The sequence below is a fragment of the Dysidea avara genome, chromosome 15 (genome assembly GCF_963678975.1).
Source record: "Dysidea avara chromosome 15, odDysAvar1.4, whole genome shotgun sequence".
NCBI lineage: Eukaryota > Metazoa > Porifera > Demospongiae > Dictyoceratida > Dysideidae > Dysidea > Dysidea avara.
Window position 1 is genome coordinate 5,502,592 of NC_089286.1, and position 54,485 is coordinate 5,557,076.

At 37.4% G+C, this 54,485-nt stretch overlaps 4 protein-coding genes across 6 annotated transcripts; 2 read left to right on the plus strand and 2 right to left on the minus strand.

Annotated features, from left to right (window-relative positions):
- Positions 1 to 3,145: 3,145 nt before the first annotated feature.
- LOC136246055 (TBCC domain-containing protein 1-like) lies at positions 3,146 to 23,473 on the minus strand. 3 transcript variants are annotated; one of them, XM_066037502.1, is made up of 17 exons: positions 23,353 to 23,473; positions 23,064 to 23,282; positions 22,955 to 23,010; positions 20,228 to 20,290; positions 16,593 to 16,693; positions 16,425 to 16,530; positions 14,857 to 14,890; positions 12,997 to 13,075; positions 12,446 to 12,597; positions 12,133 to 12,305; positions 9,792 to 9,920; positions 8,921 to 9,043; positions 8,283 to 8,461; positions 7,666 to 7,760; positions 7,559 to 7,614; positions 7,419 to 7,512; positions 3,146 to 3,283 (listed from the first exon to the last, which is right to left on the minus strand). In XM_066037502.1, the coding sequence occupies exons 2-17, from the start codon at positions 23,187 to 23,189 to the stop codon at positions 3,206 to 3,208; spliced, it is 1,644 nt and encodes a 547-aa protein (XP_065893574.1). In that variant the 5' UTR covers positions 23,190 to 23,282; positions 23,353 to 23,473; the 3' UTR covers positions 3,146 to 3,205. The 3 variants fall into 3 exon arrangements, with proteins under 3 accessions (XP_065893574.1, XP_065893577.1, XP_065893576.1); XM_066037505.1 differs by having other exon boundaries at positions 23,340 to 23,434; XM_066037504.1 differs by lacking the exon at positions 23,353 to 23,473 and having other exon boundaries at positions 23,064 to 23,346.
- Positions 23,474 to 23,475: 2 nt separating this feature from the next.
- LOC136246057 (switch-associated protein 70-like) lies at positions 23,476 to 24,894 on the plus strand. Its single transcript, XM_066037507.1, has one exon. The coding sequence runs from the start codon at positions 23,546 to 23,548 to the stop codon at positions 24,791 to 24,793; it is 1,248 nt and encodes a 415-aa protein (XP_065893579.1). The 5' UTR covers positions 23,476 to 23,545; the 3' UTR covers positions 24,794 to 24,894.
- LOC136246056 (dynein regulatory complex subunit 2-like) lies at positions 24,778 to 37,608 on the minus strand. The gene is made up of 13 exons (XM_066037506.1): positions 37,419 to 37,608; positions 37,291 to 37,372; positions 36,640 to 37,034; positions 36,509 to 36,583; positions 29,699 to 29,821; positions 29,566 to 29,643; positions 29,448 to 29,518; positions 26,407 to 26,476; positions 26,131 to 26,283; positions 25,696 to 25,746; positions 25,549 to 25,642; positions 25,415 to 25,487; positions 24,778 to 24,972 (listed from the first exon to the last, which is right to left on the minus strand). Exons 1-13 carry the CDS (start codon positions 37,551 to 37,553, stop codon positions 24,882 to 24,884), a joined length of 1,491 nt encoding a protein of 496 aa, XP_065893578.1. The 5' UTR covers positions 37,554 to 37,608; the 3' UTR covers positions 24,778 to 24,881.
- Positions 37,609 to 37,625: 17 nt separating this feature from the next.
- LOC136246058 (aspartate dehydrogenase domain-containing protein-like) lies at positions 37,626 to 42,876 on the plus strand. Its single transcript, XM_066037508.1, has 8 exons — positions 37,626 to 37,872; positions 40,191 to 40,326; positions 40,379 to 40,463; positions 41,147 to 41,290; positions 41,513 to 41,618; positions 41,895 to 42,015; positions 42,367 to 42,515; positions 42,725 to 42,876. The coding sequence occupies exons 1-8, from the start codon at positions 37,830 to 37,832 to the stop codon at positions 42,760 to 42,762; spliced, it is 822 nt and encodes a 273-aa protein (XP_065893580.1). The 5' UTR covers positions 37,626 to 37,829; the 3' UTR covers positions 42,763 to 42,876.
- The last annotated feature ends 11,609 nt before the right edge of the window (positions 42,877 to 54,485 follow it).

Here is a 54,485-nt window from a genome sequence, read left to right on the forward strand (position 1 = left end):
TAGGAGCAGTATAAGCAGTAGCTATATATCGTAGCAATAGCAGCAACAAGCAGTAAGTAGAGCAGCAAAAGAAGCTCAGATCCTGCATGCAGTAACTGGCACAGCTAGTAGACAAGTAGTATCAGCAGGAAAAGAAGCACTGAGCAGTGGCTATAGTAGTCTATCAGTATATAAGTAACAAAAGCAGAAACAGTATACATCAGTGCACTTCGAAATTGCCAAACGCAGGGAAACACGAGGGGAAACACGCATCCCTAGGGATACGTGCATGTGTGGGGAACGCCTTACCTGGGGAACATAATACCCGGGGAAACATATATCAATGCGACTTGCAGATCGCTAGCCAGTTTATAGTGATATGTGTGCGGGGAAACACGGATCCCTAGATATGTGTGCCAACGCCGGGCAACCAAATTTATTCTAAATGACTATGTAACCGATTACAAAACACGTCTTATCAAACTTAACATACTACCACTGATGTACACCTATGATCTTTATGACATACTTTTCTTCGTAAAATCAATCCAGCATCCATCTAATCATTTCAATATCAGTAACTATGTCAACTTTTGCCGCAATCCTACCAGATCCTCCACCAGTAACAAGCTTCAACACAATTTTACATCATCCAACAAACAAAGTAACTTCTACTTTAACAGATTACCAAGAACCCTCAACCTTTTTCCACCATTAAATCACAGTTACTCAAGATCTTTTGGCAGCATTTTACAAGCAATTTTAACTCTGACAATCCTCACAGTATGCACTTTGTTTGCCCTTGTAGTACCTGCTCCAAGTCTCCTCGCCCACCAAACTTCAGCAGTAATAAATTTTTTTTTTCTTCTCGCTCTCTCTTAAAATACGTACTTAGCTATATAAGTAAGTTTATTATTAAATACACATGTAAGTTTTAAAATTATAGGATAGTTCAACTATATACCAAATGTAAATGTATGTAATAACCTTAGCCAGCTAACTTAATTTCATTGTAATTTTATACATTCAATTGTAAATGTAAGTTGTACGTATACTTTTTCTGGCTGTGGGCACCAGTTGCCCACAGACCATTAATGCAGGCCTTGCCTGCATTAAAAAGCAGTTAAAAAAAAAATATATATCACTGTGACACCGGCCCTATAATGACACACCCATAGATTGGCCCCAGGCATTAATATTGATTTATCACTTACATAGTTGGTACTTCTTAGCATTCTACAAAGCATCAATCCCCTTCCCCTTCAGAATTTTTTTATAGTGTTGCTCATTGAACATATAGCTAGGCACCTTAGCAGTTTATGGCTATGTGTAATATAAATGTGTCTGTAGCAAATTGTTACCCATATTGACGTAACTAGGTGTGATAGAGCACCCTCTACGTTTAGAAATCTAATAGAACAGTCATTTACTCTAATAAAATAGTCAAGAGTAACATAATTATAAAACACTGTCATTTTAAACAACTAAAACAATGTACACCTGTTCTAAATTGAGTTAATGACTTTATCCACACTCTAGTGACTAGAAATTCTGTGGAGATGCAGCTGCACATCAAATTCCAGGATTATCTATATCCTTAAATTCTTTGCGATGCTTGTGCAGGGGACCTTATATGCTAATTGTAAAAAATTCAACTTAATTTCAGCACCAAAATCATTCTCAAAGTCAATATTGCAAAATTTCTTATAGACTTTATAGCTACTATATAGTTCATGTAGCATTCATGTTTCCAGCATTGAATTTTGATAAGCAATTACAAATAATATTTTAGCCAATATTATCTCACAATCTTAAGTTTTCAAAACTTCATTAGGGAGCAGTTTAAACTAATTCTGCATGGCTTTTATTTAACTCAGTATCTTCCAGTGTTTGAACTGTATCAACAAATTTTATTTAAAATTGTCACTAACTTCAATCTCAGAATGTTCATTTTTCAAACTTTCCTTGGGAGGCATGCCCCTTAGAAAGCTCATGCTTCGCATTTCTCAGCCCCCCTCTCCTTCACCTTTAGGCCTTACTTGATCAATATACTGAGGATTATAATGAAATTTTGTCTTTGCATAATTATATGATCACTATTGGCACAAGCACTCATAAACCCACCTTATTGACATCTTTTCAAGGCATTATTAATGGATTTATGCTAAAGGTTATGCAACAAGGAGCCTGATCAGCATTGGAGGTGTACAAGATCGAGATACTCTAATAGAGCAGTCACCTAACTACTCTAATAGAACATTCAGCAGATACATAATAGTTGGTTCTGCTATGGAATTTATCCATATTTGTCTACACCTATACATACAATAGAGTGCATTGGTCTGTTTAAAAGGCTTGATTCATCTACTTGTGTAGTTATTATGTATGGTAATACTTAATTCAAGTACACAATTTCCATTGAAAGTGCTCTAAGATGCAATCTCGTATCATTCAAATTTTTCCACTTTCAACATTATTGTTCTAACATACACCCATTGCTGTGCAATTGTGAGAGGGTGCATCATGTGCTTGGTTGTCTGAACCTATCCAGACCTTTCCATTAACAAATGCTGCAGAGAGCCATACCAATAATCTAAAGGCATCTACAGACAAAATATGAAAATGTCTCATATTTTTAGCATCTATTTTTCAAAAATGTCTAGGGAGGGAGCGTACCCCCAGTTTCAGCATGCTAGTACCTTGCCCCACCCCTCTTTATAAATCCTAGATCCACAAAAATTAAATATTTTGCAGCTTACATACAAGTCTTATGGAGATCAACATCTAAACTACGAAAATTACTGACTTTCAGCAATCCACAAAAACTTCTTGCCTATGGTAACAACAAGTTCAGGATGAGTCATTGTAGGAGGAATACCTTAATATCATGCCACACGACTGGTTTCAGGAAACCTCAGAAGCCCCCTTAGAGCCACCCCTGCTCTAAAGAGTTTGAAGTCACACATATAACTTGCATAACAAGTAACAACTTGGCAACATGGATGGCACAATTTCATAATCGTTGTCTAGTGTTTTGTGTATAACTTTGGAGGAACAATTTTCAATTAAAGTTTCAAGAGGTACACAAATGTCGACTTCCAAGAACTGAACTTTTCATGGCCATAAACACATGCAACACATTTCTGTTTCCTAGCCTGTTATGATGTTCAGTAGTAGTGATAGTTATATAATACAGTATGTATAATATATGAATAAAAATTAATGATCAAGTAGTCACATGGTGCTGATGGGAGGGGTCAAGAGTAGTCAGCTCCCTCACATGACCAGTCCTTTCCAACCATGTCTGTGGAGAAGGAAATGTAGTAACAATTATTCTCACAATATGTAACTGGATCTGTAAAAACCCAGTGCAAGCCTAAATTTTATTGTAATTGATTACAGTGGGTAAAATCATACAGTACAATAGTAACTGTATAGTAGGGACCACAAAGGAGTAGGCGTGGCCCACGAAATAATATCACCCAAAAACCAGCCTCAATTTTCCCTGACGATGATGAAGCAGTATTGGTGAGGTAAAACTAAGCCCAAACAAGCTTTCAGATTGACCCGAAACACTTTCAATAAGTTGCAACGGAATTTTAAAAAATTTTTATTCAACGGAATTTTCTACTGACTGACCGAGTAAGTGACTGACTGATGCCTTCAGACAAGCGTAACTTGATAACGGCTAAGGCTACGGACTTGATTTTTTCACTGCTCGATGTCGCTTCGGCCCGACAGGTGCCTTTTGGCATACCGCAGTACGTACAATGCATTCTTCATGGACTTACCAGTGTCCTCCTTTGTGTCCCATTCATCTTTGGTGACAGGGAAAGGTGTCAATTTGGCACGAGCACGTGATGGCTTCCCTTCGAAACAGAAATTGTCCGTATTTTTCATCGTGGCTATTTTGATTGCAGAGGTACTTTTCAAACAGTTCTTGATTCATACTGCTGTGTAACGGGTTGAACATAGCCTACAGCAAAGCGTAACGGATACTTCACTTTTCAGACGATAATTAATATGATTGGGGCGCACGGCACGATTTCTTTCTTTTGGTATGCATGGATTGTAGAGGTGCTTTTCGAACAGTTCTTGATTTGGAATGCTGTGAACGGGTTGAACATAGCTGACAACGAAGCGTAATGGATACTTCACTTTTCAGACGATAATTGATATAGCTGGGGCACGCGGTGCCTTTTCAAATGCGGTATGCGTGGGTTCACCAGTCATAATTAAATTATTTACAAAAAAAAGTTAGCAAACAAGTACACGAAAAAATTTGGAATTTTCAACTAGAGTAGGGACCATAGCACATCGATAAAAAGTACTGAAACAAGTTGGAGTAGTCCATGATATTAAATCACTGTAAAATAATAAGAAGTGTTAAACCCCAGTGCGTGGGAGTAACAAAGCGCCGCGCTGGGTTATAACTACCATACAGCTAGACAGAGCTGCGCTGCTACTGTACGATATATTAGTTATCACCCAGTGATAACTAACTTATCACCCTGTTGCGGAGCCACTCAGTCTCTTTCGTGACATCATAATAACCACGAATGGCATTGTTTACCAATGGAACAAAGAGCCAAATAAGGAAATATTGATACAAAACACACCAATACAGCACTTAAAACTACCTAAATCTTACAAGAAAACTGTTAATCCTTTACACAATAACACTTCAAGTTACCAATACGATAGTTTAACAAATGTCAAGAATAGTCCGTGACGATTTTCGCTCCAGCAATCACTCCCAACGGTCACTATGGTGAAGAACTAACTTCCTCTAGCTTCATCGTTCTATCTTGGACTATGGTAGCCACTTGTTGGTCTTTATTTTTCTCTTGCACACCACGCGACACCACTATACCAATTTCTGACGAAGGCGAATCGTACCTGGAACCGCTGCTTCATAACACCGCCCTTCGCTAGTTTGTAGGCAGTATGTAAGGTCTCTCTTGTGGCTACGAAGTAGAATCTCCACACAATTCGGACGAAATCTTGAGCACAGTGACAGGAACTCAAACTGGAACTTAATTTACTATCTGTAAACTTCTGCACACTCCCGCGCACTGGGATATAAAACAGTTATATCCCGTATACTCGGATGATATCATTGTTATTACACTCGTCCTCGGCTCCGCCTCGGACTCGTGTAATAACAATTATATCATCCTCGTACCGGGATATAACTATAACTTATATCCCTACTGTGCATTTCCGTTATGGTATCTTGAGCACAGTAGGGATATAACACTTCTTATTGTTTTACAGTGATTTAATATCATGGACTACTCCAACTTGTTTCAGTACTTTTCATCAATGTGCTATGGTCCCTACTCTAGTTGAAAATTCCAAATTTTTTCGTGTACTTGTTATATTTGTTCTTTGTGAAGAGGGTTCGTAACAGTAAAAACCTTTTTTGCCTACTCAAAGAGTTTGGAAATCTTTGTTTCATTACAACAGACCAACAGATATGTGCCATTTGTTTACATCACGTCAAAGCAATAGTACGCAATCATCCTTTCTACACTTATTTCATCTTTCTAGGTGATACAAGGAAACCTTACCCAGCAATGGATTCCTCTATTGGTATGATATTTCAACTCAGAACATCATTGCATTTGTAAGTTACAACCGTTTTAGTAAATGCATAACAGGGATTGGCAGCTATTAGCATACAGTCGATTTCAGGTTGCTTGTGAATGCATTTGAACAATTTGCAGATGTGATTGTTCAAACACGTGAGCTATCTTCTTTCAACCAAACTCCTTTTAATAACGCAACTACATTTTTTCCTTCTTTGATTGTTAGACAATAATGCCAGGGGCATACTGAGGTAGTTATTCAACACATTTAAACACTGTACGTAAACATTCACATGATCATGTTCGAAAATCACATGTGCAAATTGTTCAATTGCTTTTGCAAGCAACCTGAAATCAACAGTATGAGGATGAAACATTGCCAGAGCACACACATGGCTAAGTACAGATCATAAATATTAAATAAGAACTCAAAAAATGTGTCGTTTTTGCAGATCCAGTCACATATATAGCAAATTAATTATTTCAGTGGTAAACCCAGCAGTGTTCAATGGAACCTCCTTTTGGAAAAATGTTAGCCACCTGCTGATAAAACTTATTGTATTTTATCCCATGCCTGTATTACAATGTCTCACCACCTAAATTTGGTCATTTTTACCATTATTTCTTCCTCTCAATGTTTACTGATTGTATAAATGAACTTGCTTACATAGCTAGGCATAGAGAAAGGAAGGCTAGATACTCTAATAAAACATTCAGCTTACTCTAATGAAACAGCCAAGGTTGTGATGATAATGAACCAAACACCTGCATTAGTTTAGGCTAACTTTCTGATCTAAATCATAAAATTAACATTAGTAAAACTAAAATAAGCTTATCACTTGGAGCAATAGTTGCTTTATATAACTTGTAGCAGGAGTGCATTGAATCCTATGCACAAAGGAGCATGTAACTCCGTAAACAGCAAAATAAGTATAACTGGGTAGCTTTTCTGTATTCACAAGTGATGTGAAATTACTTATAAAGTTATCCTTTGACTTGATGGCCACCTATCAATGCCAGCTTGGCTGTCTCCACAGAATACAATGAAGTGGGGGTTCATTCTTCACAACCTTGTTGCACGTAAGGTGATGTAACCAATAATATACACAGTAACACTGAACACTATGTTTAAATTTAGCCAATTGTATTGGTAGTGTACAGAGTTACACGTGCCCCTTGTCCATAGGATTCAATGAGCTCCTGCTTGTAGCAAAGTACCATTTTACCTCCTAGGTTTATGAATGCAGGTGGTTTATTTCAAGTTAGAAACTACTAACCCTGTACCTTCTTGTCTCTACAGATAATTATCTGCTGGTGGTAGGCTTTAAGCCTATAAATGCTGATGGGTGATTATTTGCTATCACACTAGGTAGTTACAACAACCGCCTTTTACAAAATCTGGATCTGACATGTATACATAAAATAGGTACAAATGGCCTACATGTATATACATACAACTCCCCTTTATAGCCTATGCCATAGTCATAATATTATTGGGTCTTGGTCACCACACTTTGGTGAAAATGTAAAACCAACTACAAATAGTTTACAATAATCTCATTATATCACATGGAAGATGTAGATATGAGTAGCCAAGAGGGCACACTTTAACACAATCACAACTCTTATGGTGCACAAATTATAAACTCTCATGTATAACAGCCAAAATGACAAGTTACAGCCAAAATGACAAGTTAGTAATGTAACACTAAGGAAGATTGTATCTTTGAATTGATTGTGTTATGCTTCTTAATCATAGCCATTGCATTTTTCATCTAGTTTACCAAATTGTATTAATTACTTTTGATTACAACATCTTCCATCATCCAAACAAGCCTATATGCTAACCTGAAACTGAGCTTGTGCTTTCACTGTTAATTGTTCTGCTTGTTCATCAGACAAATTAGCTTGTTCTACTAGTTTAAACCAGTCATTATGCACCCTACACAATATGGTAACCATAATGACCAGTTTACATTAATACTCACATTTTCCTCTTCTCCATTTCTTCCTTATAGGGTGATGGTATCTCACACAGTGATTCCTGAGAATATGTGATATGCTACATTGGATCATGTGAAATCAAAGTATTCACCTTAGCAGGGGATTTCCCTTGAAATGGTACAGTGATCAATGAGAACATGTCAGCAGGCATCAACTGCCATACCTCTGATACACCTCCCTCATGATCTAGTGATCATAACAACAACAAAAATTACTCTAAATCTTCACTTTAAAAAGTTGCTCCACTATGTACGTATATATAAATAGTGCACACAAAACCTACCCTGTCACACCAACTTCTTGGACCACATGACCACTTCAGACCACACACACATGCACGCACGCACGTACACACAACTACATATTAGTACGGTCAGTCATTTAGTCATGCATCATCAAAAATTCTGTAATCTCAGAGGCAAGTTCCACACATTAGACCAACAGTTCACAAACTCTTGATTCTGTATATACATATATTATGAACTCTCAATTAAACAGTACCATTCTAATTCAGAAAAGCCGCAAATTGTAAATCCATCACTAATCATACCTCCTAGAGCCCTAAGCATCCCCACTCCCAACACATTGTATGGCAATGACATGTACCCAAGAGTACCATGTTTGGATTTGCAATTGTTCATGCCAATACATCATATGGCAATGACCCCCCCCCCCCCCCCCCCTCCCCCCTTCAAGTAGTGTATGTACCTCCAACAATGGTAGGTGTGTTCCAATGGTTAGGAGAAGAGTGAAGTCCACACTGTCTCATGTGATCCTCCAGTTGGTGATAGCTAGTATTGTGGGGGCCAAACTTAAGGTGGGAGTTGCCCCCTAAAATCAGTGGATTATGAGTGACACACAAGTGGAACTTGCAGTGACAAGATGAACTGGATAGGAGAAGGGGAGACCATAATAAGGTTTATACACATCTGTTCTGTAAAACACAACACCAAAGGTGAACCACAGGCCTGAGAGGGTAAGTGTTTATATTACAAATCAGATACAAATAATATACCGTATAGTGGAATATTTTCAAGGGAGAAATATTTCGCGGACGACCATCATTAATGAAATTTCAAGGGGGATCACTTCTTTGGGATCTCTATGCATTTAACAAATAACAATGCCATTTTAACTGAACTGTGTATTTTGAGGGGGTTTATTGCGGATAGCTGCCAATCCACAAAAAATTAAAGAAAAATTTTCCCTTTGGAAAAAAACCGCTATACAGTATAGCATGGTAATAGTAAATGATTAGCAGGACCATACAGAACCTTAAACAACATTTTTACAAGTACATAATGATAATGACACATACCTCCTTGACACACACTCATATAGCTCACCTGATATGTAATGACTGACACACTGTGACTACAGTAACATTCTCACACTTGTTGATGACTACAGTACTCTGTACTGCCCCCAATACCAGTGTACAATTGATACACCTCTCCAACCTCATACTACTACAGAGATAAGATATGTGACTACATTAATATGACTTAAGGTAAGGATATTCCATTATAGGTAATGCATAAACAAATGTTCTGAAATTCGAATGTTCGTTTGTTTGGGAGCATTCAAATACAAATTCATAACATTCAAATCCTATGTAACGTGCAGCTGAAAATAGTACAGGACACGACACATGCCAGGTATTAAGTTGAATGCTTACTGCGCTATTTTTTACACTTAGTTAACAGCCTGTTGTCTAGTCAGGTGCATGTGAAGCCAAAAATGCTACACACGACAACTAGCACTAGTATGCCAGGTGTGAGATTGATTACAGTAATAAATTAATACTTTGCTGCTGTTTACACTCACTTTACCGTCTATAACAAAGAGTACTTCAACAAGTAAGTGCATAGAATCCTCACAACAATAGGTCTTACTCCTTAGATTCAATAAATTTGATTGTGGGTTTTAAATAATTAACATTAAAATAATCCACAGTTTTTCATTCAAACATCCAAATGCTCACTTCTAGCATTCGTTTATGCACTAATTACAGATACAGAGGATTTACGGTGAAGTACTAGCTAGAGACAATAGTGTATTAAAAACATATTTCAAATTCTAGCTATGAGTGTGCTAGTCAAAAAGAAGGAATAATATACATGGAAGTGTAGTTACAACATTTAAGATTTTGGTAACACAAGTTGTGCTGTCATAATACAATGAATAATGAGATATAAATAGTGGTAGTGATATTACCTTATTGGAGCCATGATGTAAATGTTGCTATGGTAACATGATTGTACTCTGATGTGGGCAAAACACAGTTGACCATCTTGTAGGGCCATCGTCTGATTTGATAAGCTAGCAATCAGCATACACTGATGTCTGTAGTGAAGGAAATATTATAAACCATCATTACTGGTTGATTACCAGTACATATAACACACAAACACTGGAGTTTGGTGTTTGACCCTGATGCACCTATCAACACAAAGAAATGAATATTCACTAGCCTAATAATAATCAGATTGCATGGTATTAGTATTCAAGCTGACAGTATATTGAAATTGAGATATTCCAATAAAGTAGTTACCCTAATAAAACAGTTGGGTGAAGTTTACCAGATATCAGCTACCACACCCCTTAATTATCTAACCCCAGTTATAAAGATCAGGTTTCACTGCAGACTACAGTAACCATGCCCCTTATTATCATCTATCACGTGGGATACCTCCACCAGAGGCATACTTGAGATCAGCACTAAGATCAAGATAATTATTCTCATAAAACAGTCACTCTAATATAACAATCATGCCAACAACAAAATACATTGCATGAAAAAAAAACACACCACAACCTGATCCGGAAACCAACCATTCTGGAAAATGTTAAAATAACACTGCACTAGATGGATATTCTACCATATTTTCTCAAAGCTTTTGTTTCTTTCCCAGCACTATTGACCCGGCCTGTAAACAAATAGAGACTTTATTTGAGACTAGACATATATTTTGGATAGGTTCGAGTAGCACCCAGGGTTTAATCAAATTCAAGTCATGGTAACACAACTATTATTGTAATGGTAAGCATAAAGGGCTTTACAGTGTAACTACATAAACAGTGCAGTCCAGGCCTAAAATGATTGGAGGAAAAAAACAGTTGTAAGATACATATCTGCATGCATGTGACTCCGACTAGTCACGTCATTATTCATAGCACCTTAATTTCTCAGATGGCTCTACACTTAATGTTCAATTTGAAACAGCAGCAAGGAAAGAATTAAAGCCATTACTATCCTGGGCCCTTGGCATTTATTTTCCAAATGTGCTGCCCCCCCAAGCAGACAGCAGTTTATTCAAATGCTGTTTTTGTTGTACAACGGGCACAAGTGCGTTTATACAGGCAGAGCACAAGTGCACGCTGTATAACTGTTATTTACCACTAGGTGGGGAGAGTCTCACAAGACAGCTGTACCTCTTATAAAGGCCAGGTTTCTAACATCGATTGTGGGTGACAGAGCTAAATGCTGTGGCTACAGTATCATGGCTCAGCCATCTGAGATATTGAAAGCTAGTACGCTATGGGCTATAGCACTAACCTGCATTTGCTGTTTCATGTAGTGCTCAGCATATGTGATCACTTGATTGCCCGTGATTCTCTCAAGCAAAATAAAAAGCAGCTAATAGACGGTTTGAATAAACACAACCTATCTACTAAACAATACTAGTCTAATTCTTACTATTCACACTGGCTAAACTCAAATCTGGTGGCATGACAAAAATTGGTTGCTACAATCGAACGATGATGGTAAGTACTATTTAGAATGTAATAGTTTTATTGAGTCATTGTCGAAGTGGATTACGGTTTAATCTGGCAGATGGCACCAGACTAGTAATGTGTATAGGGAAGTTTATACATATGTAGACTAGAGTTGTGGCCACTGCGTTGGCTTTTTCGATCGCCATTGGCTGCTTGGTAAACATTATATGTATTGGTGACGTTATGGCCCACAATCAACTTTTACATGTCAGGCTATAAAAGAATTCGAGTGATCTTTGAGGTGTCTTTCCACCTATTAGGTGAGGTGTCACAGCGGTTTTGGCTGCCGGCACTTGTGCAAAGCTGCACAAAACCACAGCCAGTGCAATATCTGTATATTGTACTGCGGTTGGTGCATTATAACTTATAATGCACTTGTCGCGGTCTGCAAAACTGCAACTAGTGCATCACAAGTTATAATGCACTTGCTGTGGTCTGCAACAGTGCCATATACAAATTATGGCACTGGCGGCACCTTTGAACTGCCCACGCAGAGTGATACATATAAAGAAATATTGTATGCAGCTAACAAATTCCATAACTAGCTTTGCCACAGGTCTGCTTCCTGAGACACAGTTGTGTAGATACAGCATGTAAAAGCCCACACAGTACTCTGATGGTCTTATTAAGCACCTAAACTGTTAACACATTATACATTGTGTGCTTGTTGTATTGTCTGGTGCAAGCATACAGAAGTACATATGAACAATGGTTTAACATAAAGGTTTGACAAAGAGCTGGCTAACCAAATTACATGTACATACATAGAGAACAGCACCTGCAGGGAGCTAGTTGAGTATTAGAGATGACACGTCCTTTACCATCAGACTTGTACACAATACTAGAAGAGTCTCGGTCATGACTGCGTAATGATATAATCCCATGAGGACTAATGGTCAAGTGACTCTTCAACCACACCTCAAACAGTGAGGATGAAAACTTGCAAGATATCTAAAACAGTAATATAATATCAGTACAATGTGACAAACATGTATTTCATCTACACATTTAAAAGTAACAAATGGACATAAAAAAATTATTTGATTTCCAGTTCCACAGCACACAATACATAGTATTTTTTTACAACTCACCTTTGAATAGCCTGACTTGGAGACCTGGCTAGGTGTAGTTGCTAAAGATGACACAGAACATACCCCCTGCTTGTCAGCAGAAGATCCACCAATCAACAAGTCCAGAGCAGCCACACCCTCTTCAGTAATTACACTATCACTAGGTCCACCTTCTGTTGATCACAACAAGTGAACAATACTACTAACAGTTCATAATGTATTTTATACAAATATTTTGTCTCTTGTTATTTCATGTACACATGTACGTATGTACACATGTACGTATGTGCACAAGGGATGTACAGAGGGTCACACACCTCAAGCCTCACAATTGAATGATAACAAAGCCTATCGAGGTTTTGGAATTGTAATCCTGCAGACACACACACACACACACAAAAGCAAAGCCTTTGACTGCTGCTGGGGCAGTCGTGCCCACCCAGTGAACCAGCACTGAGATACCTGCAGGTGTGCTACTCAGGTGGTAGGAGTCAGCGCACACACGCACGTACACACGCACACATACACACCACACCCATAAAATTACACTATAACAATTAGTTACTACTAACCTGTAGGGTCTGTTAGTAGTTGTACAATATCAGATAAATGTGAAGTGAGGAATAACAAGTGACTGTGTTCCTCTGTCCACTATAAGAAGGTGATCACAAGTCAACAAATCTAACTACACAATTATACCATCATAGTATTACAGTATGTTAATAAATATGTACATAATCCTCCTACATTCGTACAAGTACGTATATAATTTCATTATCATGCTACAAAGTTTCTACACTATGTAGAGGCCCGTAACCAATGTGGACAAGGACTATCCACAAATTAAATACTGAGGCTCCATGTTCTAAATATTTCTTCCCAGATGAAGAAAGAATGAGACAAAGTGAGAAGCTGTAGCTGCCAGCTTCAAGAATTCATAGTGTCAGTACTACACATCTGTATCAATGCCAATGATGCCAGGCTTGAACCAGAAAGTAAGCTAACAGTAAGGCTACAGTAAATCTTGCCAATTCTTATCTGCTCAATGTACCTACAACCTCAGGTGAGACCACAGGTTACCAACTAGTTAGCAATCCCACCCCATGTTTCTATCTTACTGTAATAGCCTCCAAACATCACAGGATTACTCATTTATATTTTCTTCTAATATCATGTCACATACGTAGATAGTTTATCTACCCTACAGGTAAAGCCAAATAACGAAGACCCTAACTTAAGTGATATACAACAAGTACCCCTAAAAGTGTCTTACAAAGCTCATGAACTTCTGTAAATGTAAAACGTACTGTGTAATCTACCACTACAAATGTAATTAAGAGATCAGCAAATCCATAGTTGTGGCTAATATCAATATGCCTACTAATGCATGTAGTCTGTATTACAGCAGCTCTCACTATTTTCTTATTCAGTACATGTACTTTTTGCTTGATATTTACTAAACGAAAGAAAATTGCACCATTTTGCAATTACACAGCTATATCTATACCTTTTGAGTAAGGCACTTAGTGGAAATCTGATCAAGTCATGATGGGTTGGCATTAATTCAGCCCTTCTAGATGTTAATTTGTCCCATTTCACTTGCTCAAAGATCTATATGCTTAGGCTCCTAGGCTAGTGCTAGCTGTGTACACCCTCAAGTGCCCAAATGGTAAAGCAAATAATAACATTAAAGGAAATCAAATACAGATTCTTTAAAATCTGTATTACCATGGCCAAACATTATTAGTAAAACAACCACATCTACCTGTGATCACATAGAATGTCATCCACCCACACAATGGAGGATTTCCTTTACACATGGCATCACCTCACATACTGAAAACTCATATATTCCATTACATGACTGTAGAGCTATTGTGTGGGTGTAGTTAGTGATGTCAGTGTACCCTGTAGCCCAACAACTTACTAACCTCTACTAGACTATCTAAAGTGTGTGTAAGAAAGGTTAACCATAACTTCCAAAGCCATTGAAGCCAGTTAACAAGCTTTGCAGGAAGACAGCAAAACTAACTGCCTTGCATGATGAACCAATACAGTATACACACTTACCAGCCTCCAGAAGTAAGCAATACTGTTTACACAATATCGACAAAAAGATAATTTTATAGATATACGGTATACAAAATAAAATCTATGTGGCAGGAGAAACATTTGTGGTTTGCTTTGAAACCACGAAAAACATAGACTTTCAAAACCTTCCCCGTTTATGGTAATTGATAAATTATTTTACTATGTGTTATTTACAATTTTAAGCTACGTACAGGTGTATAACGCAAAAGTTTTACCACGAATCATCTTGACAGCAAAACTTTCACCAAGCAAAAATTTCCTCATCCTGATGCTAACGACAATCAACAACAACCATGCACACACATAAGATACATGCGCATAAACAACACAATTGTTCTCACTTTTGATTTTCTTTCCAAGTCCGTGGAAGGCCACCTGGTGCATGGTCAGGATAATAACAATATGTACATACCACTTCAGCCTGATCACTGGAATTGCACATTATTACATACTTGACAGCAATAACCAGAAAAGTGTTTAGAGCAACACAGAGAAATAACATATGCTGTAATAGCTTAGATTTTAAAATGCAAGCTTAAGGTTACGGGATACTGTAAACCCCACATGTACACTATCGATCATTTTTCATGATTAGGGGTTTGATTTTTCTTAATGTATTGTTATCAAATATTTATGCATTCTTAACTTCTCATAAATCGACATGGAATTCAAATGTTGTTATGGAAACATGAGTTGTCCCCATGCCAAACAGTGAAAACTGTGAACCAAAAATCAGACCAATGAAGAACCATGAGAACTTACGAATAATTCTAAAGTTTGAAGAACATCACTTGTGAGGGACTGACAAGAGGATTTGTGAATAATGTGTATAGTTGCTGAAATATGACTACAATATGGCCTAAAGCAAGACACTAGTCACAAAATTAATTTTTAAATTGATATCACAAGTACTAGAAACATTATTTCTAACAAATGGCTCTGTCAGGACCTAGACAAGAAGCCAGACTAGTAGTCTGTTTATACAAAATGTTAACAACTAGTTTGACAGTCCTGATTTTTGGTTCAGGAAAATAACTACGCATGCGCTTACAGGTGCGCCAGTTGCTAAGTGTGTTGTATCTATGTTATCTTGTACTGTTACGTGTGTTTTCTTGTACCTTGTACCTGTCCAGTCAGCACGCTATTATTCTCCCAACAATTTAAGCCTGTTACCAGCTGATACAAAACACAACAACACCAAACCCGCCTTAATTACGTAATAAAATTTTTGTTTGACAGTCGCTCACTATCACTATCCCGTAACCTTAATGGTTAATTAAATATGGCATACTGTATTCTTCACTTAAATAAAAGCCTGGGCTTTTATTTTCTTCACAGCATTATTGACCCATCCTGTAAAGAAACATATAGGATCTTTATTTGAGACTGGGCCTTTATTTAGGGTAAATCCAGGTGACATCCAGTGTTTAAACAAATTTGAGTCATTATTATAACAATATGCATACAAAACCTACAGTTGACTACTGAAACAAGTATAGTCAAGGCCTAAAATGATTGGTTTGAAAACAGTTGTATGATACATACTTGTCATGTACATGGACTCACACAAACTACTCACATGATTACTCATATAGCACCTTCAACCCTCAGACAGCTTTATTTAAACTTAAATGTTAATAAGTTTGAAGAAACAACAGCAGCAAGGGAAAGAATTAAAACATTAACAGTAGATTCCATAATAGCCCTGGCCTATATTTATGACCAGGCATCTTTTTTCCAAATGCGCTGGAAGCTGCCCAGCTTATAATCAAGATAGAAGCTTATTCAAAGTTGCTTTTATACACAGACATCTGTTCTAAAATATTAGGTCTAACAGTGCAGGGAATATGTGAACACCAGGACTGCTATACAACAACATACAGTACAAGTACAATGTTGTTAAGGATACTGGTCATTTACAATGGATGACTTGAGGGAGACGCGTGGAGCATTTTGTATGTAAAGGAACAATACAAACTTGAGTAGCTCAACAGATAACCTCTTCCTAGCACTCTCTATAGAACACAATAATAGCAGACAGTAATGATACAAATGATGTACAACAATATATATTCACCTTTAGATATTGTACCATCAGCAGCTTTCCTTAATGCTGCAAATTTCTCTTCAGTTTGTCCAACACTTAGTTCTGGTATGGTGCCATAGGTCTCAAAGTAACTACAAAACCGACCATACATGGTGCTTGTAGGAACAATTAATAGTTACAGAATGGTACAGTTACACATATACAGTATTAGGATGATAACAAAGTTAACACATTAAATGTACATTTAAATGCCTGTATGTTTGGTAGCATGTGTACTACTGCTTTGCAAAGTCTGTGTGGAATGCATAAAACACCTAAAGTGTGGCCAACACCATATACAATACACAGTCACTAGGATGTGACATAATAACAGACCACTATCATGTGTACGTGTGTATGTAGACAGGATATCCATACAATAACTATTTAGTCCATCATCATAAAGTGATGTGATATGCCTCATCCTCACACAATCAGGTACACACACTCAACATTTTATACTCGTAAAGAAAGAAACTAAGTAATCTCAAAAGAGTTGAAAATAAAATGATATTTAACTATTCAGTCATCATAACATGTCTTTTATTAATAACAAAGAGAATGGTAATTCAAATGATTTACTTGGAATTAATTTGCATACAGGAACATAGTACATTCAAACTGTGCATACGCTAATTGTAGGTTAGAGACAAGGATCTTTATATGGATTTTAAAAACAAGGCAAAGCCAAGGTTTTAAAACAAGAAGATCCAAGGGCGTGGTCTCTTTTATCAAGAGTTCAATACAAATATTATAACTCTTGCTATGATGATTGGGACATTTTATATACACCCGCCCATATTGAAGGCACTTTTGGGTTTGATTATACTTAACCAATACTGCCAAGAACCAATACTGCCAAGGCGCAAGGATGGTATTGTGAGGCTGGTTATTGGGTGATATTTTTGGCCAGAAAAACCCAAACTTTCATGATCCCTAATATACAGTACTACCATACTGTATGACATCAGTATGCATATGGCAAGTAAGGTTAGGAACATACATTTAAAAGAGTTTTGTTTTGAGATCAGAAGCATGGCATGTAGTAGTACAGTGAAACCTGTTTAAAGCGGTCACCTTCGGGTCAGAAATATTTGGCCTTTATAGAGAGGTGGCTGCCTAACTCAATATCCTCCATAAAGCAGCCATAGGCCATAAACCGAGGTTTGGCCTTTAAAAAAAAGTTCCAGGGACTTATAAACTCACGTTTAGTTACATAAAAATGCATTTAGCTACACTCCAGTACACCGCCTACTTACACAGCAGACAAATATTAGGCTAACTAGCAGAAAAGAGCCTGAAGCTACTCTGAGTTTAGAGACAGCAATTGAGCTGATTATGATTCCTAGCTACAAAGTCTGTGAAGTAAAAACAGGGACTTGCTTAAAGATGGTGAACTATTAATGTTAACTAAACAATTATAAATCCAGGAATCAAGATCGTGAGGTGAGCTTTAATTAGAATCGCACGAAGAAGCAAAGCCATGGAGTGGCCACAAGCTTTTCTATACTGTGAGTTTATAACTTTTCCATATTACAGAAGTATGAAGTAGTGCAGCTAGTTTATACTCACCATAATGGCTACAGCTGGCTGCTTTGTGCGAGGTCTTTTGTATAGCGAAGTGCTGTTTGGGACTGCTAAAGCTGGCCGTTATACGTGTTATAGAGGTGACCGTTTAATGCAAACTATTTCTGTACAAACTGATTGGGAATTGGTCGGGACCGTAGTCACGTGGCTGTTATGTTGAGGTGACCGCCCAACTCAGGTAACCGTTAAGGGAGGTTCCACTGTATAGCAAAAATCGTGCACTTTTTCATAAAAGCATGAAACTTTCCACATAAGTAGTACATCTCACGACATAAAAATTTTGATATAGTGCCATCGTAGATTTGACCTTTGGTGACCTTTATGGCCATTTTTTGTTCGGAAATTTGGTCCTTTTTTGTCTTATCTCCCTGAGACATTAATTAGCTTGTTAAAACATAGTGCCAAAATGAAGATCTTGATGAACAAACAACTTTGTTTTTATTTGAAGTTAATAAGCTAATTCATTCCAAAGTTATGATCATTTATATTACCCATAAATTTTGAGATAATTTATCAATCTGCATGGATAATTTACACCCCAAGGGCAAGTAAACTAAGAGAATTTTGTGGCTAATAAAAGCAATCATAACTCCAAAATGGAATTACCTATTAAAAACTAAGTTGATTCATTCAACACGATCTTTACTTTGGTATCACGTTTTAACACATCAATTACTGCCTCAGGGGGCTAAAGACAAATGATCAAATTTCTGGGCAAAAATGGCCATAAAGGTCACCAAAGATCAAAACTGTGATGGCACTATATTAAAAAATGTATGTCATGTGGAATACTGTTTATGTGGAAAGTTTCATGCTTTTATAAAAAAGTGCATGATTTGGCTATTTTTTGGGGGCTACGCCAGAGGTGCACCAATAATCAAATCAGCTTTGGTAATATCAGGTTTGTTTTTGCATATCAGTATCGGATCAACACCATGCGTAAACAAGCAACAGATACAGATATACATAAACATCTATTTAAGGGCACTCGTGCTCTAGTAATATCCTAGTAACACCTGTTTATGTAAGGCCGACTGTTGATTAATGTCACTTTATAACTAAATTTAGAGTGCAAATTATCAGAGAAAATGTCTATGCTACCATATCAGAGCTTTTTTGTTATTGGCTTGATAAAATTAAGGTTAACCGAATGTCGGCTAAAAGTCATATAGGTGCACCTCTAATGGCATGGTATATTTTCATTGTTGCTACAATAGTGGCTGAATACCATATACAGAAGTGTCCATGCTGCAGTAGTTTGCCATCACTCTACTAAACAACCTGGTTATATATACAAGATACAAAACTACATGGCCATGAAACATGCAATCCACCAAATTATTCTCTTCCAAAGGTTCCTTCAATACAAGTAGTGTATTACAAGTTGACTTGTTTACAACAAGTAGTCACTGGAAAATAAAATTTGCCCAAACTGCAATATGGTACATGTCCTACAACTATAATCAGCAAAGAAGGTCATTCCAACAAAAGAATGACAACAGTAAACTATATTTTTAGCCAATAACTCACATCCCTTCTGTTGCACAAGCACAACGTCTAGGTTTTGTGATTTGAAGTGCATACTAATGCAATTTAAACATGCATAAATTTTTAAGTAGCATGCATATTTTGGTATCACAGTTTACTCCAAACAAAACCCACTAGTTTTTGCTCAGCTGGTCACATGGGACAAATTTGATCACTTGCCAAATTCACCAGTTTCACTGCATCACAATTCCCTTGTATATTTATACAATAGATGGGATCAAGGGGACATCAGGTAAGGAAAACGACATCCACTATAATAATGGCCTATCATTAGTGTAACATGTTACACTGTAACAGGCTCTAGTGGTCAATATGATTCATCACTTGTCCCCCTACTGTACTACTCTATGAACTGAGTATCATACTTCATGTGTAATACAATAATTATTTGATAATTAGACTACAACTAAACTATACATATGACATAGTCATGTAGACACAAATAGAACAAACAGAATACATCACAAAGTTCCAAGCAGTAAAATACTCACATCCAGGCTAGCTCTTCCGTGAGGTGCAACTTTTGTTTGGCAAATCCCAACCATTGTGAGTAGCTATGAAAGGACACATTAATTATCAAATCCATTGCAAATATCTGAGCATCACAATGACAAAATGGGTGACATCAATATGATAATTTACACAACAGATCACCAACCCATAAAATCATTATTAATTACACTTACTTATTAAAATAACAATAGATCACACACTAATGAATCACATACTTGTGATTATCTGTCTAGCAGCTTAAGATATCTTGTGTGTTGTACTGATTATTACATCCCAGTGCGTGGGAGTATCAAAGCACTGCGGTGGGTTATAACTACCATACAGCTAGACAGAGCTGCGCAGCTACTGTACGATATATTAGTTATCACCCAGTGATAACTAACTTATCACCCTGTTGCGGAGCCAGTCAGTCTCTTTCGTGAAAGCATAATAACCACGAATGGCATTGTTTACCTATGGAACAAAGAGCCAAATAAGGAAATATTGATACAAAACACACCAATACAGCACTTAAAACTAGCTAACTCTTACAAGAAAACTGTTAATCCTTTACACAATAACACTACAAGTTACCAATACGATAGTTTAACAAATGTCAAGAATAGTCCGTGACGATTTTCGCTCCAGCAATCACTCCCAACGGTCACTATGGTGAAGAACTAACTTCCTCTAGCTTCATCGTTCTATCTCGGACTATGGTAACCACTTGTTGGTCTTTATTTTTCTCTTGCACACCACCATACCAACTTCTGACGAAGGTGAATCGTACCTGGAACTGCTGCTTCATAACACCGCCCTTTGCTACAGTTTGTAGGCAGTATGTAAGGTCTCTCTTGTAGCTACGAAGTAGAATCTCCACACAATTCGGACGAAATTTTGAGCACAGTGACAGGAACTCAAACCGGAACTTAATCTACTATCCGTAAACTTCTGCGCACTCCCGCGCACTGGGATATAAAATAGTTATATCCCGTATACTCGGATGATATCATTGTTATTACACTCGTCCTCGGCTCCGCCTCGGACTCGTGTAATAACAATGATATCACCCTCGTACCGGGATATAACTATAACTTACAACATGGTTAACTTAATAAGATGGATTCTTCATTGCTCTATTTATACCTCATGTACTACCTCAAAATGATCTACTTATAACCCACAAACTTACTTTTATGAATTTCTAAAAAGCGCTTATTTTGTTATCAAGCACAGCAAATTCAACAACAAATTACTAGGCTATTCAGTATTAACAAGCAAGTAGACAGGTAGTCATAGGAAATTTCATCACTATGAAATGAGCTCATAATAATAATATGGACCACACAAATTGTGAATTAAGACTCACTGACTCTATAATACACGCTATGCTATAATTATTTGTGACCAGATCTGCAAAAACCCAACATAATGGCACAAGCGTAAATTTTCAGTATAAGCCATCGATTGCAATGGATAAAATATTTGCATAATTGAAAAAATATTCATAATTTTTTTTTAACGCTTTGTTCTTTGTGAAGAAAGGGTCCAATGATAAAAACCTGGATATCATCTTATTCGCCTACTCAAGAGAAGTTCGAAAATCTTTATTTTGTTGCAATAGACTACAGGATACATGAGTTATGGGTACGTCACGTCGAAGCAATTGTGCGTGATCGATCTTTCTTCACTGATTTCATCTCCATATGTAGTGAAGAAAAGTGATAGAAGGAAAATCTTACCTAGTAATGGACTCCCCTATTCATGGCAAACACAATGGTGTAAGTTGTAACTCTGTACTGCATTGTGTTTGTAAGTTACAGCAAGCGCCTATAATTTATTTTCCCAATACTTGCTGTACAAATTGATCTTTCCGTTGTTGCTACTTTGTAGAGCTGTATAACTCCAAAAGTTGTGGGATACAAGGCTAAAACTTGGCCAGAGCATATACTTGACTAAGTAGATTATAAATATTCAATACTAAAGAATTTGAAAATCTGTGGTTTTCGCAGATCTGGTCACATTCATGCTACATCATAGATAATATAGTACAAGTAGGGATTCGTAACAGTGACGTCACTATGGACAATCCTCGTTACGGGTAGGGACTTTGAGTGGCAATATCTCACCAACTATACTTTGTTTCTTCTTGAATTTACCATGACAATTTCCTATTCACTTTAAGTGTTATCAAATCACGGCGGTTTGCAGCCAGTCGGAGCTTCTTCGCTATGGTTGCTCAGGTGTGGCACCAATAATTTTTGTGGCGCTATTACTAAGGATTGTGACAAGGTACGAGAATATTTTAAGCATCAACTAAGTCCCCAATGACTGAAGATTTGTATTAAGGTTATATTTTGTGAAGCGAGGCTGATTCTGAGCCTGTAACCAAGACCAATCAAACCACATAAACCTACGGAAATTACGTCACTGTTGCGAATCCCTGTACTATATTATCTATGGCTATATGCTCTTTCGCGTTGCAATATTACACAGCAGAAAATGCCTAAGAACATTTATAAAACCAGACAAACTTTCATCACCATTACTCAACCCCTAACCATTCATGGTTAAACCACTCACAACACCATTACAAACACACTATTTTTAGGCTAAGTTTTCCTTCCTGATAATTTAAAGGTTACTAACAGTAGCCATACAGCAGCTTACAACATACACCAGCAATGTGACCACATTAAACAGTGAAGCACAGAAAAAAACGTTACCTCAGCCAAGGGTATCCACCTTTGCTCTTGACATGCAGTACAAATTTCTTCAAATACTGTAGAAACAACCCAAGTGATAAAGTGGGCGTTAATTGTAATAAACTCTCACTGCTGCAGTCAGCTTGCTGGTAATGCCCTTGTCGTGCCAGTGGAGAATGCCAAACTCAAATGGTTCCAGTCTTGGCCATAAACTGACACGCGGCCTTTTCTCCGAAACCATAGAAACTGTTGCCATCCTTGCTTGAAGACAGTGTTACGTCACAATCGCGACGTTAAATTTGAGTGTATAATAAGCGCCCCATCGTAGGATCCCCAACCTCGCAGACATCTGTTATAAAATATACCATCAAAGTTTAAGCATAGACTTTCAGCTTTTACACCATACATGTATCGTGCACCTTTATCACTCTGCCTTCATTATCAGCGGATTATGTATCCATGTGTATGGCGCCTCTGCACACATTACATCATTTCTACTAGGTGTGTTCATCCGGTAAAATTTCTATAAAAATAATTTTATGATCAGCAAATTAGTCTGCTATATTATATCAGTAAGTAAGTAGTAAGGTCAGTATTAATACGGAAGAGATAATGGATCCCTTTGAGATCGAGCAGCAACTTCGCAGTACGTTCACCTACGCCTTCTGCACGTTCAACACGCAGCAATACGGCGCATCTGTCGTAGAGCTGCAGGGAGTGTGCACCAACTTAAGGAGAGTATGCAAAGAGATGGGAATAACATTCAAACCATGCCAGATCTCCGAGTATACAACAGGCGAATACATGGACCAGAAAACCTTTCTTAAGGCCATAGACGAGGGCTTTCTTTCACACGTGAATGTCACTAATGCTGAATGCATCGAGATTGAGCGTTTCATGTGGCAGACTTTGTGCAGGGACCACTACCTGTTGCTAAAAAGCACCATATCACATTTATCTGAGGACGACGCCTTCATAATGTGGAGAATTTTCAACCGGTTGAGTGTAGATGCCAAGGTCGGCGAGGCAGAAATTGCAACGATTGTGGACCGATTTGTAGAGTCCGTGGGTGTGCGAATCAACGGATTTATCCGTGCCAGGAGACAAAGTATTGGAGGAGGCGTCCAATTCTTTCCCATGCTGGAGCGGATCTGTTGCAGTATCTCAGAAACTGTAGAAGATAAAGTGATCAGCGCCATCGTGCGCAAAGTGGCTGATGAGGTTCTAGGACAAGTCATCAAGTGTGGTACACTATCCAAAAAGGGACACTTACGTCACTCTTGGAAAGATAGATACTGTGTCCTAAAGCCAGGTGTATTGCGATATTACACTGATGATACTTGTGCTGATCAGAAAGGTGCCATCTGTATAAACGGTACATCCAGAATTGAACCTATGGAAAGTAAAAGTTCACATCACTTTAAATTTCTATTGGGGTGTGGAAAGACTGGTAAAGTGTTTGAAATCGATGCACCCACAGAGATTGACAGAGTTGAGTGGATACAGGCGATCAAGAGTGTAACAAAAAGTGACGGAAAATGTCCCATACAAGTAGAGATATCAAGCCGTAAAAGAGGAGACACTTTATGGAGTGGATCACCCCAACTCAATCTCAGAGATGACATAAGCAAGAAACTAGTTACTGGACAGCAATCATTTGACTCCAACAAATATAGCTCCAGTGATAGTGACTCTGAAAATGAGGTGTTTGTGAATGAAAGAAGTGTTTCCATAACAAGCCAAGCTGAACTAGATGCAAAAATAAAGCAAATTCAGGAGCAACACGAAAAGTTAAAAATGGGACTAGCAAACCTAGAACAAGGCTACCGCAGAGATAAAAAGAATCACGTCAGTGCATAATAAAAATCCTTTTTTCACTTTTTTTTAAACTCATAATAAAATTGTATCATACAGTGTTGTACATGTTCAATACAATGAGATGTTCATATCATGTTAAAATATGTTTGGCAATATGGGCAGCTTCCACTACAGTATGGTGGGGTACCTGGTGTACTCTAGGATCAGTGACTGGAACAGAACTACAGGGTGGGAATAAGATGTATAATACAATGAACGTTGTCTACACAGGAAATACCATTGGTTTACGCATGCTACACAAGTACGCTAAAGGGGATAGTTTGTGACCATTAGTCTACACAAACAATATACATAGATTTTCTTTTTTACAAAGGTTGAAACATTAGCAAAAGAGAATTAAAGAAGCAAGAATAATCAAGTAACAGTTTACCAGATTGCATTTATTAGATATTCCCAACTCAGTTAGGTAAACTTTTCTGAAGCCAAATTGGTCAAAGGAATGAAACCTGACTAAGCAAGTTGATTCTCTAGAATTTGGGCTTCCTGGTAAATAGTATAACCAGTATGGATTACTAGCCTGACATGTCAGACTTGAATGAGGCAGTCCCAAAGGAAAAGATACACGAGTATCATTCTCATACTCTGCATTACATATATACTTACGGAGCGGTGGATTGCTGATTGATGATCAGTAGTGGATTAGCTTTGTCAAGCACTTCTTGGTTAACAGATATACCTACATGCATACACAACACCAAGATGTCTGTAGGCCATCAGAAACCTTTAAAAATACATACCTTCCAGGTACTGCTTCAATAAAAACTTCAACTTGTTGTTTTCTTGTATGTACGCCTCCCTCTCCTGATCAAGAGCCAACTTGTCGATCAATGCCTGTTACCAACAAACGTTGCCATCATCAAAATCATCAACAAAAACAAACCTACTTTATTGTAACGCTTCCAAAAGTTGTCCAGTGGTGTATACTGGTGTATGATCTGTACAAAATATTTCAATCAGAACACATAAACAAGGTGATAAACTCATAAACAAGGTACTAAACTCTTAGCCACCCTACAGCAATACCAATACATACCACCATGGCTCAATTGGCTAGAATGGTCAACCAAGGTAACCAACCATATATGGTAAACTAGCAAGTGCCCATGAATAAAGCCACTTTACACTAACAAAATTGTGGCCAGTTATGTTCTCATTACTAAAAGTATTTTTGAAAACTTTGGGTCTGATGGCAAACATATTCTAATGGACAGAGAAGTCATATAGTGACATAAACCAAACCCATAAAGGTACTTTTTAACGCTGGTGTCATAACAAAAAGAAAAGCATTACAGGAAACTGATCTCAAGGAAAATCCTCACCTCAGCCAATTCCTCAGAACAAGGCTCCTCAGCCTGTGTAGACACCACTTGCTCTTCCTCTGGTGTCAGTGAGCTAGCATATAATGGTAACACCTTTTCTTCTTCTGTTTCCAACTTGCGACACATCTCAGCTAACTTCATAATACGCTCACACTGCATACAAAATGTGTTATAATCAAAGCACAAAAGTGTGTAGTGTAAGTGGGTGTTAATTAGTAAATAAATGGTGGGAATTACAAATTGCTCTCCATTAACTTAATTATCTTTTATTTACACCTTTTCTTTCTTCTTCTCCAGAGTCTTCAAGGCTTCATTACTCTGTATGGTAAGTGTAGTCAATCTGGCCCTATATAGTAACCACACATAGAGGTTGTTATGGCATTCACAATATCTCTACCATTCATTACAACTTGAAAGTACTAAACTTCACAAGAGGAAACCCATTGTTGTGGCAGGGTTAGTGCAGAAGCTATAAGGAAACTTTACAATAACAAAAAAAAATTTTAATTGATATTTGCCACAAATATTAAACTTTTAGCTTGTATGAGACCATTAGAGCCAGCAGACCTGTGTATCAACTAAAAAGTAAATTTATATCATAGCTAATGGCTAGTGAGGTTACAAACATCATAACCCACTGGCTAGGGTCACTGATAACATCATGCATAATTACACATGCCATCATCTACATTATCACTTTCATAACCAATACAAGCTAGGTGTCAATTGTAAGCAATGAATATTGTTCAAATAGTAGTTAGAACTAATTTACCGTACAGAGGGAAATTTTGGAGGGGGGGATTTGGCGAATCAAGCAAAATATCACTGTTGGCGAAATAAAATTTGGCGAATTGTTAGCAAAGCGCACGCCGTATTGAATTAGATCGCTAATCGCTGTGCTTGAAGCGAGAACTGGAGTGCCACGCCTCTCAGCAATTCGGCGCCTGGAGTCAGCTACCAACAAAAAAGATAATACTATATAGACAGTAGATCTACACCCTCTGGAATAGTGAATTTCATACTTAACATGGTAGGACTCGCTACACTTGTCATGCCCGTTTCGAGGTGAAGTTTGAGGATACCACGTGCACAGTAACTAGCTACCTAGTGAGGTAGTTGAGGAAGGCTTGGCTCTAGCGTAATGCCTGGCCCACTATCCCTTGGTCGAGTAGAAAATCGATTAGCTAGAGGCTTGGTTTGCTATTTTCTTCGCCACCAAAATATTTGGATGGGGAAAATTTGGCGAATTCATAGTCAATCGCCAAATTCTAACGGCGCCAAAGTTTCCTCCATACGGTATGTGTATAAATGTACCAGGAAATTCTTAGCAATAAATATATGTGTATCCAGCACACACATGTGATGCACAATAACACATACACAATATTCCCACTTCATCTTAAGGTACGTACAGAATGCATGCCTGTGTCTTAATAAATGTCAAGATCGTATTTTATACTATATATAACCTACACAAGCATTTGCACAAATGTGCAGTTGTGTATCAAAAGACATTAAGCTTCATCTAGTTAACATGTGGTTTATAACAGACCACCAGATCAATGTATTATATGTCAATCCATCAACATAATATCCCTAAGGTAAATATCAAATAGTAACTACTAAGAAATTGTGCTTTCCACAAAGCAACACTACATCAAGATGTTGCAGTTACAAACACCAATCATACCAACCAACAAAGGGGTGAAATTTCAAACAATGGACTCAGTAATTGATAACCATACCTATATCCTGGGCAGGTCTGTTTACAGGAAGTCACTATACCTAGCCCTGCAGCCACAGGAAAACCCCTGCAGCCAGAGGAAGTTCAGTTAGCAATAACTAAATACGAAATGGGATGGATTGTGGATAGACTCTTTGTCTTAAATACTAGAAAGGAATTGGTGCTAATCCATTTTCATATTGGGTGTCTAGTACAGATCAACTTACACACGGTAATTGGTATTTTTAGCTATTTATATATCTCAGTGACAATTAAAATATAGGGCTTGCAACCATAGCAAGTAACCCAAACACAATTACTAGAATTTAAAAATCCCAAATACCTCCAGTAACCAGATATGTGCCATCTTTCTCACAGCCATAATGTGATCATCTCTTTATTAAACAAGATGTACAGACAAATGTTGGGTAATCATACAATAGAAAATGTCACGGTACAAGTGAGAAATTTGTGGGACTTTGACTGCTGTACATAATAATTAGGGTTGTGCGATAATGGTAAAACCAGTGACAATCATTTTATCTCGATAAATGATATTATATTATCTTGATAATGATGTGATATCATGGGACTGTTATGTAAACACAAATTTTAATTTTGTTGACATAAAGTCAAGTAGTGGTTGTAAAGTCAGAAATTTTATCACCTCCCCAACTAGTTTGACACCTTTCCACAAGTTTCCATCTGACTGTGGTTGATTTACAATAGATTATGAAGATTTACTATCATCTTGATAAGCAAATTTGATATCTTATTTATGATAGGTGATTTAGAGTATATCTTTGTATCTAAATTATCTCCCAGCTCTAGTAATAATACATTTACGAACGCAGCATTGAAATAGTTTGTGCTAAATAATTATGATCAATACACCAGCATTAAATACATACTAAAGGAGGTCGGATAGCACACGTACTGCTGAAGAAAGGTATGAAGAATCAAGACATCCTCATCTAGTATGTTAACTTCTTTACTATCCACAGACAAAGGCGTGAGAAAAATTCCATCAATTTTCAACAAGAATTGGTTCATTCTTTTTCCCAGCCACTAGCTGTTAAAGTTTGGAACAAGCGTACTTGAGATATAAATATGTTTGCTCAGGGAGGAGCTACAATCATATGTACAATAATCCTCTTTCATAAGCAGTGATAGTGGTTATTGCGTGTACACAGTTACTTGGGATTGAGAATGACGTACACATATATAACAATTATATGTTGTTACACAGGAATCATTAACTGGTATATCAATTGTGGCATCAACTATTGGTAACATCATCACACCACAACCACTAAGCAATCCAACCAACAATTACGTTTGTTGCCCTAATTATTCCCCTAACTGCTAGCCTACTGGGGAGGGTGAATTAAGTTATGATTGAATCGCCCACACCATCTAGCAATGATAGAAACCAGTCTAAACACAGTGATGGTAAGTCACACACAGTCACATAGCAGACGTTAACTGTCTACCAATATGGTGTTAACAGGATGAACAATGGAAGAGTGTAATTGCTAGTAATGGCTTCAACCATTATAACTATTAATATCTGTATAGGGACTATTGTATTCACCTTTCATCATCTCTTGATTTATTCATTTCTTCTTTTAACTCATGAAAATGGGTCAGGATCATTTCTCTATCCTATACACAATGTGCAATAACAATTACTTATATTAATAAGGCTTCACCTCTTTGATCTGTTTAATCTTGGTTTCATGCTCACGGGAGTTAGTAGTCATTTTGCTCTTAAGTTCAGAAATGTTGTCCTAAAATGGTCACAGAGTTATCACACACAATTACAATACTATATATCTCGCGTACTTGTAGTTTTTTGAGACGTTTCATTTGTTTTGCTATCAGCCGAGAGCTCCCTTCATCCTTCTTCTTCAATGCCTCAAACCTCATCTTGCGATCTTCAGTACTATCCTTGTAGCGCTGTGTCTCCTGTAGATTTACGTGTTACAAAATGAATTACTAAACTACTAAACAATTGTCTATTGTCCACACATTTGACACTAAAGGGAAATTAGGTTATATCACTTAGATGCATCACAACAGCCATATCCTTATACAGTAACATACACTGTATTATTATCAGCATGTAGTGAAGCCATGCAGAGTCAAAATTGCTCCATGAGCACATTCTCAAATTACAAGTAAAATTAATCGCATCCTTTATGTACGATACATAAACAGGCTTCACGTTCACTTTTGTACTAATTTAAAAGCAAGTACACATTGTTCCAGCACTGAAAAATCAATATCAGCATATGGTGAAGCCATACACGTACAATAATATACGTACATTACGAGCAGGCAAATATCACGTACAGTCACAATGCTTGTCACATCCTTTAAGTGGCTAGACCTTTCATATTGAAAGTGTGAACTAATGCTTCCACATGTCTCAAAGGAAATATATTTGTACATAACTACACCTAATATGATCATAAACTGGGCTTTAAGTACATTGTGTATGTTTACACATTCTAATAGAACAATCACCCAGATATGTATCAGTCAATTTTTGTGAATAATTTCCTTTGATTCTTGGAGTAAGATAGGAACAGCTACACTAGCTGTGGTCTCACCTGTAGTTATTTACTATACTGATCAAACAAAAATCAGCTAAACCAAAACACAAATACTCTCACTACTAGCTTACTCTCTCAGATACAGTGCCATCGATAGGTGGATTGATGGGAACACTAATGTAATTATACTGCTAAACTTGAAATCCAGTTACAGCTGCACATTTTGCCTCTCAGAAGTTTTCTAGCACACTTAGAACATGCTGACAATGTTGCTATGATGTGGACTTGACTACATCTCCCCCCGGGTCTACAATTCATGTAGAAACCCCGTTGGAGAATCTAACTATATGTAAATAGCACTCACTCAGCTTCACCTCGTGCTGTACAATATTTCATAAGGCACTTCCATCTTTAACTGTATTTAATTAACACACAATAAGCACTTGACAAGTTCCTAAGAACCTGGTATACATCCAATAATGGTATAGCTATCATATACAGCTCAATTAGTGATGTTTGGTAATATTTTACTAAGAAACATTTATACACTATCCACCCACAGATAAGACACTACTCCACCAATAAACATTTGTCCAGCATCAACAATACCTCCATACTAGTAACAAACACAGGAAGTACATACAAGAGACTAGCTTCTTAATGCAAGGATAACAGCTATGTACTACACTAATCTGTGTGTAATGCACTCAAATGAGGTTTCTATATACATCTATTAGTACTGTGTGTACAGGTACAATGATGTTTAGCAGGAAAGTTCCCTTCCTGAAGTAGCATACACATATATGGGAATACTGCATCTATGTAGACTGTAGATAGACGTGTTTTAGTTAATAGATCTCAGGAGAGTGAGAGTTAAGTAAGTTCCACGACTGTCATACCTTGCAGCCTGCACATTTTATTACTACAAGTTTGTTTCAGTTGCTATTAAAGTTTTAATTAGTTACATGGGTACAATTATTATATCTACTGGCAATGAGAAATTGTACACATATGATGTGTACATGTGGGTGTGTTAGGGATAGGTAATTAGTCAATTAGCACAAAATAATTGTGATTACTCAATTTCCAATAATGGCATCATGTATCTCTACTCAATTATGATAATCATTGTATAATCTTATTTAAATAACATCATCATTCAACTTTGCTACCTACCCAATGCCAAATTTGGTGCCTTTCACTACTCTGTTTGTTTACAAAATTAATACGCAAACCACTTGGCAAATGTATACAAGTCCAGAATTGTGTGTAAAACTGAATACCATTTACAAGTATCTACTGTATCTTGATACGCATGTATGTATGTATGTATAGCATAGTGAAAGAGGTGTGCCACATTCTAACATTTTAATACACAGGTGTTTCATAACCATAATTCCATTGGCTTCACATACAGGAACAACAGAACATATATTACACCTAACAAAATATGTCCTGCAAAACCACTGCAACCAGTCTTTAGTTTGTTTACTTTGCACACAAAATATGGATAAAGGTGATACAATTGAGCACAGTGAGCTGAATACATACTGTATGTAACAATAATATGATGGCCAGCTATGCCATATACACTGTTCTTATGTCATCACAAGCATGTAGTGTTGTGTATCTTACACAAAACAATGACCATATAAAATACAGTACATGTGAGCTTCATGTAATAGTTACACTATTGTAGCTCACAAATAACAATAACGATCAATGTATGCAAAAACTGACCTATCAATTACAGCTAGATCATTAAGGGGCATAGTATCCGTCCTCTGATCATTAAGGGCGTGGTCCCATACAATCATTATGCAGCTAGCTACACATATCTACTCCCTCTTAAGCATTTCAATTAATGTTATAGCATCTAGCTACACTCCTCCAAAAAGTATCGGTACGGAAAAATTAACACCTTGGTGGCTGGTTTCCTTGCACGAAGAAGACAACCATGTAATAGAGGATAAAGGAAAGATAAAGACAAGGAGGCAGACACTCGTCGGAACATTGGCGTGAAATGATACAGTGTGTACCAAAGCAGTTACACCTACTCAAACAATAAGTTGCTCATGTTTGCTCACCTAGCTTCGACACTGGGTGTGATTGGTATCAAACAGTATGGTAGTACTATTTAGTAGGGTTCTCCTAAAACAAAGTGTCCTCCAAAATGTTGCCATTAGTAAAAATATCATACGTGATGAAAAGCACTATTTTGGATAGTTTTAACATCAAATACAGCATTAAAATAATAGCTGGATATAGAATTTTTTTATGTTTAAAGAAAAACCGAAACCCAATTTTTGGTCTGCCAACCTAAACACAGCAGTGCACAGCCAATGGCACAGATATACAATTCCCGCCTTAGATATCAACATGAGGTATCAATGTTACATTAGGGGTTTATGATCCACACTCTTGCAGGTACCTTACATGTGCACTTGATATACGTATTCACACCATCTGGCCATTGACTTGGCAGCCTTTCATCAATGGCATGAGATCTATGAAACTTACAGAAGGCACGCAGAGTCAGAGAGGCTGATGATCTAGCCAGAATTGGGGTGGATACTTAACGCTGTCACATGTAGCGCTTGATGCCCCACTTCTTGGTATACCATCCAGCCTTTGTGAAACCAGCAGATACCCACCGTATATAGAAGAACAGGATATCCAGCACCTTATATGTACACTACATTACCTTGCCATGATTATTATGAGGCTTACGTTAATACTTCATAATCCATTCTTTCATATTACAGGCTTTTTCAGATGATTTACAAATGTGGTTACCACACAACAAGACTTCCTGCTTGGTCACCCAGTGTTACACAACTAGTTAGTATTACACTAGGGTGTTTGTAATTTGATCCACCTTCATTAAGGAAAGTACTAACCATACAAGAATTGCAATTGTAAGTTGTTAGGGCATTTGTACTCTGTACTAAACTTGTTGAGTGTTACAACTTTGAACTATAAACTAAGCATAGTACAAACATGTCTCAGCTTTGCACCACTTAATTATGTTTTCAATCATAGAGAACTGAAATAAACAAATGGATACACATCTTGTATACTTGTGTATGGGGTAGGGTAATAGTTATGATAGTAACTGTTCACAACAACAACTACAACAAACAATGTAGGTGTTGATACTATATGTAGCAATAGCTGTCAAATGAATGCATAAGTGATATCGCTGTCTAAGTCATTCTAACTTCACCACTGTACTTTATAAGCATTCCTGTGAACTGCAAAATGTGGACTTAGGCCACATGACACATGAATAATTATTGAGATACTCTAATAGAGCAGTCATATACTCTAATAAAACAGTTAGGTGAAACTAAAATAATGCTGTTATAATTTTTTTTACTTGCCTGGGAACTAAAAAATCTGCGGCTTAAAAGTGCAGAGGGAAGTCCACAGTTAGCTCCTAGCTTCTGCACTTGCGACTATTCGGACAATGAACAGGAAGCCATTGTAGCACTTGTCTTAATGAAACATGTGATCTTTTTTGGGGGGAAACTGACTCTTCAGATCCATGAATCATAACACCACCAGTGATGTACAAGTAGCAATAGGCCAAATCACACCATTTCCAATCCCTATTAACAGTCCTATATTTGTGGTGCCATTGGCTTTGCACCACACAATAAAGCACTAGAAAATTCCTAAGCAAAAAAATGAACGCAACTCTAGAAAGGTTACATCATAACCAAATATTCTGTAATATTCAATGCCAGCTTCTGGCTATTTGTCGATAGCATGAGCAAATGTACTTGTACACAATGTCATGCTATTGACACAGCTGCATGGTAGCTTAAGCAGACATTTCAATGCTCTAATATGTAGCACCTTGCAGCTGATACTCTACTACATGTTTTCTTACAAACATACCACTCCTGTGAAAAGGAGAGTTGGAAAAATTGTGTATACCACTAGATCAGTAACAGGAATGGCTTCAGTAACCACAGCAACTGCAATGTGTGTAATGACGTGACACACAAGGTTGAATCTGTCATGGAGATACATGCTTGCATTGAAATTTAACCCTACAACAATCTTATATATGATGAGCTCTTTCAGATACCTTTCAAAAGTGTTTACCATTTACAAGACAGACTTCCTGCTTGTAACTAACACCAAATACATAGTGTGATTGTAAGGGAAGTATTGACCACACAAAAATTGCTATTGTAAACTATTAAGGCCATCACACTCTATACCAAAACTTGTTGAACAAGCCGTAAACTAAGAAAATGTTTCCAAGTACTTTTATGGCTTAAAAGGCAAACCCATGAAAATATTTAAGTAGTAAACCATTTAGAGACATTGCAAAAGCACACCATCAAAGTGGTAAACATGTACACACATCTACATGTTGTCTGTACACAAACATCATGCATTGAGCACAGACAACCTGATGGCACACTCTACTTCCTGACTAACAACTAACACAACCAAATTTCCTAACCCATCCTCTAATCTCAAATACCTTAAGGTTACGGAATAGTTTAAAATGCGTGGGCGGAACAAATTACAAAACCTGTTTTAACCCAAGCAGGGATAAATAATTTCAACAACTGTGTTGTGTTAGCAATACAACTAATTGTGCTTGTTTGTTTTTACTACAGAACAACGACTGTTCTTGGGTGTGTGGTCTACAATAGAGCCATGTTTTATAAAAACGCGCCGCCAAAACCAGACTAACAGATTACTGAATCCTTATAATTTCAACACAAGTGGCTAAACAACTAAAATATCTAGGTCCTGTGGAAGCGATTTTTTATGTTACTGGTAGTATAGACGTTTTATTGAACTTTTAGTAGTTTTTTCAGGTGAAACAAGCTCTTTGAAGGCTTGTATCCGAGTCACTTGGGAGAAACACGCCAAAAACGCTTCCACAGGACCTAACAAATTTAATATACAGTATCACTATGCCCCAGAAAAGCCAATAGAGCCTACAGCTTTTGCTGTATTTGGCGGCGGAAAAACATGGTAGTGACAGCTGGAGCTGAGCAATGTATGGGCTGGCTTACTTGAGTTACAACAAAGTGTAGTGTTCCACCTGCCTCAAACTACACTGTAGCTACATAAAAACATTAAATATGAAGGGCTTCATCTTCATTTAAAACTTTTCATGCTGCTAGACTGGTTTTATGGGCTTCTCAAAAAGTATCGATAGGCATTCAAAATTTTGAATGTTTGCCCGTGAATATACCGTAACCTTAAAGGTTTAGCGTTAAAAGTTGCCACAACTGTTGTTGCATAATAATATTAATATTAGTAAGGCACACCTAGTGGAAGATTACATGTATTCATAGCAGCACAGATCACACAGAAGCTTACAAGGCCATGACTACATTTGAAGAAACAATACGTACCATACTTCTTTTTCACACTACTTGCCCTCCTGGGGTTTCTTCACTTGGAATTTCAAAGCTTCTGATTGGATACAGGATCAGGAAAATTATGTATAGGCAAAGACTAAGCTTTCATAAAAGCAATTTCTAGATTTGTCTTTAGAAAATGCTAAAACTTCATTACATGCATTTATTTCAATTGACAGTTATTTGTGATGGTGGGTGATTATCCATTTTCTCTCTGATTGCCAAAGTGCTTTTGTACAGCAGTTTGTGTATCAATCACCACAGGTATGACCCAAAGCTGAAAGTATGTAGTGTATGCAATGTGTGACACACACAGTATACCAGCAAATGTATGTTTTATTAGAGTGAATTGCAAGTATCCTTGTTTACATTATTGTAGTCATAGACTATATCAAAAAAAAGTAGTGGACTTGAGTCATGCATGTATATAGGATGAAAGCGTTACATCAGTTTTTGAGGCTACTAATGTTTTCATAGATCCTGGGCAATAGCAGGGGGGCTGGGTCTTATATGTCTAGTGCTAAAAGCATGACGTGCATGCCAATGAATGTATGCCACCTTGTAGACTAGCAACACCAACTTAAATCAAGAAGTCAGGGACCAGGTGCTGCTAGTATAGCCACACAACCAATACATGGTGTGTTACATGGCACAGTTACATTTCATGCACATTTGCACACATACAAATACACACAACTTACAGTCTGAAACTGATCCCATAACTCATCAACAAGTTGTTCACGCTGAACCCTCAAAGCATGAGTCTCTTCTAAATTCTATAACACCACCACCATTACAGGTATACCTTATTATATAGTAAACATCATAATACCTTATTCTTTATCTCATCCATGATACTCTGAAACTCCTGCATAGCTTCACTCTCTCTTTCATTAAACCTAATTTCCATTGCTAGCATTATGTCTGACAGCTCTCTCATCTCTTGTTCATGACGACACAGCATTAACTGACGTTCTGTCTCAAATTCTCGCTCCAACACTTCCAGTTCATCTTTAAATTCCTCCTCCAGGGAACGAATCCGTTTAGACTGAAAGTCAATAAGACTGTCAATGTTCTGCAGGTGACTACGTAGTGCTATCTGATATTGTTCTTCAGCCTCTTCAATGTCTCTGGCCAGTGACTTGATTATAGCATCTTTTCTGTCTATTACTCGTTCAAATGTTTGACTGAGAATTTGAATGTCCTTACGTAACTCATCAGCCTTTGCTACAGTGAATACAATATGACTAAGCTCTACACAATCGGTATAGACAGTAGTTTACTTTTTTACTAAAATACCAGCACATATACAATTAAGCAGTCCCATAATTTTGCAACACAACATAATTACTGCACCTAGTCTTGCGTAGCCAGACCAACTTTTGTCTGTGGGTGTGTTGCCAACCGCACACAAGAAAAAAGTTAGCCTTGCAGACTAGACTGACTCTGGCTACCGCTGCACTGAAAACATATAATGGCATACCTTGTCTCATTAACACTCTCCACTGGTTCTGTAATTTTGCTCTGTTCAATGAAGCGGCCTGTTCTTCTTTCTTTAGTTTATCCTGTACGGAGCGAGTGTAGTTAACGTACATTTGAATTATCGCGCACCTTCAAGTATCTGGACAGCATTTCCTCTTTTTGTTTCTGTTTCTCCTCTTCCTCTAATCTCATTTGCTCTAAAAAGATTATTCGCTGTTCCTCTGTCATCTTGGCCAACTTCTTTTTCAACTTCTTGTCCGCCATTTCGAATGTCGTTGTTGTTACTAAGCGCTACGTTGCTAAGCAGAATGTATTATTTTGTATTGGCGCTTGTAGTTTTTATTTCCTAACCAAGCGCCCTAGCGCGGAAGACAAAAATGTTGTTGAACAAGTTTCACTGGTTACAAACAGTCTTTGTTCTAACTTAAGTCACGAGACTTTATTAGCAAAGGTCGAGGCAAAGGTTTTGATTTCCAATTTTAGACGAGTGTGGCCAGGTGTTGGAGAAGATAAACCAATAACCATTATAAATTCAGAGAAATGGCGAAAAGGAGGATTGGAATTGTTGGCTATGGGTTCATAGGTAAGTAAGTAATGGTGTTGTTTGCATGTAAAGAGCTGCTGCATTCATACTAATCGGAGAAAACTGATGACCTGTGACTAGTAAACCTGTAAGCTGCGAAATTAAAGTAGCTGCCCCTCCCTTCATTTATTGTCTGGTTGAAGGGGGCGGTGCAGTAGTAGCTCAGTGAGAGGGCATAGGCAGGTTCAAGGTTGAATGCCCTGGTTGTACTACTGTTGTTTGCTTGAGCAAGAAACTTTGTGTTACCCACCTATATAATCAAACTAAATCACGTGGTTTATGATCAGATTTGACATTAACTTCAGTTATTGTTCTGTGCAGCTTCCACATTTCAGCACATATCTGCATACCCTTGTGCTTTTGTGTTTTCATGTTGTTCGTTTAAAATTACACTTGGTTGACTATTCCCCAATGTATCATAACATTGTCTACAGACACACACAAACATGGCTGGAAACACAAAGATTCTGTTGTAGTGTTTGTTTTGCAAGCACTTGTATGTTGTGACTATGTATACCCATGAAGTGAAGTGGTACAGTGGTGAATGAGATGTTAAGAATGCAGATCCACTCTGAGTATCATCATACAGTATGCTAGTACTGGATATTAGGGATCATACGAGTTTACTTCACAATATCTTCCTATGCCTTGACAGTATTGATTAGAAGTCCAAAAGTACCTTCAGTACATTTTTTTTTTCATTTTTTCAATGGAATTTTCTATTGTCTGCCTGCCCACCTGCCTTGCCTGCATGCCTTCAAAGCATAACTCAATAACAGCTAAGGCTAGAACTTGATTTTTTCATTGCTTGACATCGCTTCAGCCTGACAGGTGCCTTTTGTCATACAGCAGTACGGACAATGTATGCATCATGGACTTACCTTTGTCCTCCCATTTCTTTTTGCCAAAGTGTTGATTCACAGTAGCAAGTGATAGCTTCTCTACATTTGTAAATGGAAATCATCCATAGTTTCTGTGGTTACTTGATTGATTGCAGAGGTACTTCTTTTACTGTTCTTCCTTTGTAATGTATAGCAGGCTGAACATAGGTGGAAGCAAAGCGTATGGCCGCTTCGTTTTTGAGTCAGAAATTGATAGTTGGGGCACATGTTCAACTAAAACATTAACTCTGGTACCACTCTTTTTGATGTGGTACATCACGAAAAGTAAACAAAGAAGAATAAGGAAAAATTAGGAATTTTAAGTTCGATTAGAGATCATAGCAAAATGTAGGGAAACAAGGGAGGTTGCCTACACCTGAAGATATAATAATGGACATTAATCCCTAATTCAGTCATGGATGTAGACTGAAATAGGAATCAAATATCTTATGCTTGTAAATATAAGCTACTTATGCAATAGTTGTTAGCAAAAAATTCTCAGCCATGTTGTACTGTTGAATTTTGGGAGAATTTAAAATCTTAAAATGATTTAAGAGTTTCACATCAATTCATTATATTTCAGATGCTTTTGCACTAACCATATAGTTATATAACGAAAGAAGTATTTGCTTGACCAATTTTAAAAGCAGTAAACAATGGGTAAAGGTCTTCCCAAAATGCAGTATATAGCAACTTTGTGCCTTTACTCAGCAAACAATATTTCAGTGACCTTCAGATGTGTTTGAAGCTTACTCAGGCTGGTTTGAAACTGGTTCACCCAGTATGGACCCTGTTTTAGTTGTCACAGCAGACCACATTGTAGTTATTAAGTTGACCTACCAGCAGTGGGAAGTAATGATAGTCATGTGTCACATTTGCTAGTCTCAACACTTTAGTAAGAAACTGCTATGGCTGAAGTGTACTGTACAGCTAGTAGGGGTAATATTAAGCTTGCTAAATTTTTTTACGTTAAGTTCAGTACAGCACGACTTGCTAAATTGATAGTCAAGTATTGTAAAACCATGACAGTAGTGAGTTTGTATTCAAGTACTGTAAACACTATTAATATATTAATAGGTATTAGTATTTATCTGATTTGTCAAAAGACAAGGAAGCACCAAAAGGTAAAGCCTGTACAAGGGTGCTTCCCAAGACACAAAACACAAAAAAATACAAAAATATCTAAATATCAACAGTTTCTTGCCATTCCTTGATCTTTATGCATACATAGCTCATGTACCCAATAAAGTTTAAGCCTACAGATAATGTACACTGTGTCTAGGTTTCACTATAATATTTACAGGAAATCTGTACGTTCAAGGTATCTTTCACCAAAGTGCCTGCCGGGCTGTTCCCTTTTCCAGTGAACATTTATACCATTCAATATGCCATGTCATACATTGTTGAAACTCACTATTTAGTGCCTTGTCCCTACAGGCAGTTACCTGTTTGAGAAATTAAAGAATTTTGATAAGTATGAGGTGTGCTTTGTATGGAATAGAACGGTGGATAAAATGAGAGGAGCCATACCAGTGGATCTGATACTAGAGGATTTAGCACAAGCACACACGAGGTGATATCACTGGATAGAATGATTGTGTTTTGTGACTGTCTCCATTGTGCAGGTCACCTGATCTTATTATTGAAGTAGCTCATCCTTGTATTACCACCAACTATGGAGCATACTTCCTGCAACATGCTGACTATATGGTGTGTCTGTCTGTAGTGTGTGTGCATGTATGTCAAGTATTAAACCATTACATATGGGTGTGCATACCACAATATGTACCTAGCTTAGTAATTAACACACGTACACACTGCATAAACGTACACACACATGCAATAGGTTTTTGCAATTGAAAATGTCACCTTTGCAGTAGAATTTGTCCCATTTGCGTCAGTTTTGCAATTGATTTAGTAGTCACTTTTGCATTAGAATTCGTCATAACTACATTGACTGCAAGAAACCAGCCGTTCATCACAAGATGAATCATTTTCACCATGGAGAATACTACTTAAGACACTAGAGAGTAATTGAAGCTGGTTATACGTGAAGCCATTGGCTGTCTGTCAAGTTTAGCTTGTTTACAAGTGACCATATCCATCACCAATGGTGAAGCACAGTTGCTAATGTTGCTAAAGTAAAGAGTTGTTTACAACAGTTGTAGCATGGAGCAGCTGTTACATCTTATTTTCATGTTTACTGCAGCTACCAATCTTGTATGAATTCTAATACAAAAGCAACAAAATTGATTGCAAAACCAACAAATTCAGTTGCAAACGGGACGAATTCTACTGCAAAGGCGACAAACTCTGTTGCAAACGGGACGAAGTCAATTGCAAAAACCTGTAATGTACTAATGGATATAATGCTACCTATGTTGTCAACACAGATTGGGTCCCCTACAATATTAGCAGATCCTGCTGTGGAGAATATCATATGTAAGACACCATACCCTCATGGTGTGTATGTGCCTGTGGGTGCTATGTGGGGTGCACATGACATCAGAAAGATGGCCGACATGGGAACACTGAAGGTACGCACCATTACTGTGTGAACATACATTACCTGTGTAATAACTTTAAACAGGCTGTAGGACCAGGTGTCCTACAGACCCTCAGCACTTGTGCTGTAAAGCCTTAAATAAATAAGTAAATAATATGGACTGACAAATCAATGCTCTCAGCTTACACACATACTGAGTAGGTTGGGGCCTATTTGAGTAAGTGTCCGCAATGACTGCGTTTTCCATTAATAGGCACTTAAAGTAACAATGAAGAAATACCCTAGCTCCTTCAAGGTGTTGGGTTATGTAGCAGAGAACCTGAAGACAGTCAAAGATGAACAAGTGGTGATAGCTGAAGGTATTGCTTAATGTTTGTAAGCTCCATTTGCAGCATCATGATTATTGTATGTTCCACATCTAGTGGTGTGTTTATGTGTATAGTATATGTTTAGCTAGCAAGATATGTAGAAACCTTTTGACAATAATCCCATTCACATTTAAAGGTGAATTTCTCCCAGAACCTTTACTCCTTGGTAAATATTGACTTGACGTTATTGGCATGTCTCCCAGAGTATATACTGTACATGTTTCCCTTTACATCTCAGCAACATTCATACAATATGTTTTCCTGTAGCTCCTGTCAGAGAACTGTGTCCGCTTGCCCCCAATAATGTCAACACTATGGCCATCGCTGCGCTGGCAGCTCACAACCTCGGCTTTGATGGAGTAACCGGCTGTCTTATAGCTGACCCACAGTAAGTCATTGTTCTAGTGTTGCATACCGATGTACTGTACGGCTTATTGAGATATACATGTATTATAAAGTCCAGCCAAGCCCAAATGTTCTTTGGTTAATATTATTTGAATGGCAACCTACTGTACTTTCCAATTGTCAGTCGATGAAACTGACCTGACACTTAAAATCACTTATGCAACATGATAAGTACATTAATGGCATATTATACTTTCCATGAGAGAATTAAAAGTGCAGAAGTGTGCTGAATCCATATGGCGGGCTAGCAGCAAGGGTGTATGAGTTATGATACAGTGCAGTTGAACTGTAAACATCAATCATGTCAAAGTTACAGTTGTGTGTGTGTTACTAGTTCCACAGTTCATGACATCACAGTTGAGGTGACTGGTCCTGCAGTGGATGGTGACAACTTTGCAGTGCTCACTAGAAGGAGTTCCCCTACCAGTCCAGGAATGGTCACTAGTACTGCCACACAAGACTCATTCTACAGCAGTATGACCAGTAAGTGTGTAGTGTGCGTGCTTGTGCATGTGTGTGTGTGTGTGTGTGCTTGTGTCTGTGTGTAGTGCATGTGCATTGTGGTACTGCAATACGTTCACTACATCACCATAATAGCTTGACCTCAATAATATTGTATACATAAGCCACATTATTTTTCTCCACTGATTTGAGGTTGGTATATTCACTGTTGTCTATGTATGTTTTTGTAGTGGCTTGTGGCAAGGGACCTGGTGTACACATTTGCTAGCATTGACCACTTCTTCTGCACTTGTGATACTGAACATTTAACTGTCTACTTGTAATATGTGTGTGCTATAGGTGTAACATGCATAAGCTATTAAGTTGTATCTTATGTAATGAATTGTCAGCAGTGTTGGGGGTAACGCATTACGTAATAATTATTACTTTTGTGGTAACTAAGTGATATAATGAAATACAGGTAAATTAACTCAAGTTAGTTTACTTACGAATGTAACAGTTACCTAAGTAATATAGTTACTGTAACGAGTCTAATATTACATAATATAATTAGTTTAAGTAACGAAGTTACTAATCTCGTTAGTAATCCACTGAGTAATGCGTAGCTGCAATGAAGTAATGAAGCCTACTGAATGAAGCTTATTCACCAGCTTCTTACTTATAACCAAGATTTGCACATTGCCCAACAATGCAATCATATCACGTGGTAAGGTGGTAGTTTCACATGTGACAGCTTAAGGCTGTGGACACAAAGTAATATAATATGTAATATTATTATAGTTACTTTATTTTATGGGTAATATGTAACTGTAACTAAACAGTTCAGTTGTAAATAATATGTAACTAGTTACTTTTACAAAGTAACTGTCCCAACACTGATTGTCAAGCTATTCTCTCAGTACATCTGTAATAACTAACAATTTTGTACTGTTCCCCAAATGAAGAAATCATCAGGGAGAATGTGATATGAAGATGATGTCAAGGAAATACATGAATCGCCAGTCACCAGTCTCATTTAGCAGCCAAGGTGAAAAGTTGTTTGAAAGAAATTTTTGGCACCTTGGGGCCACAATTTATGACAGTACAGTCCTAAATACCATAGCTACATTTAGTACTTGGCACAATTACAATGATACTGAGCTACGGTAACAAAGAGGTGTGGTCATAAAAATGCACTGCATGCCCAAATTACCGGCCATTTTTGTAGGGGGTAAAAGAAATGCGATGTTAACTGAAACTTATCAAGTAAGCAACAATAAAAATGAGTAGTTTGAAGACTAAAACCATTAATTAATTCAGGCTTGGTAACCTTTCAGACATTAAAGTAAGTTTTTTACATTTTGCATTCATAAACCAGCTGTACAGAAAAGTCACCCCATTATTCTTTTTCAGCAAATCCCGAGTATTGATAAAGTATGACTACAAGGTTTGCATTTTGGGTAGTGATTACTTGATGCTACAGTGCTAAGAAACTTCAAAACCTTTGCCCTACATTCAGTGTTTATTCTAGGGTAGTTAGGGGGGAACTTTCCCTCCCTAAAATCTCAGACTCCCCCTTTAAAAATTGTGACAACTACACGGTATACTGATTTTAAAATGGCACACAACTTCTGACTCAATCTTAATATGTAAAATTTTCCCTGGTTAAAATTCCATGCACAACCTAAAAATGCTCTTAAGATGATATAGTAATTTAAAAAATTTCCTAGGATACATGTACAAGTCTCAAAATTTTATACACAGTAAACTATTTGATATCTTCAGAGCCTAAACTTACCTTGTTTCTTGTTTTCAAAATATATAGCACACTCAATTTTCAAAATTGTCCTATAATTCAATCTCAGTAAGTGTAATATTAAAAAGTTTCTAAGCCAGCTTACCTTTAAATGCACAACCAACAAAATATGCAGATTTAATCTCAAAGGCTGGATCTTAAAATAGTCCTTGGTTTGAGAGTTGCCCTAATATAGCAGAAACACTGATGCATGAAACACCAACCTGGCTTCACCCAATCACAAGTTGTAAACTCAGAAATATGTAGCCAGCTACTATATAGACTTTTACCTGGTCACCCCCCCAAATTCCTGATTCCCCCCCCCCCCCCCCCCCCCAAAAGAGAAATCCTACAATGATTTTCCCAATCTTTTTGCCCTACACAAATCCAGATTGCATAACGTAAAAAATGATGTAGTATAGTGCCACTCTTGTTAAACCCGTCTATAGAATAGCACCTGTAGTACACAACCTCATGATCAGGGAATATGTTATCCAGTTAGCTTGAAACACCAGCCTATAGCTATCATGCTTTAATTTTCGTAACTGAATCATTCAACATAGTGCACATTCAAAGTTGATGATTATGCACATGTACAAATCAATAATTTTACACATTACCGTACCGTATAGCCTAAATATGTCGAGGTTGAGCAATGTTACTAAAAATTTTAATTTCGTGGATTTGCAAACACTCCCAAAATGTATTAGACTATATGGAGGTCTAAATATTTCAAGGCTAAAATTTTTGCTGATAACCCCCAAAACTGCAAAATCAGCAAAAATTTCCTCCCTCGAAATATTTAGGCTATACAGTATATAACTGCTATCCTGCTATACCAGAAGCTCTCAAGACCTGCATGCATTTATGCAAACCAATATTGTAAACTTTTAAATGCTTGCACACAATGTATACCTGAGTTTTGTTGGCTGCTATTTACATTGCCAATTTGATGATGATACATCAAGAAACTTTAACAAGGTAGCTAGTAAGTAGTATACAAAGAATAGGCATAACAATTATGATCCTTCATGTGCAAATTGTACATATGGAAAAGGGTGTTATACTGTTCAATGGACTGACGTGTTTTTGGTAATAATATCGTTGGATTTAATACATCTCACAAGCTAAAGGTATTCGGAGAACCTTTACCCCTCTTAATGTTGAATAGCTACCAGCAGTGGAATAAGTACTAAGTAGTATTAGATGATAACTTAGTACCCATCTAGTCTGGTAACTGTTCTATAAAGTAAGCAGTCATCAGAAAATAGTCAAAAAGATGAGCTTATATTATTCTGTAATGTCATTATAAACATCAAACGACCAAGTGCAACTATTAGCTATACCACCAAAGAAGATGCCACCCAACTCCTTGACCAACTATTTGCCTGATCAATGAAGCAGCAATGATACCATCATGCTCTTTACCAGATCTTCATCACCTTATAAACTGAATGATCACAGTCAAATAACATCATGCAGTCAATATTCTTATCTTAACTACAATACCTTGGTCAATTGCACATAGCTGAGGAATGACTGCTAAAGTAAAGCTACCAAAACGTAAGTACTGTAAGTATTTTTTTCTTTTAATGATCTTCATACTGTACCCCCAATACCAATGATTGTAATAATCATACACCTGTATGCAGTACTGTAAAGTTATAATCAAATCAAACAAATCAAAACCTTGGTATAGCTGCCGATCTGAAGTTAAAACCTTTGCTTATCTTACCATGATCCTGTGCCAGCTGCAGATGTATGGGCAGTATTTCTATGGTCATTTTAAATGGCCATGAATGTAGCTATAACTATTCTGGTTTGGAATAAAGAGCAAAATGTTCAGGCTTCAACAAGGATTATGCTGCATGTTAAGTATGGAACTTTTCATTCTATTCATTGCATACATACATGATAAGTTCTGTAGAATGATAGTGATTCACTACAAGCCTCATACTATATGATGACTCAGTTTCTAGATTTTAAAGCATAATTTATATGTTGCAGTTGAACACTTATAGTAAACACTAACTGAATTTGCAGCATATGAACTTGGAAAAAAAACCCTGATATTTCATGGTGTAGCTACAGCTATAAATTACATAGTACAAATGAGTCTTGAGCAGTTTAGCAGCAAATGCAGGGGTGTGGTATTGTCTTTATATGAACTAAATTTAGCTAAGTATTAAAGATAACTGTTTTATGTATTGACATTTGTACAATTGTAGTTTTGCCAGCTGCCTTGGCCACTCTCTCCTCCACTCCGATGTTTGTCACACGGTTACAAAATGAGCAATGAAACTGAAGCACACTCACGCTGGTGCTGCATTTCCTACAGGTCACACCGTTTCCACTGGAGTTCACTATCCATAATCCTCCGCAGTAATCCAGTAGTTGTTTTGATTTGTGCTGTTCAAACCATCCTAGATGCATCACATCATGTTTGATATAACCGCAGGGGCACTTCAGTGACAACGTTCGATCATTCGACATATGGCCAGTCTTGGAAAGATTTCCGGCCCAGAAATAATGAATATTGTAATTGGTAAAAAATGGGGATTTTAGGAGCAAAGTTAAAAGTCCCCAGTCGTCATGATGACGTCACACCTCACACGAGCACGATGCACAGACTTCTGATTTCTGAGTAGGGCAGCACTTGGTGCTGCAACTGGTTAGCTCAGTACGGACAAAAAAGAAAAACTTGATAACAAAAGCCATTTACTAGGCAATGATTACATTCATATGCTGCTAGCTAGCTACTAGTTGTGATGTTGTTGTGAACAGGCTCTGCCTTCTATGTACACCCTCCAGTGCCTAACTGGCAAAGTAGATAATAACAATAATAACAAACGATTACATTCATATGCTGTTAGCTACTAGTTGATTGTCCCTAATGCATGATGTCCCACTTATAAAATTATGCTCTTCCAGGTATGGGGACCCCCTCTGACTCAAGCTCAAGTCAACAGGATACAACGTATTCAAAATTGGGGCATCCGTATAATTTACTCCCTTCATCATGTCTCTCAACACCATTGGTCTTTAATTGTCATGGCTGAGTAGCTGGTCTATCAATACCGTAGTCTCTGTGCCCTACGTCACCATACTATAAGGTGTCAATTATCAACAACTTCACACTACTTCATGCAGATTGACTTGTGGAGCCTTGTGCCCAGTGGTGGGATTTCTGCGGTTTCAATAGAAACCCCCTTTTTATTTATTTATTTAAAAGCTTTACAGTGCTGCTCTTGCAGCACTGATGGTCCACTAGTATCCTGTACCAGTGGCCATTGCAGGAGTTACAAGTAGTAAAGTAATTATTTAATTAGCTAAGTATACAATTGAAAATTACGTTGATTATTACTATTAAAGAAATTCAAAGTTGGGAGTTCTTGGGTGCTTGTTACAGCTGACACAAGGACACAAGAAGGAGTAGCTACAGTTGTTATCTGAATTGAAGTTTGATAAAAAGTGATTCCAAAGGTGAGTATGTAATTATTGCTTGATTGTAACAACATTGAGATCTAAATCAATAACAGGGAGGTGACTCCAAATTCTTGGCAGTCTGTTGACATAGAAATTTTAGTAATGTTGTCTGAAGATCTGGTTTGATTCAATTTTCGATGAGTGGCAAGTCGAGTGTTTCCAGTAGCAAATGTGATGTAGCTAGTTTGTGATGTTGAAGACTGAATGAGGTGATTTATAACTCTTGATGAAGAACATAATGTCACTTAAGTCAAATGTATACACTAATGGTAGTAACTGTAATTTAAGAAGACGAGTCTTGTAGTCGCTGGTAAAATTGTTTTGTATATATATGCTTGGTTGCTCAGTGTTGAACTTGTTCAAAAAGGTACATGTGTTTGATGAGATATGGTTTCCATGGGACTGAACAATACAATAACTGGGAGCGAACAAGGGATATATATAGTTGCTGATAGTATTGTGAGTTGAGAAGGTACGTCTCAAAAGGCCTGGCAACTTGTAAGCTTTGACAATGATGTATTGGTAATGTGGCTCCCAGGAGAGGTTGGAGGAAACTAAGATACCAAGGTCACGATGGGTGTCAGCTCTAGTAATAGTAGATAGATTAATATTATAGGTTGTTTGTAGCTTAGGCTTAAAGCTCATGTGTACACACTTGGATAAATTGAATGAAAGGTTCCAGTAAAAACTCCATTTGTATAGTGAATCAATATCCCTTTGCAATTGGTCTGAGTCAATAAAATTTCCTACAGTTTTAAAACATTTGGTATCATCAGCAAATAAATAGAAGAAGCAGCACAGTCTGGAATGTCATGTTGATGTAGATGAGAAGTAATAAAGGACCTAATATACTCCCCTGAGGGATTCCAGATAGAACTGGTAGTGAGAGGGGGTGTGTGTTGTTGATTTTCACACATTGCTGGCAGTTTAGTAAGTATGACTTGAACCAGAGGCCATAAGTTACCTGAGATGCCCATTGATCTAAGCTTGAGCAGAAGTTCATTGTGTGCATGGTATGCTACCAAAGGCCTTGTGAAAGTCCAAATAGATTACATCTGTTTGATCGTTGCCATTGATGATGTGATTGAATAGAATTAGTAATTGGTGTAGTGTTGATCTGTTGCTCAAGAAACTAAACTGGTGAGGTGATAGGCGGGCTGTAATGTGAGAGATAATCTTGTTATAAACCAAACGCTCCATCACCTTGGATATATTGCACAGTAGTGAAATTGGACGATAGTTGTTTACTAGTGATTGTCACCAGATTTAAAGATGGGTACTATTGAGTGAGTACGCCAATCTGTAGGTATGACATGTTTTCGTAGACTAAGCATGAAAAGAAAATATAAAGGTTTGTATAATGATAAAGCACAATATTTTAGAACTTTGGGTCCTATGTCATCAATTCCTGTAGATTTCTGAGGATCAAGGGAGTTTCTGGTTAAGTGCCTAAAGCACTTCATCTTCTGATATAGACACAGAGACTAAGTGGTTGTCTATGGAGGAGTCAATGGTATGGATATCATCCGGAAGGTCAAGTAGAGTAGCTTTGCTGAAATTGTCTTGTGCACTTGAACTGTCCAGCTTTTAATGTTAGCTCAGTAGCACTTTATTTTTGTTGTCAGGGCCGCCCACAGGGGGGTGGGGGGAAACTTGGGAATTTTGCCCCCGGGACCCAGCTTGAAAGGGGCCCCAGAAGGCCCCATGACAGGGGCGGATCCAGAGTCTGGAAAGAAGGGGGGCACCTTGCTGAAAAAAGTTGAAGAGCAAAAAAAAAAAAAAAAAGGTCACAACAATAATAGCTAGTTATCCTTTACCAAATATATTATATCACGTATGTTATGTAAAATAAAATCCTATTTATAGCTTCCTAAGTAAGCTACACTTCCCCATGAACACTGTGACTGCTTTATTAGAGTGATTGGTGATTGACTGCTCTATTAGAGTATCTCGATCTTATATACATTTTTTTTAAGGGAGGGGGGGCACGTGCCCCCTGTGCCCCCCCCCCCCCCCCTGGATCCGCCCCTGCATGAAGGGCCCCTTGAATACCTGTTTAAAAGATCGACATACTCTAATAGAGCAGTCAGATGTAGATACTCTAACAGAGCAGTCACAGTATTCTTCAGAAGAGCAGTGTAGCAAGCTTATAAACAACTGAAGGTAAACAAGGAGATATGGGGTACCTATTATCATTGTCAGCATGTGATGAGCTTTTTTTTTTGGTCTTCGACTTATAGCTTGGCCCCTGGGGCCCCACTTTATTAACTCTTTGCCCTGGGCCCCTTAATTTCTCTGGGCAGCCCTGGTTGTTGTATGATAAATTATATCACTACATAGCTACACCACTGTATTTCAGTATTGCAATTTTATAGTCTAGCTAAATCCTCAGCATGCAACACTTTATTTTACCTCCAAACTAAAATACTCTGACTAAACAATCAAATAACTGTTCTAATAGAGCAACCAAAGCTAAAGCTTGGTCAACTTTGTTTATTCTACAGTGCTAAAGCATTGGGTTTACTGTGATCGTTAACTAAAAGTAGTCTAAAAATCCAATCTCAGAACTGAAGACAAGTCCTCAGGTACCATAATAAATCTTTTAAAATCCTAGATTCACCACTGCTGTGCTCTACATTCAGTCTTGCTGCATCCATAATTAATTCTTTTGGCCCAATGTTACAACTTTACTTAATATAGCAACTTGCATGGCCATTCCAGACTTCAACTTGTTCAATTGCCAGTTATACCTTTACTTTCATGGATGTGCCTTTTTACAGCCTAATTACTGCTTTTACATTGCTTTTGCACTGCTTTTGCATGGAAGATTTCATTTATTTTTGCATTGGTACTATGGGTATACATATATGACTGGTGATCCAGATATCAGTTGCCTTATTTTTACAGTTGAGCTGTTTTCACATGGAGGTCACAATTGTACTTGCACACACCAAACTACTTGTTTCATAAAACTTTCAATTGACATAATATATTATACACTTGTCAATTGACTTTACTTGGAAAGATGGTGCATATGCAGTTCTAGTATCCTTTGACAGCATACATATAGGCTATCCTATTGAAGAATTCCTTCAGAAAAGGTTAAGTACTTGCAAAAACTGATTTGTAAGTATGAATCATTACAAGTACTGTAGTTACTAAAGCATTCACATGTATTTGACTAAGTCTCTAATGTTAAATTTGACCATGTGAAATACGCCTAGTTAAGAGTTCCTGGGGCTCCGAAATCCACATAGACAAGATATTTTCTTCAATAGGAACTCGTAATCATAAATGATCTCTTCTGTGGTTTTGATGTCTCTCTTAGGGTAGGCAACTATCTCCTTCTTTAACATAAAACCAATCACTTTAATTTAACAGGTATAGGGTGAAAATGGAGGAGACATGTAAAATAAATATTATAACAGCTTGTTGAAAAGATACCTACTAAAATGAATACATTAGCTACATACTGAGGCCTACATTAAAACTGTTACATATCATACAGTATGGGTACTTATCTATAGCTAGTAGGATTCCCCTAAAGGGAGCCTGCCAAAACACCGCTGTTAAAATCATCATCCACAGAGACATTCTATGCAATGAAAAGCACTCGGCTTTACTTAAGAGCCTTAGGGTATGCATCTCAAATCTAACATCAATAAAGCTTAGATAATCATTACGAAAAGCACCACCATAATATCATTGAATTTAAGCACACCAAAATTCAAATTTTGGTCTGCCTGCTGACCACACCAGGTAGAAGCTAAACAACAAATCATATACATGCAGTCACCATTTTATGCCACAATAGCAAACCCACTCATGCCATTATCTGCTCTCTACCCATCACCCTATACACCTTTCATCTTCAATGTACTATTGTAAGAGAGAAAGTTGATAACTGCACTTGCAATGATCGGATAACAAAGCATGCTGACCATGCTCCCGGCTCACCTGGGTCCCTGCTAAGTGCTTCATTAAATAAATAAATAAATATTAAGCTACCATTACAGCAATGGCTGATGAATCTTGCTGGGCTTCCTGTCAATGTAACATTGATGGCACAGTCCAGCTCCATCCTGAACAAGTAGCCCGGCACTGCCATATACATAACTCATCTGCTGCTATGTTCTCCATGACAAACAGTCACTAGAATTTGAGTTGTTACTTTTTTATTTATGAATGCTTTACAGCACAAGTGTTGAAGGTCTGTAGGGCACCTGGTCCTACAGCCTGCTCAAAGACTTTAGCTACTTAAGGTGTGTTTGAAAAGTTGGAGAAAGGAGAAAAAATCCATGACTGGACCTAGGTAGCCTCGAACCTGCAGCCATCCGATTTACGCTCAAACGCTCAGTTACAGGAGTCTACCAGGTGGTCAGGATGTTTTCTCCTTGTTATTTTCATGTAATTATATCCATAGGAATTCTAGAGAGTAACTCATTATCTCTAAGTACCCCAAGTAGAACCAAATGGACATTAGTTTATTTATTAATGCTTAACAGCACAAGTGCTGAAGGTTTGTAGGACACCTGGTCCTACAGCCTGCTCAAAGACTATTGGTAGCCTGAAGCCCTGAATATGATGTTATAATTCAAGAGATAAGTAGATCCATAACTGAGAGATAATCGAGTGAAAACATCAGAAACAGAACAAGGAGCAAAAGTTTCAAGACATTTGACAGTGTTGCTATATATAATTATGAGCTAGTGCATGTGCATTGGTGTGAATCGACCTACATAATTTAATGCTGGCATATTGCTGCTATAGTAAAATCATTGTGCCTTTTTCCAAAAAATATCTTCTTCCTCATACTCAACATACATAGCACCTGCATTTTCATTTTGATATGCAATGTACTATTTGGTATGTATATGCTGAGCCCACTTATGCATGGGGGGCAATATTAACAATAATTATAGTAGCTATCAAAAGCAGAAACCAAGGGTTTGCTCCAATTCCATAGTTGATTGTAGGGAAGAGTGGCTCTGCCGACTATTGTGAGGATAAGTAAAATCAAATCAAAAGTGAAGATATACACCTGAAAAAGCAATATCTTCAAGCCAACAGTTTAATGTACGTACATTTTGTCCTATCTGTGTGGACCACTCTTATACATTATAATTTTCCAAACTACTACCTTAACAACTTCGAAATCAGGACCCAGTGCAGGACAAATTTTCAACTGTTTGAATTTTGTGAAAAGATGTTAATACGACAAAGTCATCATGATAATTACTCTAAATTCAGTGACATGTGACTACTGCTCTTATTAAATGTTTGATCTAATCCATTATAACTATGTCAATTTTCAAGTTCCAGTAAATCATCCGATTGGCATTTCATTACAACAATTAAAATTTCTTCCAAATCACAAATAACTGATCCTCATTTTTTAGAGATTTTGTGGAAGTAATACTATGCTTTTAATGTCTTGCACAGGATATGATAATAGCTACTAGACATAATTGAGACTGAATAAGTTGCAATTGGTACTTTAGTACAAAATTAGCTACCAGGAAATATCACGGCTTTGTATGATAGTTTTACATGCAGATGTGATTTCAAGGCATGTAAAACTTTTCTGGGGAGCATATCATCTGACCTTTCATGTTACTGCATGGCAGCATCTGAGTATCACATGAAAATAAATGATCGCATCATATATCAAACATTGCTAAAAAAACATCAATACTTTAAACTTTCTAAAACATAACTTAAGTGACTGTTCACTGAATGTTAAGGCATCAGCTTATCTAACAATGGTCCAACCTCAGATGGAGTACGCTTCTGTTATTTGGGATCCATATTATAATAGCGATAGAGATAAATTAGAATCAATTCAGTGAAGAGCAGCTAGGTGGGTTTTAAGTGATTATAGTAGAACTAGTTCAGTATCATTAATGTTACATCAGTTATCTTGGCCTACCTTACAAATTTTGATGGAATATCTCAAGATTACAACTATTTCACAAGATTTTTCATCATCAAAATTTTAATATCCCTATCAATCCCAACTTACTACCTATCTGTAACAAGAGACACGACACTATCACCCTTATCATTTCATTCTCCCACCTGTATCAACCACATCACATCTACAATCATTTTTTTCAAAGAATGGAACAACTTACCAACATCTATTCTAGACACAACTGACTTTGACACCTTTTCAAATAATTTACAACTATACCTAACCAATAATTAACTGTGTATTAATGCTGTATGCTGTTTTTTTTTTCTTGGGCATTTACCAGCTGTGCTGACTGCCCAGTAGCTACAATAAATAAATAGATCTGGCCATGCACTCAATCAAGACTTCTGGATTTCATTCTTGCTACAGAAATGATCATCTTACTGTCCTCACATCATATCAAGCCATGCAGCAATATTATGCTGAGTGCTGTAAAACTTCATTAGCTACAAGAGTTTTAGTTTTGCACAATAAATTGTGTTATCGGCTAACTAAAATTTACCATCAGTAATCAAACCATCGCTGTAAGTTTATACTTACTCTGAGCAATCATTTCCATACTTCAGCACACCTAAAGGTGTTAATTTGTACGAGACTGCAGTATTTGTTGGATTGTGGAGAAATTTTTTGCAAAATCGGGCAAGGCTGGTCTCAGCCAGATGGTCAACAAACTTCAATCCAGAGAGAGAGAACTATCATTATTAAATGAGGAAACATGTAAATACATTACAACATGATAAGACCTCGGTCTCATGCG

Bases quoted from the DNA above. Each gene is read 5' to 3' on its own strand.
- LOC136246055 (XM_066037502.1), bottom strand. From the start codon at position 23,189: ATGGCAACAGTTTCTATGGTTTCGGAGAAAAGGCCGCGTGTCAGTTTA. The intron at 12,306-12,445 runs GTGAGTTGTAAA...TTACTGTTTTAG, and splicing joins CCAAGTCAGGCTATTCAAAG to ATATCTTGCAAGTTTTCATC. The intron at 7,513-7,558 runs GTGAGTATTAAT...CATATTGTGTAG, and splicing joins GAAATGGAGAAGAGGAAAAT to GGTGCATAATGACTGGTTTA.
- LOC136246057 (XM_066037507.1), top strand. From the start codon at position 23,546: ATGGATCCCTTTGAGATCGAGCAGCAACTTCGCAGTACGTTCACCTAC.
- LOC136246056 (XM_066037506.1), bottom strand. From the start codon at position 37,553: ATGGCGGACAAGAAGTTGAAAAAGAAGTTGGCCAAGATGACAGAGGAA. The intron at 29,644-29,698 runs GTACGCGAGATA...TGACCATTTTAG, and splicing joins AACGTCTCAAAAAACTACAA to GACAACATTTCTGAACTTAA. The intron at 29,519-29,565 runs GTGAAGCCTTAT...CATTGTGTATAG, and splicing joins AGATTAAACAGATCAAAGAG to GATAGAGAAATGATCCTGAC.
- LOC136246058 (XM_066037508.1), top strand. From the start codon at position 37,830: ATGGCGAAAAGGAGGATTGGAATTGTTGGCTATGGGTTCATAG. The intron at 37,873-40,190 runs GTAAGTAAGTAA...TTGTCCCTACAG, and splicing joins TGTTGGCTATGGGTTCATAG to GCAGTTACCTGTTTGAGAAA. The intron at 42,516-42,724 runs GTAAGTGTGTAG...ATGTTTTTGTAG, and splicing joins ATTCTACAGCAGTATGACCA to TGGCTTGTGGCAAGGGACCT.